Source organism: Coregonus clupeaformis, unplaced genomic scaffold (assembly GCF_020615455.1).
Source record: "Coregonus clupeaformis isolate EN_2021a unplaced genomic scaffold, ASM2061545v1 scaf2984, whole genome shotgun sequence".
NCBI classification, from domain to species: domain Eukaryota; kingdom Metazoa; phylum Chordata; class Actinopteri; order Salmoniformes; family Salmonidae; genus Coregonus; species Coregonus clupeaformis.
In genome coordinates this window covers 1-58,499 of record NW_025536438.1, presented here as the reverse complement: position 1 = coordinate 58,499, position 58,499 = coordinate 1, and the positions used below count along the sequence as shown (strand labels likewise).

The following is a 58,499-nucleotide window of genomic DNA, read 5'->3' as shown; positions in this document are numbered from 1 at the left end:
TCAAAATAGGGTTACTTAATGTTAGATCCTCACTTCAAAGGCAGTCATAGTCAATGAACTAATCACTGATCATAATCTTGATGTGATTGGCCTGACTGAAACATGGCTTAAGCCTGATGAATTTGCTGTGTTAAATGAGGCCTCACCTCCTGGTTACACTAGTGACCATATTCTCCGTGCATCCCGCAAAGGCGGAGGTGTTGCTAACATTTACGATAGCAAATTTCAATTTACAAAAAAAAAATGGCGTTTTTCGTCTTTTGAGCTTCTAGTCATGAAATCTATGCAGCCTACTCAATCACTTTTTATAGCTACTGTTTACAGGCCTCCTGGGCCATATACAGCGTTCCTCTCTGAGTTTCCTGAATTCCTATCAGACCTTGTAGTCATAGCAGATCATATTCTAATTTTTGGTGATTTTAATATTCACATGGAGAAGTCCACAGACCCACTCCAAAAAGTCTTTCGGAGCCATCATCGACTCAGTGGGTTTTGTCCAACATGTCTCTGGACCTACTCACTGCCACAGTCATACTCTGGACCTAGTTTTGTCCCATGGAATAAATGTTGTAGATCTTAATGTTTTTCCACAAAATCCTGGACTATCGGACCACCATTTTATTACGTTTGCAATCGCAACAAATAATCTGCTCAGACCCCAACCAAGGAGCATCAAAAGTCGTGGCTATAAATTCTCAGACAACACAAAAATTCCTTGATGCCCTTCCAGACTCCTTCTGCCTACCCAAGGACGTCAGAGGACAAAAATCAGTTAACCACTTAACTGAGGAACTCAATTTAACCTTGCGCAATACCCTAGATGCAGTTGCACCCCTAAAAACGAAAAACATTTGTCATAAGAAACTAGCTCCCCTGGTATACAGAAAATACCCGAGCTTTGAAGCAAGCTTCCAGGAAATTGGAACGGAAATGGCGCCACACCAAACTGGAAGTCTTCCGACTAGCTTGGAAAGACAGTACCGTGCAGTACCGAAGAGCCCTCACTGCTGCTCGATCATCCTACTTTTCCAACTTAATCGAGGAAAATAAGAACAATCCAAAATTTCTTTTTGATACTGTTGCAAAGCTAACTAAAAAGCAGCATTCCCCAAGAGAGGATGGCTTTCACTTCAGCAGTAATAAATTCATGAACTTCTTTGAGGAAAAGATCATGACCATTAGAAAGCAAATTACGGACTCCTCTTTGAATCTGCGTATTCCTCCAGGGCTTAGCTGTCCTGGATCTGCAGCAGATTTCTGCGAGGGCCTGGGATCGGGAGAGACACTTAAGTGTTTTAGTACTATATCTCTTGACACAATGATGAAAATAATCATGGCCTCTAAACCTTCAAGCTGCATACTGGATCCTATTCCTACTAAACTGCTGAAGGAGCTGCTTCCTGTGCTTGGCCCTCCTATGTTGAACATAATAAACAGCTCTCTATCCACCGGATGTGTACCAAACTCACTAAAAGTGGCAGTGATAAAGCCTCTCTTGAAAAAGCCAAACCATGACCCGGAAAATATAAAAACTATCGGCCTATACTCGAATCTTCCATTCCTCTCAAAAATTTTTGAAAAAGCTGTTGCGCAGCAACTCACTGCCTTTCTGAAGACAAACAATGTATACGAAATGCTTCAGTCTGGTTTTAGACCCCATCATAGCACTGAGACTGCACTTGTGAAGGTGGTAAATGACCTTTTAATGGCGTCAGACCGAGGCTCTGCATCTGTCCTCGTGCTACTAGACCTTAGTGCTGCCTTTGACACTATCGATCACCACATTCTTTTGGAGAGACTGGAAACCCAAATTGGTCTACACGGACAAGTTCTGGCCTGGTTTAGATCTTACCTGTCGGAAAGATATCAGTTTGTCTCTGTGAATGGTCTGTCCTCCGACAAATCAACTGTACATTTCGGTGTTCCTCAAGGTTCCGTTTTTAGGACCACTATTGTTTTCACTATATATTTTACCTCTTGGGGATGTTATTCGAAAACATAATGTTAACTTTCACTGCTATGCGGATGACACACAGCTGTACATTTCAATGAAACATGGTGAAGCCCCAAAAATTGCCCTCGCTAGAAGCCTGTGTTTCAGACATAAGGAAGTGGATGGCTGAAAACTTTCTACTTTAAACTCGGACAAAACAGAGATGCTTGTTCTAGGTCCCAAGAAACAAAGAGATCTTCTGTTAAATCTGACAATTCATCTTGATGGTTGTAAAGTCGTCTCAAATAAAACTGTGAAGGACCTCAGCTTACTCTTGACCCTGATCTCTCTTTTGACGAACATATCAAGACTGTTTCAAGGACAGCTTTTTTCCATCTACGTAACATTGCAAAAATCAGAAATTTTCTGTCCAAAATGATGCAGATAAATTAATCCATGCATTTGTTACTTCTAGGTTAGACTACTGCAATGCTCTACTTTCCGGCTACCCGGATAAAGCACTAAATAAACTTCAGTTAGTGCTAAATACGGCTGCTAGAATCCTGACTAGAACCAAGAAATTTGATCATATTACTCCAGTGCTAGCTTCCCTACACTGGCTTCCTGTTAAGGCAAGGGCTGATTTCAAGGTTTTACTGTTAACCTATAAAGCTGTTACATGGGCTTGCTCCTACCTATCTTTCCGAGTTGGTCCTGCCGTACATACCAATACGTACGCTACGGTCACAAGACGCAGGCCTCCTAATTGTCCCTAGAATTTCTAAGCAAACAGCGGGAGGCAGGGCTTTCTCCTATAGATCTCCATTTTTATGGAACAGTTTGCCTACCCATGTGAGAGACGCAGACTCGGTCTCAACCTTTAAGTCTTTACTGAAGACTTATCTCTTCAGTAGGTCATATGATTGAGTGTAGTCTGGCCCAGGAGTGTGAAGGTGAACGGAAAGGCTCTGGAGCAACGAACAGCCCTTGCTGTCTCTGCCAGGCCGGTTCCCTCTCTCCACTGGGGTTCTCTGCCTCTAACCCTGTTACAGGGGCTGAGTCACTGGCTTGCTGGTGCTCTTTCATGCCGTCCCTAGGAGGGGTAGCGTCACTTGAGTGGGTTGAGTTACTGACGTGATCTTCCTGTCTGGGTTGGCGCCCCCCTTGGTTTGTGCTGTGGTGGAGACCTCTGTGGGCTATACTCGGCCTTGTCTCAGGATTGTAAGTTGGTGGTTGAGGATATCCCTCTGGTGGTGCGGGGGCTGTGCTTTGGCAGAGTGGGTGGGGTTATATCCTTCCTGTTTGGCCCTGTCCGGGGTTTCTTCGGATGGGGCCACAGTGTCTCCGGACCGCTCCTGTCTCAGCCTCCAGTATTTATGCTGCAGTAGTTTATGTGTCGGGGGGCTGGGGTTAGTTGGTTATACCTGGAGTACTTCTCCTGTCTTATCCAGTGTCCTGTGTGAATTTAAGTATGCTCTCTCTAATTCTCTCGTTCTCTCTTTCTCTCTGAGAACCTGAGCCCTAGGACCATACGTCAGGACTACCGGGCATGCTGACACCTTGCTGTCCCCAGTCCGCCTGGCCTTGCTGCTATTCCAGTTTCAACTGTTCTGCCTGCGGTTACGAAACCCCTACCTGTCCCAGACCTGCTGTTTTCAACTCTTAATGATCGGCTATGAAAAGCCAACTGAGAGACCTGAGCCCTAGGACCATACGTCGGGACTACCGGCCGTGGTGACTCCTTGCTGTCCCCAGTCCGCCTGGCCTTGCTGCTATTCCAGTTTCAACTGTTCTGCCTGCGGTTATGGAACCCCTACCTGTCCCAGACCTGCTGTTTTCAACTCTTAATGATCGGCTATGAAAAGCCAACTGAGATTTATTCCTGATTATTATTTGACCATGCTTGTCACTTATGAACATTTTTGAACATCTTGGCATGGTTCTGTTATAATCTCCACCCGGCACAGCCAGAAGAGGACTGGCCACCCCTCATAGCCTGGTTCCTCTCTAGGTTTCTTCCTAGGTTTTGGCCTTTCTAGGGAGTTTTTCCTAGCCACCGTGCTTCTACACCTGCATTACTAGCTGTTTGGGGTTTTAGGCTGGGTTTCTGTAAAGCACTTCGAGATATTAGCTGATGTAAGAAGGGCTATATAAAATAAAATTGATTGAATTGATTGATGGTGTCAGATGGGCAGGGTTTGCACTTTGCACTTTTGAAACTATCCCATTGGTGTCAGACAAGTTCAATCAAGTGCATATTTGAAACAAAGCAAATACTAGTACTATTTAAATACTACTATTTTATTTCATTATTTTAATATTGTATATAATAGTATACTTTTAGTATTTACTGTTAGTACTACTGTAGTCTCACGTTGCTATCCCCCCAAATCTCGTTCATTACTCAGCTATTGGTTTCCAAACAAATATGAGGAAGCCTGGACCTGAAGGTTCCTGCCATACCAACCAGCTCTCTGTTTTTTCTCCCCAGGCTCTGACCCTCCAGGGTCGTCTGAAGTTCCTGCATGGCCAGAACTACCGGCTGGATGATGGCTGCAACATGCCCCCCCAGCTGGCCCTGTTTGCCATCGCTACCCCCCTCCAGCCCCCATCCATCCTGGAAATCAGGACCAAGAACATGATCTTCAGGACCAAACACAAGCTGGACTTCACCCCCATGGCCTGCGACGCCAAGTATGCCCACACGATTCAGTCTTACTTCACATTATGATGGAATGTTGTTAAAGTTCCACTGAGTATAGCTGGTTGAAATAGCGTCATTACAAACCCTTTTAAAAACGGAACTCGTTGTAATCTGGTTGTAATGACATCATTTCGTCCAGTTTTGCCTGCTGGGGTGTTGCTAGGGTGTTTGTTGCTATGAAGAGCAATTTCGTGTCATATCTTTTTAAATTTTTATTTTTTTTAACCTTTATTTAACCAGGTAAGCCAGTTGAGAACAAGTTCTAATTTACAACTGCGACCTGGCCAAGATAAAGCAAAGCAGTGCGATAAAAACAACAACACAGAGTTACATATGGGGTAAACAAAACATAAAGTCAGAAATACAACAGAAAATATATATACAGTGTATGTGAATGTAGTACATTATGGAGGTAAGGCAATAAATAGGCCATAGTGCAAAATAGTTACAATTTCGTATTAACACTGGAATGATAGATGTGCAAAAGATTATGTGCAAGTAGAGATACTGGGGTGCAAATTAGCAAAATAAATAACAATATGGGGATGAGGTAGTTTGATGGGCTAATTTCAGAATGGCTGTGTGCAGGTGCAGGTGCAGTGATCGGTAAGCTGCTCTGACAACTGACACTTAAAGTTAGTGAGGGAGATAAGAGTCTCCAGCTTCAGAGATTTTTGCAGTTCGTTCCAGTCATTGGCAGCAGAGAACTGGAAGGAATGGCGGCCAAAGGAGGTGTTGGCTTTGGGGATGACCAGTGAGATATACCTGCTGGAGCGCAGACTACGGGTGGGTGTTGCTATGGTGACCAATGAGCTAAGATAAGACGGGGATTTGCCTAGCAGTGATTTATAGATGACCTGGAGCCAGTGGGTTTGGCAACGATTATGTAGTGAGGGCCAGCCAACAAGAGCGTACAGGTCACAATGGTGGGTAGTATATGGGGCTTTGGTGACAAAACAGATGGCACTGTGATAGACTACATCCAATTTGCTGAGTAGAGTGTTGGAGGCTATTTTGTAAATGACATCGCCGAAGTCAAGGATTGGTAGGATAGTCCGTTTTACGAGGGCATGTTTGTCAGCATGAGTGAAGGAGGCTTTGTTGCGAAATAGGAAGGCGATTCTAGATCTAACTTTTGATTGGAGATGCTTAATGTGAGTCTGGAAGGAGAGTTTACAGTCTAACCAGACACCTAGGTATTTGTAGTTATCCACATACTCTAGGTCAGACCCGCCGAGAGTAGTGATTCTAGTCGGGTGGGCGGGTGCAAGCAGCGTTTGGTTGAAGAGCATGCATTTAGTTTTACTAGTGTTTAAGAGCAGTTGGAGGCTACAGAAGGAGTGTTGTATGGCGTTGAAGCTCGTTTGGAGGTTTGTTAACACAGTGTCCAATGAAGGGCCAGATGTATACAAAAATGGTGTCGTCCGCATAGAGGTGGATCCGAGCGTCACCAGCAGCAAGAGCGACATCATTGATATACACAGAGAATAGAGTCGGCCCGAGAATTGAACCCTGTGGCACCCCCATAGAGACTGCCAGAGGTCCAGACAACAGGCCCTCCGATTTGACACATTGAACTCTATCTAAGAAGTAGTTGGTGAACCAGGCGAGGCAGTCATTTGAGAAACCAAGGCTATTTAGTCTGCCAATAAGAATGCGGTGGTTGACAGAGTCAAAAGCCTTGGCCAGGTCAATGAAGACGGCTGCGCAGTACTGTCTTTTATCGATTGCGGTTATAATATCGTTTAGGACCTTGAGCGTGGCTGAGGTGCACCCATGATCAGCTCGGAAACTGGATTGCATAGCGGAGAAGGTACGGTGGGATACGAAATGGTCGGTGATCTGTTTGTTAACATGGCTTTCAAAAACTTTAGAAAGGCAGGGCAGGATGGATATAAGTCTGTAACAGTTTGGATCTAGAGTGTCACCCCCTTTATGACCACGGCAGCTTTCCAATCTCTGGGGATCTCAGACGTTACGAAAGATAGGTTGAACAGGCTAGTAAAAGGGGTTGCGACAATTTCGGCGGCTAATTTTAGAAAGAAAGGGTCCAGATTGTCTAGCCCAGCTGATTTGTAGGGGTCCAGATTTTTCAGCTCTTTCAGAACATCGGCTGTCTGAATTTGTGTAAAGGAGAAGCGGGGGTGGGGGCATGGGCAACTTGCAGCGGAGGGTGCAGAGCTGGTGGCCGGGGTAGTGGTAGCCAGGTGGAAAGCATGGCCAGCCGTAGCAAAATGCTTGTTGAAATTCTTGATTATTGTAGATTTATCGGTGGTGACAGTGTTTCCTAGCCTCAGTGCAGTGGGCAGTTGGGAGGAGGTGCTCTTATTCTCCATGGACTTTACAGTGTCCCAAAACGTTTTGGAGTTAGTGCTACAGGATGCACATTTCTGTTTGAAAAAGCTAGCCTTTGCTTTCCTAACTGATTGTGTATATTGGTTCCTGACTTCCCTGAAAAGTTGCATATCGCGGGGGCTGTTCGATGCTAATGCAGTACGCCACAGGATGTTTTTGTGCTGGTCAAGGGCAGTCAAGTCTGAGGAGAACCAGGGGCTATATCTGTTCTTAGTTCTGCATTTTTTGAATGGGGCATGCTTATTTAAGATTAAAAGGAAAGCACATTTAAAGAACAACCAAACATCCTCTACTGACGGAATGAAGTCAATATCCATCCAGGATACCCAGGCCAGGTCAATTAGAAAGGCCTGCTCGCTAAAGTGTTTTAGGGAGCGTTTGACAATGATGAGGGGTGGTCGTTTGACCGCGGACCCATTACGGACGCAGACAATAAGGCAGTGATTGCTGAGATCCTGGTTGAAGACAGCGGAGGTGTATTTAGAGGGTACATTTGTCAGGATGATATCTATGAGGGTGCCCATGTTTACAGATTTTGGGTTGGACCTGGTAGGTTCGTTGATAATTTGTTTGAGATTGAGGGCCTCTAGTTTAGATTGTAGGTTGGCCGGGGTGTTAAGCATATCCCAGTTTAGGTCACCAAGCAGTACGAACTCTGAGGATAGATGGGGGGCAATCAGTTCACATATGGTGTCCAGGGCACAGCTCGGGCTGAGGGGGGTCTGTAGCAAGCAGCAACAGTGAGAGACTTATTTCTGGAAAGGTGGATTTTTAGAAGTAGAAGCTCAAACTGTTTGGGCACAGACCTGGATAGTATGATAGAGCTCTGCAGGCTATCTCTACAGTAGATTGCAACTCCACCACCTTTGTCAGTTCTATCGAGACGGAAAATGTTGTAGTTGGGGATGGATATTTCTGAATTTTTGGTGGCCTTCCTAAGCCAGGATTCAGACACTGCTAGAACATCAGGGTTGGCGGAGTGTGCTAACGCAGTGAATAACTCAAACTTAGGGAGGAGGCTTCTGATGTTAACGTGCAAGAAACCAAGGCTTTTACGGTTACAGAAGTCAACAAACGATAACGCCTGGGGAGTAGGAGTGATACTGGGGGCTACAGGGCCTGGGTTAACCTCTACATCACCAGAGGAACAGAGGAGGAGTAGAATAAGGATACGGCTAAAGGCTTTAAGAACTGGTCTTCTAGTGCATTGGGTACAGAGAAAAAAAAGGGGCAGATTTCCGGGCATTGTAGAATAGATTCAGGGCATTATGTACAGACAAGGATATGGAAGGATATGAGTATAAGAAATAACCAAAACAGCAATAAGCAAGGCATATTGACATGGGAGAGAGGCTTAAAGCAATCACAGGTGTGATTCGAGAGAGCTAAGACAACAGCTGGTAATGGCGACAAAGTTTGGGCTGAGGCTAAACATAAACAGGATGCGGTACCGTATAAAGGAACAGTCCAGCAGGCATCAGCTGAATAGCTGAGTTATCATAAGGTCCGGTGAACAGCAATAGGAGAGTTCGGAGGTAGTTTTGGGGCTGCTACAGCACTGGCGAGCAAGAGGCCCGGCTTGCGTGTGCTAGCGGGCCGGGGCTAGCAGATGGATCTTCGTGGTCGACGTCGTAACGGGAAGCCTGTTGAAACCACATCAGACGATTTCGTCAGCAAACCAGTCGTGTTGGATCGGCGGGGCTCCGTGTCAACACTAGGAGGTCTCGTCCGGTTGACAGAGAGGTAGATAGCCGGGAGATGGGCCTGGCTCGAAGCTAGCTCAAGGCTAACTGGTGCTTGCTAAGGGTCAATGGTAATTAGCCAACGACAACAGCCATTTGGTTGCAGCTAGCTGGTTGCGATGATCCGGCGCTAGGGTCCAGTGATTCCGGCAGAAAATCCAATATGCTCTGGGTCGATAGAGCTATAATGGCTATAATATGTTTGAAGTAGTGGTAATTCAAACATATTTTCACGGCCGTTGATGTCCTATTGTATAATGGTCTTACAATGATTATTCTGTCTCTAATAAAAAACAAAAAACTACGTTTTAAGTGAGAATAGTCTGAAGCCGAAAAAGAAAGGAAATTCACATGGGCACGACAATGCCTATTCCACCAATGCTCTACCAAGGTTTTACAGCACACAGCTTTGACCTACTACAGTAGCTATGTTGGTATTGTACTTCAAACTATGTGTAGGCAGGTTGAATAGAATTCAAACCTTCTCAAACAGCCTAATTCATACTCTTAGAGGAGGTGCTTCCACAATAATGTGTTTTGTACCACATGCAAGGTAAAGTATTTGATTCTTCACACACCACAGTAAGACGTTATCTCAAAGCAAGCTTTGCTTTTATACTTACAAGACTTTCAGATTTGATTGAGCTGTTTTGTCTTGTAGTAATGTGATGCATGCCTGTATTTCCTTAAAACTTTATTTTAGCAAAACATGTCATTGAAAAAACATGATCATAATAACATCCTTTTTTGGTCAGTAGGTACCCAACTTAACAACAGGTTGGACATAGTAGCTCAGATAGATAGAGCCTGTCTGCATGCCTGATTTCTGTAACTGTTAGCTTACCTGTGTAATACTGACATAAGCTCAGAACCAATTGTGTTTCAAACATTATCCTGTTTTATCAATTGCTGTGCTGATCAATGGACAGTTCATTACCTCGGTCAAAATAATGTGTTGCTTAAAGTTATGTTTGTATATGTATTTATTTTTGCAATTATGATGGTGACGCAACAATAATACAAATTTACAATAGGCCTAGGTCTAAAAATACATACAACCAAATGACACATAGTTTGAAGTACAATATCAACATAGCTACTGTAGTAGGTCAAAGCTGTGTGCTGGAAAACCTTGGTAGAGCATGGGTGCTCGTGAATTTCCTTTCTTTTCGGCTTCAGACCAATGCCTATTCTCACTTAAAAATATATATTCTTTATTTTATTTCCATGCTTTTTACACCGGAAGGTGATTATGCAACATTATTATACAACATTATAATTAAGCAATAAGGCCCGAGGGGGTGTGGTATATGGCCAATATACCACGGCTAAGGGCTGTTCTTTTTCATGACGCAATGCGGAGTGCCTGGATACAGCCCTTAGCTGTGGTATATTGGCCATATACCACAAACCCCCGAGGTGCCTTATTGCTATTATAAACTGGTTACCAACGTAATTAGAAGAGTAAAAGTAAATGTTTTGTCATACCCGTGGTATACGGTCTGTTGTACCACGGCATTCAGCCAATCAGCATTCAGGGCTCAAACCACCCAGTTTATAATACAGCCTAACACTTGCTCTCCTTGTGAACCCTCACAATGTCGTACGTTTTATCAATTGTATTTATTGATAAGATCCCAGCTTATACTCCTACTGATTGTTGCTCAAAGCAAATTGGCAAGAGCAAGGAAACAAAGACTGAAGCAAATATTTACTATGCGATTAAACAGTATAGCTGGCTAGATTACTACAGGAGCGCAACATATGGATGAGCTGTTCTCAATGAAAGGGTTCTGAAAAATTCTCTCTCGCTAAGGCGAGGTGAGACTGTGAATATATCATAGTCATCCACCTCGGTGGAAATGACTTGGGACACACAAAGGAGACAGCCCTGGTGTGTCAGATGCAAGCTGATTTGGAGGTCGTCATCTGAATGTTCCGCAGAACAATGGTGGTCTACTCTGACATCACACAGTGGAGGAGTTAGATGTTCCAGTGGGAGGAGGACATCAACAAGCTCATAGAGATGGCCCGGCGCTCTCTCAACCAGCTGGTGTTTGCATTTCTCTGTGACAGGCGCATGCCCACAATCGGCCACTTTGCCATAAATCACTGTGTCCCTGGGTATTACCGTAGGACAGGGTTTCCCAAACTTGGTCCTGGGGCACCCCTGGGTGCACGTTTAGTTTTTTGCCATAGCACTACACAGCTGATTCAAATAATCAAAGCTTGATGATGAGTTGGTTATTTGAGTCATCTGTGTAGTGCTAGGGCAAAAACCAAGGGAGGGATGGCGTGCATCTCACAAATGAGTGCAACAACCTCTTCCTTGAGAGTCTTAGAGCTGATCTCTCCTCCTTTCTAGCAAGATGCATGCAGTAGTACACACTCACTGCCACTTGCCTGCCTCTCCACAAACCCAAAGGCTCTTTTAAGAGCCACCTAATAAATGTAAATAAGTGTGTGTGTCAGGAGGGGGCTGTCAAAACTATAAACGAAAGAATGATCAAAATATCTCCTCCTTATGAATTTGCAATATGTATGATATGTTACGAATTCCAATTTGTTGTGGCTAACGTTAGCTAGGCGGCTAATGTTAGCTAGGCTAGGGGTTAGGGTTAAGGTTAGGAGTTATGTTAAAGGGTTAAGGTTAGGGGAAGGGTTAGCTAACATGCTAAGTAGTTGCAAAATAGGTATTTAGCTAAAATGCTAAAGTTGTCCATGATGACATTCAAACAACTTTTGGGTTGCTAGACATTCGCGTTATATGCCCATCCTTCCACCCCGACCAACCACCCTCGAGACTTTTCCTATTTCTGAAGTAAATCTCTATTTGTGATGGCATGTTATAGAAGGGTCCAGACACTTTTTTGTGATTTGGCTTGTTTTTGAGAACATGCCATTTACATCAAAAATAGAGATTTACTTCAGAAATAGGAGAAGTGTCCTTTAAGTAACCTTCTGTCTTATGTAACCATACCAAACATAACATAACATACTTATTTCAGATGTACATTTACTATGGTACGTCTAGTCAAAGAGACTGACTGGCACACAGCAAGTCACTAAGCAAGCAACAATTCTGATGTTGTTGTTTTAACCTGGTGCAGCGTGTGGAGGCCCCTGACTACGTTTAACTTGTGGATGGTGATTTCAGATTTTCTGTGAACACACGTAAAAGTAATTTGACACTGTGTTGATCAGTCAGCACACATTTGGATTATAAATGTCAAGACGGCAGGAGAGGGAGTTTATGCCGGAGCTGGAATATATTCGACAAGTGATTGAAACAGCGATGCTGTCAGTCTGGTAAGCATGCACATCTGAGGTTCTGTGTTCTTGGTTGTTCTTAGTCGAGGAAATGTAGCGTAGCTAACTGCAGTGTTTGTCCTGTCTGAAATCTGGCTACTTCGTCTTAACGTTACCGTAGCTTGGTCTGTACAATGCAAATGAATGTGATTGGCATGGCAGTTTCCCCAAGTTTGGTGGTTTTACATTTAACTTAACTAACTAGTTATGTTTTGTGCTAGAATGAATGATATATTATGATATATTGTTTTGCATGAACTGGTCATACACGTTAGCTAATGGTAAAGTCTTACGTTGGCTAAGGTTACTTAGCTAGCTGAAGAAAATATTACGCATATTTGTTTGTGCTCCAATTACACGCAAGTGTCTAGATCAGCAGTTTCCACATGATGACTTTAGCCATATGTGAAAAACCCTACTTGGCAAAATATAGCTAGCTAGCTAGCTTTCATCGCTTGTTGGTTAGCTACCTAGCCAACGTTAGCTCATCTGGCTGGTATAATGTTATGTTAGCTAGCTAGCTACCTATCTAATGAAAACAAAACCACATTCATTGGCTAGCGATCTGTATTTGCCTGTTGGTTAGCTAGCTAGCTTTCAGCTGACTGGTGTTAGCGAGCTACAGAGGCTAGCTGCTGGACTTTGTACAAGCAAGCTAACATTAGTTAGGTAACGTTAGCTACCTAGCTAATCAAAATATATTTTTGCAATTATTGATTAACCTCAGCTTGAATACCACCATATAGCTAGCTATATACATTAGCCTAGGTTTGTTCGCATACACTTCTTATGACTGGCAGCATGGTGCAAGCAGCTGTGTTGTTGCCAAGCAACCAACCCAGTGTTAGAACTCTGAGTTTCTGCTAAAAAAGATGTTAGCATTGTCAGCTACAAAAAGGTAGATGATTGTTGTTTCTTAACAGACAGAAATGTGCACGTGAGAACGATAAATTATACATTTAATAAAAACTGCTGCACCTACAAACTTAGTCAATCTGGCATATTTTAAGTCCAATGGTCACTTCATGGACTCTATAGTCTCGTTTTAATCAAATGTCTAGAATTTGAGCTAGGTAGGCGCAAGAAATACTCTTAAAACTCAATTGCTAACTGCCCTGTTAAAAAATGTGGTATGTGGTTCTCGGTAACGGACGAATGGCTCATGACAGAGGCGGAGAGTGTGTGTACCTCCAAGTTGATTTGCGAATTTTCATTGAGATTGGTGTCATTTTGGCTTACGTATGATAGGGAGATTTTAATTTAACACTGAGCTTCAACCAATGCCTATAATAGACGACTATCGTCTCGTCTATAATAATGGTGTTGTTGTGAATCTTATTGCATTGCAGGGGGAAGATCGTGCTGGGCTACACTGAGGCTGAGCTCCGGGTCCGAGGCTCTGGATACCAGTTTATCCATGCAGCTGATATGCTCTACTGTGCTGAGAACCACGTCCGCAGTAAGGCTTTTACAATGACATCTCTACCTTTAATAATAATCATGGAATATTCCAAATAACATTGGTTTAGAACAGTAACTTGACAATTAAACTTAATTATTTAGGTACATTTTATTTTTATTTATTTATTTAATTTCACCTTTATTTAACCAGGTAAGCCAGTTGAGAACAAGTTCTCATTTACAACTGCGACCTGGCCAAGATAAAGCAAAGCAGTGCGATAAAAACAACAATACAGAGTTACATATGGGGTAAACAAAACATAAAGTCAAAAATACAACAGAAAATATATATACAGTGTGTGCGAATGTAGTAAATTATGGAGGTAAGGCAATAAATAGGCCATAGTGCAAAATAGTTACAATTTCGTATTAACACTGGAATGATAGATGTGCAAAAGATGATGTGCAAATAGAGATACTGGGGTGCAAATGAGCAAAATAAATAACAATATGGGGATGAGGTAGTTGGATGGGCTAATTACAGATGGGCTGTGTACAGGTGCAGTGATCGGCAAGCTGCTCTGACAACTGATGCTTAAAGTTAGTGAAGGAGATAAGTCTCCAGCTTCAGAGATTTTTGCAGTTCGTTCCAGTCATTGGCAGCAGAGAACTAGAAGGAATGGCGGCCAAAGGAGGTGTTGGCTTTGGGGATGACCAGTGAGATATACCTGCTGGAGCGCAGACTACGGGTGGGTGTTGCTATGGTGACCAGTGAGCTAAGATAAGACAGGGATTTGCCTAGCAGTGATTTATAGATGACCTGGAGCCAGTGGGTTTGGCAACGATTATGTAGTGAGGGCCAGCCAACAAGAGCGTACAGGTCACAATGGTGGGTAGTATATGGGGCTTTGGTGACAAAACGGATGGCACTGTGATAGACTACATCCAATTTGCTGAGTAGAGTGTTGGAGGCTATTTTGTAAATGACATCGCCGAAGTCAAGGATCGGTAGGATAGTCCGTTTTACGAGGGCATGTTTGGCAGCATGAGTGAAGGAGGCTTTGTTGCGAAATAGGAAGCCGATTCTAGATCTAACTTTTGATTGGAGATGCTTAATGTGAGTCTGGAAGGAGAGTTTACAGTCTAACCAGACACCTAGGTATTTGTAGTTGTCCACATACTCTAGGTCAGACCCGCTGAGAGTAGTGATTCTAGACGGGTGGGCGGGTGCAAGCAGCGTTCGGTTGAAGAGCATGCATTTAGTTTTACTAGTGTTTAAGAGCAGTTGGAGGCTACGGAAGGAGTGTTGTATGGCGTTGAAGCTCGTTTGGAGGTTTGTTAACACAGTGTCCAATGAAGGGCCAGATGTATACAAAATGGTGTCGTCCGCATAGAGGTGGATCCGAACATCACCAGCAGCAAGAGCAACATCATTGATATACACAGAGAATAGAGTCAGCCCGAGAATTGAACCCTGTGGCACCCCCATAGAGACTGCCAGAGGTCCAGAGAACAGGCCCTCCGATTTGACACATTGAACTCTATCTGAGAAGTAGTTGGTGAACCAGGCGAGGCAGTCATTTGAGAAACCAAGGCTATTTAGTCTGCCAATACGAATGCGGTGGTTGACAGAGTCAAAAGCCTTGGCCAGGTCAATGAAGACTGCTGCGCAGTACTGTCTTTTATCGATCGCGGTTATAATATCGTTTAGGACCTTGAGCGTGGCTGAGGTGCACCCATGACCAGCTCGGAAACTGGATTGCATAGCGGAGAAGGTACGGTGGGATGCGAAATGGTCGGTGATCTGTTTGTTAACTTGGCTTTCAAAAACTTTCGAAAGGCAGGGCAGGATGGATATAAGTCTGTAACAGTTTGGATCTAGAGTGTCACCCCCTTTGAAGAGGGGGATGACTGCGGCAGCTTTCCAATCTCTGGGGATCTCAGACGTTACGAAAGATAGGTTGAACAGGCTAGTAGAAGGGGTTGCGACAATTTCGGCGGCTAATTTTAGAAAGAAAGGGTCCAGATTGTCTAGCCCAGTTGATTTGTAGGGGTCCAGATTTTTCATCTCTTTCAGAACATCAGCTGTCTGAATTTGTGTAAAGGAGAAGCGGGGGTGGGGGCATGGGCATCTTGCAGCGGAGGGTGCAGAGCTGGTGGCCGGGGTAGTGGTAGCCAGGTAGAAAGCATGGCCAGCCGTAGCAAAATGCTTGTTGAAATTCTTGATTATTGTAGATTTATCAGTGGTGACAGTGTTTCCTAGCCTCAGTGCAGTGGGCAGTTGGGAGGAGGTGCTCTTATTCTCCATGGACTTTACAGTGTCCCAAAACTTTTTGGAGTTAGTGCTACAGGATGCAAATTTCTGTTTGAAAAAGCTAGCCTTTGCTTTCCTAACTGATTGTGTATATTGGTTCCTGACTTCCCTGAAAAGTTGCATATCTCGGGGGCTGTTCGATGCTAATGCAGTACGCCACATGATGTTTTTGTGCTGGTCAAGGGCAGTCAAGTCTGAGGAGAACCAGGGGCTATATCTGTTCTTAGTTCTGAATTTTTTGAATGGGGCATGCTTATTTAAGATTGAGAGGAAAGCACTTTTAAAGAACAACCAGGCATCCTCTAATGACGGAATGAGGTCAATATCCATCCAGGATACCCTGGCTAGGTCAATTAGAAAGTCTACTCGCTAAAGTGTTTTAGGGAGCGTTTGACAATGATGAGGGGTGGTCGTTTGACCGCGGACCCATTACGGACGCAGGCAATAAGGCAGTGATCGCTGAGATCCTGGTTGAAGACAGCGGAGGTGTATTTAGAGGGTAAATTTGTCAGGATGATATCTATGAGCGTGCTCATGTTTACAGATTTTGGGTTGTACCTGGTAGGTTTGTTGATAATTTGTTGAGATTGAGGGCATCTAGTTTAGATTGTAGGTTGGCCGGGGTGTTAAGCATATCCCAGTTTAGGTCACCAAGCAGTACGAACTCTGAAGATAGATGGGGGGCAATCAGTTCACATATGGTGTCCAGGACACAGCTCGGGGCTGAGGGGGGTCTGTAGCAAGCGGCAACAGTGAGAGACTTATTTCTGGAAAGGTGGATTTTTTGAAGTAGAAGCTCAAACTGTTTGGGCACAGACCTGGATAGTATGATAGAGCTCTTCAGGCTATCTCTACAGTAGATTGCAACCCCACCCCCTTTGTCAGTTCTATCGAGACGGAAAATGTTGTAGTTGGGGATGGACATTTCTGAATTTGTGGTGGCCTTCCTAAGCCAGGATTCAGACACTGCTAGAACATCAGGGTTGGCGGAGTGTGCTAACGCAGTGAATAACTCAAACTTAGGGAGGAGGCTTCTGATGTTAACGTGCAAGAAACCAAGGCTTTTACGGTTACAGAAGTCAACAAATGATAACGCCTGGGGAGTAGGAGTGATACTGGGGGCTACAGGGCCTGGGTTAACCTCTACATCACCAGAGGAACAGAGGAGGAGTAGAATAAGGATACGGCTAAAGGCTTTAAAAACTGGTCTTCTAGTGCGGTGGGTACAGAGAAAAAAAGTTTTACGGGCGTTGTAGAATAGATTCAGGGCATTATGTACAGACAAGGATATGGAAGGATATGAGTACAGTGGAGGTAAATCTAAGCGTTGGGTAACGATGAAAGAGATAGCATCACTGGAGGCACCGATTGAGTCGGTCTCCCCGTGTATGGGGGGTGGGACAAAGGAGGTGTCTAAGGCAGGTTGAGCTGGGCTGGGGGCTCTACAGTGAAATAGTACAATAAGAAATAACCAAAACAGCAATAAGCAAGGCATATTGACATGGGAGAGAGGCATAAAGCAATCACAGGTGTTATTCTAGAGAGCTAAGACAACAGCTGGTAATGACGACACAGTTTGGGCTGAGGCTAAACATAAACAGGATGCGGTATCGTATAAAGGAACAGTCCAGCAGGCATCAGCTGTATAGTTGAGTTATCATAAGGTCCGGTGAACAGCAATAGGAGACTTCGGAGGTAGTTCGGGGACTGCTACAGCACTGGCGAGCAAGAGGCCCGGCTTGCGTGTGCTAGTGGGCCGGGTCTAGCAGATGGATCTTCGTGGTCGACGTCGTAACGGGAAGCCTGTTGAAACCACATCAGATGATTTCGTCAGCAAACCAGTCGTGTTGGATCGGCGGGGCTCCGTGTCAACACTAGGAGGTCCCGTCCGGTTGACAGAGAGGTAGATAGCCGGGAGATGGGCCTGGCTCGAGGCTAGCTCAAGGCTAACTGGTGCTTGCTAAGGGGCAATGGTAATTAGCCAACGACAACAGCCATTTGGTTGCAGCTAGCTGGTTGCGATGATCCGGCGCTAGGGTCCAGTGATTCCGGCAGAAAATCTGAAATGCTCTGGGTCGATAGCACGCTGTGCAGACTGGCCGACAAATTGTCCAGGCTAGAGCTAGAGCTGGCTGGTGGGTAGTGCAGGCCACTGACAACGGTGGCTAATAGCAAGTAGCCATTCGGTTGCAGCTAGACTAGTTTCAGCTTAAGGTTCTTGATAAAAGTTATAAAGAAATAATAAAATCCTTTCCACGTTGGGTGAGGCGGGTTGCAGGAAAGTATATTTAGTTAAAGAATGAAAAGTAAAATTGAGAAATATATACAAAATAGACAAAAAACAAAAGAAAACGGCCTATTTACACAAGGACACAAAAACACGACCGCACAGCTACGCCATCTTGGAATCTACAAAAGTATGTGGACACCTGCTCGTCAAACATCTCATTCTAAAATCATAAGCATTAATATGGAGTTGGTCCCCCCTTTTTTACTATAACAGCCTCCACTCTTCGTCGACGTTCCAATTCATCCCAAAGGTGTTCGATGGATTTGAGTTCAGGGCTCAACAAACCATTTCTGTATGGACCTCGCTTTGTGTATGGGGACATTGTCATGCTGAAACAGGAAAGGGCCTTCCCCAAATTGATGCCACAAAGTTGGAAGCACAGAATCGTCTAGAATGTCATTGTATGCTGTAGACTTAAGATTTCCCTCTACTGGAACTAAGGGGCCTAGCCCGAACCATGAAAAACAGCCCCAGACCATTATACCATTATTTCCCCTCCACCAAACTGTACAATTGGCTCAGAACAGGGCAGCACGGCTGGCCCTTGGATGTACAAATTAATAATATGTATGTCAATCTCTCCTGGCTCAAAGTGGAGGAGAGATTGACTTCATCACTACTTGTATTTGTGAGAGTTATTGACCTGTTGAAGCTGTCTATTTGAACTACTGGCACACAGCTCGGACACTCATGCATACCCCACAAGACATGCCACCAGAGTCCAGAACAAACTATGGGAGGGGCACAGTACTACATAGAGCCATGACTACATGGAACTCTATTCCACATCAAGTAACTCATGCAAGCAGTAAAATTAGATTTAAAAAACTGATAAAAATACACCTTATGGAACAGTGGGGACTGTGAAGCAACGCAAACAGACACAGACACATGCATACAAACACACGATAACATACGCACTATACACACACGTACACATGGATTTTGTGTTGTACATACATTTGAAGTCGTAAGTTTACATACACTTAGGTTGGAGTCATTAAAACCAGTTTTTCAACCACACCACACATTTCTTGTTAACAAACTATAGTTTTGACAAGTCGGTTAGGACATCTACTTGTGCATGACACAAGTACATTTTCCAACAATTGTTTACACAAGTACATTTTCCAACAATCCATGTGTACGTGTGTGTATAGAGCGTATGTTATCGTGTGTTTGTATGCATGTGTCTGTGTCTGTTTGCGTTGCTTCACAGTCCCCACTGTTCCATAAGGTGTATTTTTATCAGTTTTTTAAATCTAATTTTACTGCTTGCATGAGTTACTTGATGTGGAATAGAGTTCCATGTAGTCATGGCTCTATGTAGTACTGTGCCCCTCCCATAGTTTGTTCTGGACTCTGGTGGCATGTCTTGTGGGGTATTCACTGTATCACAATTCCAGTGTATCAGAAGTTTACATACACTAAGTTGACTGTGCCTTTAAACAGCTTGGAAAATTCCAGAAAATTATGTCATGGCTTTAGAAGCTTCTGATAGACTAATTGACATAATTTGAGTCAATTGGAGGTGTACCAGTGGATGTATTTCAAGGCCTACCTTCAAACTCAGTGCCTCTTTACTTGACATCATGGGAAAATCAAAATAAATCAGCCAAGACCACAGAAAACAAATTGTAGACCTCCACAAGTCTGGTTCATCCTTGGGAGCAATTTCCAAACGCCTGAAGGTACCACGTTCATCTGTACAAACAATAGTACACAAGTATAAACACCATGGGACCACGCATCCATCATACCGCTCAGGAAGGAGACACGTTCTATCTCCTAAAGATGAACGTACTTTGGTGCGAAAAGTGCAATTCAATCCAGAACAACAGCAAAGGACTTTGTGAAGATACTGGAGGAAACAGGTACAAAAGTATCTATATCCACCACAGTAAAAGGAGTCCTATATCGACATAACCTGAAAGGCCGCTCAGCAAGGAAGAAGCCACTGCTCCAAAACCGCCATAAAAAAGCCAGACTACGGTTTTCAACTGCACATGGGGACAAAGATCGTACTTTTTGGAGAAATGTCCTCTGGTCTGATGAAACATAAATATAATTGTTTGGCCATAATGAACATCGTTATGTTTGGAGGAAAAAGGGGGCTGCTTGCAAGCCGAAGAACACCATCCCAACCGTGACGCACGGGGGTGGCAGCATCATGCTGTGGGGGTGCTTTTCTGCAGGAGGGACTGGTGCACTTCACAAAATAGATGGCATCATGAGGAAGGAAATGTATGTGGATATATTGAAGCAACATATCAAGACATCAGTCAGGAAGTTAAAGCTTGGTCGCAAATGGGTCTTCCAAATGGACAATGACCCCAAGCATACTTCCAAAGTAGTAAGGACAACAAAGTCAAGGTATTGGAGTGGCCATCACAAAGCCCTGACCTCAATCCTATGGCCAGAACTGAAAAAGCATGTGCGAGCAAGGAGGCCAACAAACCTGACTCAGTTACACCAGCTCTGTCAGGAGGAATGGGCCAAAATTCACCCAACTTATTGTGGGAAGTTTGTGGAAGGCTACCCAAAACGTTTCACCCAAGTTAAACAATTTAAAGGCAATGCTACCAAATACTAATTGAGTGTATGTAAACTTCTGACCCACTGGGAATGTGATGAAAGAAATAAAAGCTGAAATAAATCATTCTCTCTACTATTATTCAGACATTTCACATTCTTAAAATAAAGTGGTGATCCTAACTGACCTAAGACAGGGAATTTTTACTAGGATTAAATGTCAGGAATTGTGAAAAACAGAGTTTAAATGTATTTGGCTAAGGTGTATGTAAACTTCCGACTTCAACTGTATGTGGTAGTAGAGTAGGGGCCTGAGGGCACACAATTAATATGTTGTGAAATGTATTATAAAGTTTTAAAAAATGTGTAACTGCCTTAATTTTGGCGGAACCCAGGAAGAGTAGCTGCTGCCTTGGCAGCTAATGGGGATCCATAATAAATACAAATACAAATACAGTTGTCACTATGCATTGGGGCGGTTAGCGTTCTCCTGGCATCCGCCAAACCCAGATTCATCTGTTGCACTGCCAGCTGGTGAAGCGTGATTCATCACTCCAGAGAACGCGTTTCCACTGCTCCAAAGTCCAACGGCAGCGAGCTTAACAACACTCCAGACTAACAGTTATTGTGCTGACGTTGCTTCCAGAGGCAGTTTGGAAAAGTTTGGAACTCGGTAGTGAGTTGTTTTGCTCCTAGGCGTTTCCACTTCACAATAACAGCACTTACAGTTGACCGGGGCAGCTCTAGCAGGGCCGAAATTTGATAAACTGACTTGTTGGAAAGGTGGCATCCTATGACGGTGCCACGTTGAAAGTCACTGAGCTCTTCAGTATGGGCCATTCTACTGCTAATGTTTGTCTATGGAGATTGCATGGCGGTGTTTGATTTTATACACCTGTCAGCAATGGGTGTGGCTGAAATAGCCAAATCCACTAATTTGAAGGGGTGTCCACATACTTAGTGTGTACTACATAGAGCTATATAATTATATTTCTGTGCAGTAAGCTAACTACATATGGGTTAGAAATATTATCTCAGTGGCAGACTGACACCACACACTCTCCTCTGTTGTTTGTTGAGTGAGAGAGAGAGAGTGAGAGAGAGAGAGAGAGAGTGAGAGAGAGAGAGAGAGAGAGAGAGAGAGAGAGAACACAATCGTTCAGCAGTAACAGTGTCCTACTTACAGTAGCATGTAAACACAATGACCCTGTTCTAACCATGGAACGTTCAGCATCACTACTCTCCATGCACTCCATACTGCTCTTTACAGCTCAGTGGTTGAAGGCAAATATAACTCCCCCATCTCTCTAAGTTTACAATATCACTTCCCCTTCCATCTCTCTGACTTTATAGTACATACCAAATCAAGCTTAAAGAGAAGCTTGAGAGCCATGCGAGAGCCATACTGGAGGGGACAATTTGCTTATTGAAAGTGTTAAAATACGCTAGTGAGCTCAAAGACAAGCATGATGTTATTCACATTATTGTTATTGGCCAATATCATCCCCGACTTTCTGACTCTGAGTTTAAACGCTAGAGTGGACAATTTGCCTAATGAAAGTGTTAAAATAAGCTAGTGAGCGCAAAGACAAGCATGATGTTATTAATATCAACAACAAAAATCCAGCATTCATTGTTGGACAGATAGTTATTTCAGGACAGTATATGCTGCCTTTTCAAACTATTGACTCTCAACCTTTCATTGCTTATAGAAAGTAGTCCAGGGTAGTAGGTTGGTGTCTCTAAAGAACGTGTAGGCAGAGCTTTGATTGGCAAACTGTCAGAGAGCTAGTGGAAGTCTCTGGTTGCATCCTAATAGTCTCTCCTTTCTCCCAAAGTGTACACTTGTTCACTTCCCTTCATGGATTTGAAAGGAAATGACTGGTATATGGAAACTCCCTCTAGCCCCTGCCAATACAAATCCAATGCTTTTACATTTGTAGAGAGTAGTGAACCAGTGCACACTTCAGTAGGGAGGAGGGATTATTGGGACAAACCCTATAGATGAGGTTGGTTGACAACGTCACAAAAATGATGCGCGCGCATCGATGTGGCCGGAAGCCATGCGTTTTTATGATTCTGATAGCTTGCAACAATGACTAAAAGCTGCCATGTGGGGAATCGTAGGTGGCTTGTTTCAGCTAGTTTTATCTTGTTGATACCATGTCTTGTTTTGAGGTGTTTTGACTGATTTCATGTCAATTCTAATACAGCAAACATTCGCTAGCTAGCTAATCAACAACTCTAACGATATATTTGACAGACAAGTGCTCATTGTGCAAATGAAACAAAATATAGTTTTTTTGTTGTTGTTGTACTTTTACCCCTTTTTCTCCCCAATGTCATGATATCCAATTGGTAGTTACAGTGTTGTCCCATCACTGCAACTCCCCTACGGACTCAGGAGAGGCGAAGGTCGAGAGTCCTCTGAAACACGACCCTGTCAAGCCGCACTGCTTCTTGACACACTGCTCGCTTAACACGGAAGCCAGCCGCACCAATGTGTCGGAGGAAACACCATCCAGCTGGCGACCGAAGTCAGCTTGCAGACCGCCGGCCCGCCACAAGAAGCCACTAGAGCGCGATGGGACAAGGAAATCCTGGCTGGCCAAACCCTCCCCTAACCCGGACGACACTGGGCCAATTGTGCGCCGCCTCATGGGTCTCCCGGTCATGGCCGGCTGTGACCGAACCCGGGTCTGTAGTGACACCTCAAGCACTGCGATGCAGTGCCTTAGACCGCTGCGACACTCGGGAGATAACAAAATATAGTTTACATGTTGTCAGCAATTTAAGCCAACCCTGTCTGTTTTGCCCAGCAGTTGCGCACGCGTCAGTTTTGTTGCTAAACAACCAACCCATCTATGTGTCTCTGTGTGGCACATGGTTGGTTAGAGTGGAGAATATGTTTACACATAATCCAGATTATGGAGGAGATTGTGCAAAACCCAGAGCAGAGCAGAGTACCGGAGAGCAGAGCAGAGCGGTGAGGGGATAGGAAGGTGAACTGGGGCCACGTATCCATATCAGGAATGGAATTAAGATCCAAAGTCCACCAGTGTCCACTGAAAGTGACCAAATAATAAGAGTTTCAGTAGCACTGCATGGGAACACATTGGGTGTAAATCTGCAGTGTCTGCAAATCGCTTTACTGCAAGCCTCTCTGTAAAACAATGGGTCTACAGTGCCTCACACCTGTGTCCATTCACCACAATGAACCTACTCCGGAAGGCTGCACAGCTGAGACGGGCTCTACGCCACAACACACTCAGCAAAGCTAACAATAGGCCAATTGGGAGAAGGATCAAGGAGTGTGTGTGTGTGTGTGTGTGTGTACATTTAGAGGTGATGGTGCCTGCGTGCATGGGGGCATGTACATTCGCATGTGTGCAAATAGCATATTTCTGCAGACTTGCTTTTGTAAGCCTACATGAGTGTGTAGGGGTTGGTTCCATGCATGGGTGCACATATGCACTGTGTTTCCTATGTGCATAATAGCCTATGTTCAGTTATGACCATACAGTCATTGGTTCTGACACATCCTCCTGACTCAGTGTCTTATGTGATTCCAGTGATCAAGACAGGAGAGAGTGGGCTGACGGTGTTCAGACTGCTCACTAAGGATAACCGCTGGAAGTGGGTCCAAGCCAACGCCAGGCTGGTCTACAAGAACGGCAAGCCTGACTACATTATCGCCACCCAGAGGCCCCTGGTGTAAGTGCAGCTTCAGCCTCTTCACCCCTCCAAACCCAATTACATTTTTTGAACACTTTCTGAGTTTTAAATCTAACACTAGAGTTGATTTGTCACTGGGGATTTTGCTTTGTCTGTTTGTATGAAGGATTTCAATGAGGTGAATGTAATATGTAATCCTATACAGTCAGAGCTGTTTAGTCCATAGTGTTAGGGACTTTAGTCCATATAGTCGTCCATAGTAGTCCCTAGTGTTCTGATAAACTCCTCCTCTTGTTCCCAGTGAGTAGGAAGGAGGACAATAGATTAGATTTCATCACATTAATATTACACTGTACACCAGGGGTTCCCAAACTTTTTTGGGCCGTGACCCCATTTTGTTATCTGAAAATTATCCATATGAGAAAAAAAAGATGTAATTAACAGCCAATGTTAACTTTTGTAATTGGAGCTATGGCAGTCCATTGCAAATTAGTCTGACATAATTTCTCTTATCTCACCACCACTAATGAGATGGGTTTGCTTGATGCATGTCGCATCGGAGCTTCTCAAAGTCAAGGGGCGTGGTCAGCAGTGAGCACTGCATCTCTCCTGTCACATCCAACCTGGATCGATATTTGTTTTTAATGCAGACGAGAGCACTGAATCAGTGTACCATGAGTTTTAATGCTCGGAGGGAGATGGCATTGTATTCCCTTAGTGTCAGGAACCAAAACTCCTCCATAGTGACCAGTGAATGCGTGATAGATGGAGCCCCATCTGTGCAAAAGCCCACCATTCGATCCCATGGATTATTTTTTATGTCAATATATCCATGCAGCTCACTGAACATCCCCTGTGCCATTTCATGCTTGGGAATCGTGAGACAGAACAAGATGTCCTCGTGAATAGCATCCCCCGCATGTAGGGAACAAAAGTCAATGCATTGGTATCTCGGTCCTCACAGCTGTCCATTTGGAGAGCATAAGGTGTGGAGTTTTTGAGTCGTTCAGTCAGAGTTTCCTCTTGATTGCTAGTTATAGCGTAAATTCTTAGTTTCACAGTGTTATCTGACAAAGGTATTGATGTGAGTTTCTGTGCCTCTGCCTCCCCACACATTGTTTTCACCATATCAATTGCGGCCGGTAATATCAAAGTCTATGCAATAGTGTGTGGTTTCATAGCGTAGTGCTTAGCCATTCACCGTGGGAATGATTCAAGTGCAACGGTCAAGAGCGGCCTTATCAAAGGGCGCTCTCTGGTTGAATTTTAACTTTTACATTTGAATAATTTTCATTTTGATTTTTAAGGTTAAGCACATTACAATGATTTTGAGAGACAAAGACGATATTTTTTGGTGTGTGTGTTTTTTAAAACCAGGATTTTGGAAATTCTCCTGCGACCCCATTTTTAACCGCTGCTGTACACTGTTAAAATGAAGTGCTTTGTAACACTAAAACCAGTAGCAACTGAGCTGCCACCAACTTTAACGAGACGAAACCTTAACTTTGCTGGAGTTTTATCCTACTAAGAGTCTGTTCCGATTGATTCTCACCATCCTCTCGTTCCCAGGGAAGAGGAGGGAGGAGAGCACCTGAGGAAGCTGCCCATGCACCTCCCTTCACCTTCGCCACGGGCGAGGCCCTTCTCACCAGAGTAGCTACCCCATCCATGGCCTCACCGACTCACTCCAGGCTAAAGGCAAGACCAAGTCCAAGAAGGGCAAGCTGGACAAGAACTCGTCGAAGGATAACGGTGGACTGGACCCCAGCTCCCTGCTCGGGGCGCTGATGAGGCAGGATGAGTCCGTGTACGTGTGCCAACCAGCCGTCGAGCCCAAGATGTCCTTCCACAGTAGTCTGTTTAGTGAGCGAGACGAGGGGGAAGGGCAGAGCAGTGGAGGTTATAGCGGTGGCCCTCTGGCTGGGGGTGGGGGAGAGAGCTGGAGCACCGTGCCCAACAGGGTCACCACCACCTCCACCGGCCCCAATGGGGAGCCTCCGTCCAGCTTCGACCCGCTGCTCGCCACCCTGGACTCACTAGCTCTGGAGGGGGACGACACATGCTCTAACAGGTGATTGTATATTTGTAAATATTGTATATAATATTATATATATTATAAGTATTTTCCAATTGAATTGAGTGTAAAGTGCCGTTAGACTGCCCAATGTACAGTCAGTCTTGCCCAAGCTTTCCATTCTTTTGCCCTTCTAATAATAATTAGTTTTTAATTCCCAGTGTTTTTTTATGTATGCATTGTTGTACTCCCATGGCTGAGGCAACTCTATATCTTTTTGAATTTGTCAAATAAAATAAATGTCTTCATTTCAGCGAGCTGTTCTCTGCTCTGGAGAACCTGGGTCTGAACGCGGAGGATCTGGAGCTGCTACTGCTAGATGAGAGGATGATCAGAGTGGAGATGGATCTAGACTACATCCCCTCGCTCAACGACCTGCTCACCAACAACGAGATCCTCTCCTACATCCACGACTCGCTGGAGAACAGGACAGAGGAGGGCCAGGGTGGGGACAGCCACGTGTCCATACCACAACCCTCACCCTCAACCACAACCCATCCCCCTGGCCCTATCCCTAATTCTGCCCTTATCACTAACCCTCATACCCAAGCCACCCCCACTATGCATATCTCTACCCTCCACCCCCAGGCTACTAACCCTTCTGCCCCCCAACCTACATTACCCGCTCAGCTACCCCCTCACAGACTACCAAAGCAGCCACCCATAGTGCAGCTCTCCCAGCAGATGCAGCAGCACCTCAACTTAGTAAAGCCCGTTCTGGTAAAATACCCCTGGCCCCCAACACAAACGGATGTCCCCACGCCAAGCCAGCCAGACACACTGCAGCACACAAACTCCCTAACCGTGGTCCATAATGGTCACTGGCTTCCCCAGCAGCAGCTTACGCATGCAGGGCTAGATGACCACTGCCACAGCCTTCACCCCCTGGTCAACGGTAAGACATCCCAGCTGGGGCCTCACGTGGCCGGGCAGCTCAAACACCACCAGCACCAGAACAACATCCATCATCAGAGCCAGCAGCAGTGGCAGCAGCAGAACCAGCACCTACAGGTCCAGCTTCAGTCTCAGTCTCAGTGCCATTTCAAACAGCAGAAGGCTAGTAGCTGCGGCAGTGCTACTCTCAACGGGGTGCGCCCTGATCCCCATTGGCAGAGTTACGGCTACAACGACCAGATGGGACTGACAACTAATGGAGCTAACGGAGCCTGCACCGTCTCCTACCCCAACGGGCACGGGGACACCCTCTCACACACTACAGGAGGGGAGGTCACTCACATGGATTACGGTATGGGTGATTCGACTACCGTGGGCCTGGTCATGAACAGGGGTACAGTAGGGGGCATAGATCACTACCAGGGACAAGGAGGGGTGACTGCTACCCCCTCAGACCATCTGGAGCATCACAAACAACATCATCCACAGGTCCCATCCACCTACTTCCCCCACCAGTGCCCCACCACACAGAACTCCTTAGATTACATCCTGGGACTATCACAGCCTCATCACACCATGCCTACTCTGGACGCCTATGGCATTTTGAACAGCCCCGCTTCCCAAGATGCCACTTGCTGCAAGGTAAGAGTCAAAGAATAAAGTAAGATGCTCATAGATAGATAATAAACCTAATGTAATTTTCTTGTATAATATTTGGTGAATTTCTGTGACTATGTTATTTGTCTTGTGTTGTGTTGTTTGTGGGACTGTCTTGTTAATGGTAATTGACAACCCAGTATTAGAAGCGCTATTTCTATGTCATGAAAGCGCTGATTCTCTGTAAAGGCACTGATATAGCATGGGAAGCCCAGCCTCTGGCTTGTTTGGGCTGCTGCTTTATAGTTCAATGCAAGATATGTTGATGTGAACAGACATGCAATGTAAACAGATGAGTGGAGAGCAAGGGTCACGGCAGTGGAGAATCTATTAATGGAGAGGAAAGTAGGTCTCACATGGCGTAGTAGTCTCCACAGCCAAGCTTTGATCTGTCAACTGTTGAAATGATTCTGTCAACTTAAGCATCGATTGCAGTAGGAATACCTTCTCCTACCAGAGTTGTTTCCCTGCAGGCAGCACAACATGTGCTACTGATAGCCTTGACCTAAATGCCTGGTCTGATCCTACTGCAATGTGATTGTGAATAAAGCAGCTCTGGTCTGCAGGCCCACCTTACAATCTGTTCAAAGCTGATAATGTAAGCATGACTTCAGATCAGGACACTGACTAGAAGTGAACTAGTGTAGGCGTGAGAGAGAACAGTAGGCTATTCCACTTCCATGGCTGCTGCTTCAGGGTTTTACATACGGTACAGTACAATACAGTTACAGTATATGTTGTGTTCAGTAATGTCGGGTTCTAGCTCAGTTGAGTATTGAATGATGTTGCTTTAAGAGTGTATCACACGCGGTGTGCGTGCACGGATGTGGGAGTGTCACACAAGTTTGTACTAGTTGATAACATGTTTAATTGCACAACAAGCCTCCGTACATTTGGCGACAAAGATGAGATTCGGACCCACGCGTGCCTCCGTGCATTTGTAACTGTATCCAGTACAGTAGTCGTGCCAGGGAGGGTAACAAGGGGCCCAGTCAGTCAAAACAAGGCCTCAGGGCAAGAAAAACTGGACTATAGAACTCTGCTCATTAGTACAGTACCCAGTCCATTCTGCATGCTGGACACCATCTTTCTCTCCTTGTTGTTTGTTGTGCTGAATTGATGTTTCAAGATCCATGAAGGGTAACGAACGATAGAGTTGGTTGGTCTCTTTGTTGAGAGAGAGAGAGAGACAGAGAGAGACAGAGAGAGAGAGAGAGAGACAGAGATAGAGAGAGAAAGCGAAAGCGAGAAAATGCTGATGGTGAGGAACGGTAATGAATAGAATAAGGTTCAGTCCCACAAATAACCGGACCGGCGGCCATTCATGCCTCCATCCCACTCCGCCTTTCCTGTGTTTTCCTTCAGGGTCAGCGACCACGCCTCAGAGGAACATAGAGCCAAGCTGGCCAGTCAAGCATGAGCTGTCCTGACCTACAATTTGCCCATCATCATTACCTAATACATACAGGCGCAGAAGAACGTGTGGAAGGGTTGTGTGTGTGTGTGTGCCTACATGCGTGGTGTGTCACATCCCACCACAGGTGGTGCTGTTTCCCCGGGGGGGGGGGTGAGAGAATTAGAGATTAGTTGAGTTTGGCCTACCTTAACCTGGCTGGTTTTGTCCTGCTGCAGGTGCTCAGTGTCCTGCTGACCTGCCCCTATGGGGGGCCTATATAAGGTGGCCCTATTAGGATTTCTACATGGATGATGCCTAGCTTATCCAGTTAGGGCCCACTAAGCAGGATTACAATTAGGCCGATGGTAGGAGCTGTCACAACAGACACTCTGTCCCCACACACACAGGGGATTCCCTCATACAGGGAAGCCACAAAGTACATACTCACACCTATGGAGCATAAAGAGTGGATCTCAGTGCGTGTACAGGTGCCAGTACTCAGTTGGTGTGGCGGATAAGCTACTTTTTCAATGAGCTATTGTAGTTAGCATGTGTATTAGCAACTACTACAAGCTACAATTAGCTACTCTATCTTGTGTCTTACAGGCCCTGTCTGTGGGTGAGGTTTAGTTAGTAGCCTGGTCCTATAGTAATCCTACCCTGGTGCAGTACGTGGCTTAGCTCCTTCTCCATGTGATGTAATGTGCTCTCTGCCCTGATGACTGCGGGCCCCCAGTCCACCCCACCCAGCCTCTGCTGTCCACTGCCAAGAGTGTGTGTGTGTGTGGGCACTCTGCTCCACTCTGCTCTCTGGCTGACCTGACCTGCAGTAGCCCTTTCCTGCAGTCAAATGACCTAGTGGCCTCATGTGTGGAATGTTATTCATATTTTTCATAATGAATAATGAATAAACAATATGTATTTACACAGAAAATCTGTTGTTTTTATGTCAAATGGTTTTGCTATATTTCAGTCTTCTGTGATGTATATAAAGTGTAATATTGGGATGCAAACTCAAAATGTAATACATCCAACTCTATATCTGACATGGTACAGGTGTCTTCTTTTGTTTAAGCCCATATCTATGTGTGTGAGGTGTATACTTTTGTTTCAAAGCAGATTTGTTTAAGACTGCCAATAATCACTCTGTGTGACTCTGATTTAGCCCAGTGCTGTAAAAGGTTAAGTGATTAGTGTTAATGACCTCACCACGCCATAGAACAGAGCCCAGTGTAGTGGTTATAGTTTGTTTGTTTTTGGGGGGGGAGAAGGGCGGGGTTGTGTTCTATCATATGCATACAGCTCTAATTATATTTGATTGTTGTTCTGTGTTTAGATGGAGAACGGCTGCATCCGACAACAACACCAAGGTGGCCTACACAGGGAGCTGTCTACTGCCCAATGTGAACGGCCAGACAGCCAGCGACAGTCTCCACCCCCACCCTGAAGCCCTACAGACCCTGCCCACCCTCCTGAACCTACAGACTACTGGGTTCTACCTCTGAGAGGGGGAGCAGGGGTGGGTGAGGAGGGGGTGTCAGGGCAAAGAGAAACCACGGGACCATTTTGTCAGGACAAGAGAGGGGGGGGGGGGCATAAAAAAATAAACAGAGCGAAGAGGAGGAGAAGCAGAAGAAGAATTCAAGTGAACTGTGGTTGTTACGACTTTGTTTTCTATGTAACATTCTCTCCATTTCATTTGTGTATGACGGACTCAGTACTCAGTGAAAGAGCTCAGGATAGTGTCTCTCTGCACTCTCTGACAGTAGTTCCCCACTGGCACACAGCTCAGTGGAAACTAAATGCATCTTCTCATGTTGTTGCACATTTTTTATGAAGGCTATGGTTGGTTGAGAGAGCGCCAATTTCTTCACTACTGTGAATTTCATTGTTTTTCTTTATGGGTGTACAAAATACTGTTTCGGTCAAAGACTTGTTTTACGTCTGTCATAGCTACAGTACTGCATTTCAATACAGTATAACTTGTTAAAGGAGAGAAAGTGAATGTGGGTATTGAAAGGATGGAGAAGGATTGATATGGAGATTAATATTAATATTCATTATGAAGAACAATGAGACATTGATTGATTGATTGATTGAAGGACCAGGACATCTGGACTTATTGTGAGGTAGATTACAAATGTTCTATGTTTTGTTGTGTCATCTGCAGATGAAGAGGAATTGATTTAGGCCTATCATTTTGGTTTTGGTGATCTACGTGTTGATAAAATAGTATTTAGGTTGTCCTCTTACATGTTATTGATATTGAATATGTGAAACAGATCCCATATTATGGTCAAATGGTATCTAAATATGAAGAGGGAGAGCAGATCGGAGGAAGGGATGACTGTTTTGGTGTTTGTTTGTTTTCATGCTGCATTTTAACTTGCAAGAAGTTTACATTTACATTTACGTCATTTAGCAGACGCTCTTATCCAGAGCGACTTACAGTTAATGAGTGCATACATTTTTCGTACAATGATGTTGTGCATTTATTTAAATGGCACTCAAATCAACCTAAGCATTTTCTTGACCGGCTACAGTGTGGAATCACTCATTCAATTAAGTTCCAGAATACAGCAGTAGATAGCATGAATTCACTAAATTCAGGAAGTAAACAAACAAATTCCAGATCCATCATTCCTCATTGAAAAGCATTGAGAAAAATGTACATTTAAGTTTAGATTATTTCCTGAATTGAAATGGAATTGAGCTAAACAAACTGTATTCGCTGCTCGATGCTAAGAGGCAGAGGAATGGGAGCAGCGGTGCCTGACGTGACGAGAAAGGTTGTTTCAATGGGCCTTCTCTCTTACAGGGCCCCAAGTGATTCCATCATGGTCATCTATCACAGTGGTTCTCAAACCTCGACTCGGGACCCCCAGAAGAATCACAATTCTGTTGTAGCCCTGAACTAGCTCACCTGAGTCACTTAGTTAAGAGCTTGATGATTAGTTGACAAGTTGAATCAGCTGTGCTAGCTCTAGAATAGATCAAATGCATGGAACAGCTGCGGGTCCCCAGGAGAGGTTTGAGAACCACTGATCTATCGCACTGAAAACATATTCAATGATGATTGACTTGGTCATACTCAGACTCATGAGCATTGATACGAAAACCAAATGAGAGGACAAGTCGTTTAAAGAGATTCTGTATTGGAAAGTTCCAATGTTGAATGTGTTGTGTATATTGTAAAAGAGTTGTAAAAAGATCTTATTACAGTATTTCGTTATAAAAGGTTCTGAAAAATACATTTTATTAATATTGGTAGTGTTAGAATTTGGTTACGTCCTAAATGGAACCCTATTCCCTATATAGTGCAATACTTTTAATCAGAGCCCTATTAGCCCTGGTCCAAAGTAGTGCACTATATAGGGAATAGAGTGCCATTTGGGATGCATCTTATTACATAAATGTCACAAACAAACACATTTACAGACTTGCCTCTCTCTTTATATTTGTTTGTTTGTCTTTTTTTGTATACAGACATTTCTTATATGAAATAGATTTATTGAAATCAACCATGAGATATATGTAAAAATAAAAAAGCAAGGTGACAATCAATCACAAAAAAAAACTGCTTTAAAAAAAACTGTTGTGTAAATAGTTCAAGGTAATTTTGATGACATTTGTTGCAAGCACTACTTTAAAAGCACTGCTCCTTACAAGCAAATTTTCTCTAGCACAAAAGGTGGGCTTGTAGAAAATAGTTTTGGACTCTATTATATGACTTCAGTACCTACAGTTCTGTGTTTTATTTCAAAGTCATGTTTGGATAACTTTTTGTGACTTTTACTCAAAAGAATATGGTGCCATAGTGGTGACTCACATCAAAACATTTTATGTTGTATGTTTAAAAATACAGTTGTGTCATTGTCCTTTTTCTTTATCACGTTGAATTTATTTTGCTATTCTAACACACTCAAAGTTATTGTCGATGTAAAAAATTAATAAAAGCAGTTCAAATGTTAAAATATACTATTTGATCTTGGAAATAAAGGATTTGTGCAATCATAGTTCATCTTAATCATAGTATGTTATTATTTTGTGTCTCTTTGAAAAGTGTTAATTTAACATTTTATTTCTGATTGGTTCTGTAATGTACACTATGAACATAAAGGTGTTTATTTTTTAACACTGTGGGTGTTACACAGCACATTTTCAATTGTGATTTTATGTTCTAATACGAAGGTCCATAATTTCTTAACCCACAAGTCTCACAGCTCACTTGTGTGCCTATACAGTAGGATCATTAAAGGCAATGGCTGCTGTGCAGTCTGGACAGTAGGAGGCTCTTTTAGGTGTTAGACAGACAGTTCTAAGACAGACAGATAGACCTTTAGGGAACAGACAGACATTGAGGGGACAGGCAGACATTTAGGGGACAGACTTGTACGGGACAAACCAAGGCACCAGGGTTCCAGTCTGGAAGCATGCTTTCAAATTCCCAGAGGACAGCTTTGGTATTGCAGTTCAACTGAAGTACGGCCCAGAAAGACGGCCCCATAGAGAAGTCAAATTCGAAAATTCATAATAAGACACTTTAGTCATCACCTTTGTGCACAGTCAATCCATTGAATTATTCAAATAATAGTTGCTGAGGCCGATCTTTTTTTTCTATCACTCAGCCGAAGATATTAACATTTTATATTCATGCTCTGATGTCATGAGCCCAGCTGGCAGAGTTCCCGGAGCATGTTCGCACGATACTGCTGTCTGACCAGTGCTAGTTCTCAGGCATTTTAGTCCCGGTAAAAAAGATGTCAACAACCACGAAACGGCATATGCGAACGTGAGTAGATTACGTTGAAAACAACAGGCGTCCATCTTGGGACGCTGTCTCCCAGTTCTTCTATACCTAAGTGGGACAGACAGACGTTTGAGGAGACAGACAGACTTGTCCTGGGGACTGGAGTGACGCACGCTATGCACCACCCAACCAGGAAGTGAGACAGTCTCTCTGAGAGTGCTTTTATCTCCATCCTCATTGATCGTTTCTCTCCATCCATCCCCCCCCTTCATCCCCTGGACAATCTCTCCCTTTTTGCACAATGGCAATGTGTGAACACTCACCCAGGAGCAAGCAAACAAACATATATTGATATCACAGTCACCCTCGCTGGAGACTAGAATAACTACACCTACCGACAGAGGGGACACACACTGACAAGCATCCATCTTCTTTCTGCCTGTCTGACTGACTTCCCGTCCAGGAAACTAGCACGCCATTCTCTCCATCACTTCCTATCTCCTTTCTGTCTCTCTCTTATATGTCTTCTAAATGTGGATCATGGGTCGTGTTCAGTACGAACGAAATGGGAGAACATATTTTGAGTGAGGTAGACCTGAATTTCTGTTGCAAACCCTCTTGGTACGCTTTGCCCTACTGAAGACAATGGACCATAATAGGTGTTGGTTGGTGGAGACTGGAGAGAGACCCTCTGTGGCGTAGCTAGACAGTCCAGAGTCCAGATAGAAACAGCCCCCTGCCTCGTCAATCTAATGCCTGCCAAGTTACAAACAATCTCTGTCTAATGAAGTGTGACAGCCTGACAAATGTTATTGAATAGAAACGCAAAGGGCTATTTTTGAATGTTCACAAAAAATCTTAGTCAACCCATCTTGGGAGCATTAATTCAGGAATATGTGTGTGTGTGTGGGGGCGGGGGTAAATCTTTCACTGGGGGACTTTTACATACAGTATTATCTTGGAAGGAGTTCATGTTTTACAAAGCTTAGAAATGGATGTAATAATAACATGGTTTATTCCAGTCCCCGACAGCACATATCCTGTACATGTTTATCTACTTTAGAATGATGGGGAGAGTGTTCAGAAACCAAAGAGAAACGCAATGCCCAATGACAGATGTGCAGGGTCACCCAAGCCAACCAATCCCTCCGGTCTGCCTCTGCCTCCCTCACTAGCTGTTTTCATCTTTAATGACCCACATGAAATCATTTATGAGAGCTTTTCTTCTCCTTTGGTTTCCTCAGTTAGCCATGCATGTTGTAACATTATCAACAGGAGGAAGCAGCGTTAGCCCCTAAGTCTTCTCCAGTGTTTTCCAGTATGTCACACTCCATTCCACGGGGGAATGTTTTTATGGTGCGGATGGAGCTCATATACAGTGGGGGAAAAAAGTATTTAGTCAGCCACCAATTGTGCAAGTTCTCCCACTTAAAAAGATGAGAGAGGCCTATAATTTTCATCATAGGTACACATCAACTATGACAGACAAAATGAGTAAAAAAATCCAGAAAATCACATTGTAGGATTTTTATGAATTTATTTGCAAATTATGGTGGAAAATAAGTATTTGGTCAATAACAAAAGTTTCTCAATACTTTGTTATATACCCTTTGTTGGCAATGACACAGGTCAAACGTTTTCTGTAAGTCTTCACAAGGTTTTCACACACTGTTGCTGGTATTTTGGCCCATTCCTCCATGCAGATCTCCTCTAGAGCAGTGATGTTTTGGGGCTGTCTCTGGGCAACACGGACTTTCAACTCCCTCCAAAGATTTTCTATGGGGTTGAGATCTGGAGACTGGCTAGGCCACTCCAGGACCTTGAAATGCTTCTTACGAAGCCACTCCTTCGTTGCCCGGCGGTGTGTTTGGGATCATTGTCATGCTGAAAGACCCAGCCACGCTTCATCTTCAATGCCCTTGCTGATGGAAGGAGGTTTTCACTCAAAATCTCACGATACATGGCCCCATTCATTCTTTCCTTTACACGGATCAGTCGTCCTGGTCCCTTTGCAGAAAAACAGCCCCAAAACATGATGTTTCCACCCCCATGCTTCACAGTAGGTATGGTGTTCTTTGGATGCAACTCAGCATTCTTTGTCCTCCAAACACGACGAGTTGAGTTTTTACCAAAAAGTTCTATTTTGGTTTCATCTGACCATATGACATTCTCCCAATCCTCTTCTAGATCATCCAAGTGCACTCTAGCAAACTTCAGACGGGCCTGGACATGTACTGGCTTAAGCAGGGGGACACGTCTGGCACTGCAGGATTTGAGTCCCTGGCGCGTAGTGTGTTACTGATGGTAGGCTTTGTTACTTTGGTCCCAGCTCTCTGCAGGTCATTCACTAGGTCCCCCCGTGTGGTTCTGGGATTTTTGCTCACCGTTCTTGTGATAATTTTGACCCCACGGGGTGAGATCTTGCGTGAGCCCCAGATCGAGGGAGATTATCAGTGGTCTTGTATGTCTTCCATTTCCTAATAATTGCTCCCACAGCTGATTTCTTCAAACCAAGCTGCTTACCTATTGCAGATTCAGTCTTCCCAGCCTGGTGCAGGTCTACAATTTTGTTTCTGGTGTCCTTTGACAGCTCTTTGGTCTTGGCCATAGTGGAGTTTGGAGGTGACTGTTTGAGGTTGTGGACAGGTGTCTTTTATACTGATAACAAGTTCAAACAGGTGCCATTAATACAGGTAACGAGTGGAGGACAGAGGAGCCTCTTAAAGAAGAAGTTACAGGTCTGTGAGAGCCAGAAATCTTGCTTGTTTGTAGGTGACCAAATACTTATTTTCCACCATAATTTGCAAATAAATTCATAAAAATCATACAATGTGATTTTCTGGAGAAAAAAATTCTCAATTTGTCTGTCATAGTTGACGCTGTACCTATGATGAAAATTACAGGCCTCTCTCATCTTTTTAAGTGGGAGAACTTGCACAATTGGTGGCTGACTAAATACTTTTTTCCCCCCACTGTATATAGAAGGCAGTTGCTGGGGTATAGGAGGAGAACGGATTGTGTGTGTTCATGTGCTGGTCATTGAGATGATCCCTCTCTACACGATACCTAGCCCCAATGTGAACAGTGAACACAGAGGTGTTCCAAATAGCACCCTATTCCCTACAAAGTGCACTACTTTTGACCAGAGCCCTATGGTCCCTGGTCAAATGTAGTACTCTACATAGGAAGCCATTTGGGACGCAACCGTAGTGCACAACATCATATGCATTATAGATTCACCATCAACCTTGGAACTGAACCACTGAGCACTTTCCCCTTAGGTCGCGACAACTTACTCCTCAATTAAGAAGCTTTCCGGTTATATGTCACCACAGCAGTCTACACATGGGCTAATCTAGTGTATAGAAAGGATATGAAATATTCAATGGTTGCTCCATGCCATTCAGAGCATGCCATTTCCTTAATTGCAAATATAGGTTCTGTACCTATGCTTTGCGAGCAGCAATCTTGAGAGAGAGAGAGAGAGTGGTGACCTGGTTTTTGAGTGCCCAGGTGACAGTAATACTTACATTTTACATAACATTTTAGTCATTTAGCAGATGCTCTTATCCAGAGCGACTTACAGGAGCAATTAGGGTTAAGTGCCTTGCTCAAGAGCACATCAACAGATGGTCCAACGCTCTTAACCACGAGGCTACCTGCCGCCCTACTTGAATACAATACAATACAATACGCCAATACTTGACTACAGACAATCATGGAGAACTGCAGGTTAGGACTGAGAGGGCCTTAGATATACTGCAGTTATTTTTTCCGAAAGAAAGAGTTGAGTTTTATCTTGGTTTTAAGTAATAATAATATGCCATTTAGCAGACGCTTTTATCCAAAGCGACTTACAGTCATGCCTGCATACATTTTTGTGTATGGGTGGTCCCGGGGATCAAACCCACTACCTTGGCATTACAAGCGCCGTGCTCTACCAGCTGAGCTACAGAGGACCACAAGTACAGTGGTTTGTCTGTGCATTCAACTTTATCATTGAGTCTTGCATTGTGTCCTTGAGTATCCTCCCTCCTCTGTCCACTCCAGGGACTCTGAGTGCTTTATAGATCACTTTCTGTGTTGTTTCTTCTCTTTTCTATTTTTTTTTGTCTTGTGGGCACTTGACCCAGGAAGAGTGTTGCTGCTGGAGACACAGATCTCTCCATCGACCCCTCCCCTACCTCCATCCCTCCGTCCCTCCATACATCCCTCCCTGCTAGTCCCCGTCGTTCATCCCCCCATCCCCCAATACACACACCCCCCGTTCCCCCCCACCACCCCACCCCCGTTCTCCCCACCACCCCATGGGCTGTCAATGCACATTACCTCCAGCTTGTTGCACACACTACCCTTTCTCTCTCCTCTTCATAGCAACATTGATTTTTGTTGGGGTTATATATATATATTTTAAGACTATTTTTACTCTTTTTAACTCTACTGAAAAATCGTAGCGTTGGAACAATGATATTCCAAGAACTTAAAGAAGTTTGAACCCTTTTGGCGTCTGACTGTAGCAGGGAAGTGTGGTGGAGGCAGAGTTGAAGGGGATTTCTTCCTCTCTCTCTGTGTGCTTTTCAACTGTAGTGTACAGCACCAATATCCTGAAGCCACAGCAGTAGTTACTGTATATATGCTGACCCAGTACTTAGAAACAACATCACATCAACAGCAGTCACAAGCCAGCGTTCCATGTTATGTTTCCTCTAATGGAATGTGCTTGCACTAACACAAAGAACATAAAAACAGAAGACTCGTGCACCAAGACGCTTGACCTCTCTTAGCTTCAGAAGGCTGTACATAAGGTTGTATGCTCTTAACATAATATCAAATCCCTTTAGCTCAACAAGCCAAAGCATAAAACAGACATGGGTTCGCCACACCTCCACATGTAGAAGAGGGATCTGTCATGAAGGTTTAAAGAACAGGCATGGCCAGTGTGGGAAGAGAGGGAAGAGAGGGAGGGAAGAAGGAAAGCTCTTATGGACTTCCCTCCCAGGCATGATGCACCCTCGGAGTATACAGACTAACCTAGATCCTGTGATCCCCCCTGAGAGGTGTGGAGCACAGTGGAGCTAGCCTGCCATCTAGACTGCTGCTAATGCAGTAGACAGACACCCTTAAAATGAATATTTGTCATCCATGCGTTTTCCATTTTGCAATTGCGATTGAAAATGAATGAAAAAAAACAGACCAATTTAGTTATGGAGAAATTACTTTAAAGTGAACTTTTGTCTCCAGTGGAAAAGGTCCAGTAATATTTTCATCAAATAGTCTTGAAAATTCAGAAACACAGTCTTGGTAACTGAAGAGCTCTAGACAGGGGAGGAACTAGGACGGTCCAGAGCCATATATTTATTTGTTCTAAATATATGCCTCTAGGATGGTCCATTTGCTGGCTGTGTGGGAGAGAAGGTCAGGAATTATCCGGTGGCCAACTGAAAGCTTGCACTTAGTGTCTAGTGGGACCCACGGGGGTTGGGGTGGGGGGTGGTTGCCAAGGGAGTATGAATTGGTCATCAGTCAGCTAGCGTCCACCAAGCCAGTTCTCCTGACCTTGTACTAGCTCCTCTGTGCTGTAGACTTCAGCAGAACTCAATACTCTGCTATACTGTAGGGACGGCATTTCAATGTCGTATGTAGAGAGACCAAGTAATGGTTTCACAGAATGTGCTAAACATAAATGGAAATATACATTAAGACAGATCACACAGTTGTAGATTTTCAATAGCAGCTTCAATGATGTGTAGAACAGACCTAAAATGAACTCATGCATATTGTGCCAAATGTTACTTGGGCTATGTAATGTCCATGATGCAGTACAGCCAATGAACTAATGGCTCACAGTCTGCATATACAGTGAGCTCCAAAGGTATTGGGACAGTGACACAATATCATACCCCCAAGACATGCTAACCTCTCACCATTCAAATAACAGGGGAGGTTAGTATTTTTGGGGGTTATAATATTTGTGCGACTGTAACTTTCTTACTCATTATTCACGATTCATTCCAGGATTATCCGTAATCATGATAGCATCCACATTAACGTAGACGTGTTTAGAAACATATTCTATTCATATTTACAATAAAGGTGACTCTAAAATTACAAGTGAATTTGTCCCAATACTTTTGGTCCCCTAAAATGGGGGGACTATGTACAAAAAAGTGGTGTAATTTCTAAATGGTTCACCCGATATGGATGAAGATACAGCCAAATTAAAGCTGACAGTCTGCACTTTAACCTCATTGTATCATTTCAAATCCAACGTGAGGGAGTACAGAGCCAAAACAACACAAAACGTATCACAGTCCCAATACTTTTGGAGCTCGCTGTAGTAGCAAATGACACAGTCATAAATAATTATTTGACCCCTTTCTTTATGTTAGAAATGATGGTTTAAAAGAAATGCCTTTCGTGAACTATCACTCACGCTTGACTCTTTTCTCTTACTAGCTCTGACTTTGCTGATAACTACTTTATTGAGGAAAAACGTGCTTACTACGACTGTGATATGTGGTTGTCCCACTTAGCTATCTTAAGATGAATGAACTAACTGGATAAGTGTGTCTACTAAATGACTCAAATGTAAATGTCACTCTTCATCCTCTGCATCCTCCTCATCCGATGGGAACAGCCTAATGCGATGTGAGGCCTCAGGATACAGAGTGACATCACTCAACAACTTCACTTCCTGTGGCATCTTAATAAAGTCATGCAATACATTATTATCATTAGGAAGCAGGAAGTCATCCAACCAGCCCAGGGGCTCTGCAGTATTTGGATGTGTCATCAGCTAATACAATGTTATTCCTCCCAGCAGGGGGTGTCCCAGGCCTGCCACCATCCACTCAATGAGTTAGCACATCCAGGGGCACCTCCAGCAAAATGGAGGCTGTGCCAATAATAACCCTGGCCCACTCTCCAGCCAGCCAGCAGCCAGCCTAGTGCTTTAAATAGACACAGATCAAATTGGCCGTTTTTTTCTCTGCAAAAGTCAGTGAGGCCTTTCTCTGTTAAACCTGGAAGCCCAATGTACTGTAGGTAAGTAACCAACAGGATATAGAGAGATGACTTCTTGGTAGAGAAGGTATAGACTGTAGAGATATTCTGCTGCTGGGGGTAACTCTTAGCACCTCACCTCTGTGGCCCAGGTGTAGTGACAGTCTGTCAGATGTTTTCTCTGTCACAGCTCTGTTCCCTGCAGTTCAGCGAGAGACCAGCGGCAGTACTCTGAGGGCTGTTGGTTGAGGGAGAAGGATGGTTTCCAGTGGACAAATCAGGGACCCCACAGATCAACCTGACCCAGCATCATGGAACCTTGCTAGAGTAGATGCTGTATTGGATGTCCCTGGCTTGACACACAATGGTTGTATCCCAAATGACACCCTAATCCCTTTATAGTTCTTTTGACCAGGGCCCCGGGGGTCATTTGGGATGCAAACCATGGGACCTGACCTCATACTCTCACATATATCAATAAGAAATAACATTGATTCAAGTTACATATGGGAGCCAACAGGCAAACTAGCCTATGCCCAATTGCCCACATACATACTGTACACATTGTGAACAGTCCACTGTTTGTCCATTGGACAATAGGAGACATTCCTTCTGCCTTTGTATAATGCGTCAGTGAGCATATTTTGCAGTATGGTTTAACTTATAACCTTCTCTGGCAGTTTGTTATGGGTGACTCAAAGCAGCGGGCAACCATTAGCTTGTCTTTTGTGTCAATATGCCACAACAGGTTTTGATCAGTTGCTCAGTTGGTGAGCCCCAGTGGATGTGGTGGGAGGCAGCCGGGTACAGGAGGAAACATGAAATATTCATTATGTGGAACTAACCAGGGTTGGGGGTCAATTCAAATAGAAAGCAGTCAATTCAAGAACTAAAATTTCAATTAAAAAAAAGGGAAAAAGGAACATCTATTTTCAATTACTTCTCATTAGCTGAAAATGAGAAGGTATTTATGTCAATGGTTTTTCCATTTTTAGAGTTAAAATTTAAATTTGAATTGACTGATCATTCGAATTGACCCCTACGCTGATGTGGAACTAATTGGAACCTGGAAATCAGTGCAACAGTTGCAATTCCCCTACTGGTGCAAGATAGGTTTTCCCCTCATTGTTTCAGCCCCAGATGAACAGCACACCGTGGATGAGACAAGACACATGCTTGGGGTCCTCTGAGATCTTCTCTGTGCAGAGATTTTGACATAAGCAATCAACTCTGTGTACTTCCACTCATGGTGAAATCGTTTGTAAATGTAGCTTATTGTAATCTTTTTTCTTTGTACAGATAGGGTATCCTGACCCAACGAAGCCATCAGCATCTTCATGGACTATAATCAAATGTCAAAACACCCCAACCACCCAAGCCATAGACTATTTTCTCTGCTGCCGCATGGCAAGAGGTACCGGTGCATCAAGTCTGACACCAACAGGCTCTTGAACAGCTTCTATCCCCAAGCAATACGACTGATAAATAGCTAACAAATTAACTACAAGGACCGATTTACCTTGTATCTTTATTTACCTTTTATTTCAGTATTTGCGCTGTCTCTATGCACACTCACAGGGCCCTACACACTCACACACTGTCACTCCAACACACACACAAACACTCACTCCATAATTTCCTCACTCACCACACATAAAATGCACATACATTTATACTGACACAACCGCACAACCACTCACATGCAAGCTGCTGCTGCTGCTGCTCTGTTTATCTTTTATCCTGTTGTCTCGTCGCCTTATCCCTGCACATGCAAATATGGATTTGGAACAGACTTTTTAAATATTTCCTGTATATAGTATGCTTACTTACTTACTGGTGTATTTCATATTTCTTATTCTTATTTCTCGTGTGTTTTTTTCTAGTAATACATTGTTATTGATTAATGCATTGTTGGTTTTTGAGCTTTGCTAGAAAGGCATTTCACTGTATTTGTGCATGTGACATTAAAACTTGAACCTTGTAAATATTATTTGCTGTCAAAGAGCAAGATTTGCAAGATTTGCTGCCCTGAAAGATGAGATGATGAGATGGAGAGTTTGTCTATCCCAACCCTGCTCTGTTGTTTTGCCTCATAATGGAACTGACCCAGACATGTAACGCTTGCTGATTGGTAGACCGCCAAAACAAAACGTAAACAAAGAAAGAAAGGAGGAAGAGAATACCGCCCACTCATAATATTTTGACAGGGCTTCTCCATGTTAACAATTCACTGAGCTGAGACTCACTCTAGTTTTGTCCTGGGGGCTGAGGAGAAGCACTGTGGCCTCTGATGTAAGGCCCCCCAACCCTGTGTGTGCGTGTGTCTGTGCGTGTGCATTTGCGTGTGCATGTGTGAGTACCATCTGCTACATGCCAAGCGGAGAGCTTAGAGATTTGTCTTCAATGTCATATTCACACAGTGGAAGATAAACTGCACAATCTGGAGTTGGGTTTTGATAACTGGTCGTGAGATTTGCTAGCAACAACATTGAGTCACCATCAGTCGATTCTTGTAAACATTTTAATTCTGAAAACGCTTACCATATTGTAATGACCCAGCTGGGTCATAAAGTAAAAGAGAGACGGGCACCAGGTGTACAGGCAGAACACAGGTTTATTCCTAAATGGGCTATTGTTCAGGCCACAACCCACGCGCTAAACCTCGAACATACACAAATAGAACATGTCAAATCAAGGGTCCCGAACAGAAGAGAGAGATGAGACCGTAACCCCTATTTAATCATTCCCAAAATCCAGCGGGATTACCCATCATACCCCCCAACCTTTCCATCTGTCCTGGCATATTTAACCCCTGCTAGTACCCATGAGAACCATAACACATCCATGAACACAGAACACAATACAGGGTCGTTACATAGCCCCCTCCTTTCTAAACCCTAGCCCCTAGGGTTACAAAACAAAATCCTTAAAACGACCCGGAGGTCGCATCAGTCTCTTGTGCCTCCCCTTGACTCTCACTGGTGGACCCCCAGAACACTCATCTGCCCCAATGTCATTTCCAGCACCCCCGAAGAGGCAGCCCCCGGCCCCAGGCTCAGCTTGCATTAGAGTCTCCTCGCTAGACTGTCCCCGTGTGCTCACATCAGAGTCCTCACTTCCATTCCCTACCGTTTTCCTCCCTCTGTAGGGCGCCAATCGGTCCCGGTGGACCACCACCTTCCTGCCCCGTGGGGAACCTCCACCCGGTACGTCACCTCCCCCACTCTCTCTATCACCAGGCACGGCCCCACCCAGGCACTGTCCAGCTTTGGGCACCGCCCCTCTGCGCGTGGGGTTGTGAAGCCACACGCGTTCTCCCGCTCCAAAGTGCCTCCCCCTAGCGCGTGAGTCATAGTGGCGCTTTTGGCGCATTCCCTGCGTTCTCGAGTTGCTCTCTTGCGAAGGTGTGAGCCGCTTCTAACCGGTTCTGCAGTCGACGAACATAGTTCGGGCCAGGCAAAACCCCGTCGTCGTTATCAGGAGGGTGGCCAAACGTCAGTTCGGGCTGGGGTGCGCAACTCACGACCTAACATTAGTAGCGCTGGGGAGCACGCAGTCGATTCCTGAACAGCCGACCTACATGCCATGAGAATAAACGGTAAGTGGGTGTCCCAATCTCTCTGGTGTTTTGAGGTAACGATAGCCAGCTGTTGTGCTAATGTTCTGTTAAATCTTTCCACCAGCCCATCACTCTGGGGATGAAGGGAGTAGTGCGCGTCTTCTCCGCGCGCTAACCGTCTACACAACTCTGAGAACACCCGTGACTCAAAGTTTCTCCCCTGGTCGCTGTGTATAGACTGTGGCACCCCGAACCGACTGATTATTCCCCCTACCAATGCATCAGCTACTGTTTCTGCCTCCTGGTCTGGGAGAGCGTAAGCCTCTGGCCACTTGGTGAAGTAGTCCATAGCAGTTAGAATCCACCTGTTACCGCTGTCTGTGATTGGAAACGGTCCAACTATGTCTACCCCCAGTCTCTCCATGGGCTCCCCTACTGGGAATTGTTGTAGGAGGGCGTGTGACTGACCTGGAGGTCCTTTCTTAGCAGCACACTCATCGCACTGCCTGCAAAAGTCCTCCACATCCCTCCTGTGCCTGGCCCAATAGAAGCCTTTACGTACGCGCTTTAACGTTTTGGAGACCCCAAAATGCCCTGCGCCTACTCCCCGTGAAGCTGCTGTAACACGCTCCTTGCAGCCTTTGGGAACCACTACCTGCCACGTCATTTCTCCAGTAGCTGGCTTTTTCCACCCCCTCTGGAGCACTCCCTCAGCCACTCTAAGGACTGAGAATTTAGCCCAGAGTCCTTTGGTGACTGGTGATAGAGGGGCTACTTCCCCCATGGCGGTCGTTCCTCTCTCTTCCACCCACCCCAGCACAGGACGCAGCTCTGCGTCCTCCTCCTGGCGACGCCTCCACTCCCGACGTCCACAGCCTCAAGCTCCCGGCACTCTGTCACCCTCAGCTGACTCACCGTGGCGGTGACTCCCTCCTCCATGCACAGTTCCCTCTCTCGCTCCACCCGTTTGGCGCAGTACCCACAGCCGTCCTCAGCACACGGGCGGCGGGACAAGGCGTCTGCATTGCTGTGGCGAAGGCCGGCCCTGTGCTCCACCTGGAAGTCGTAGGGTTGCAGCTCCTCCAACCAGCGGGCGATCTGACCCTCTGGCTCCTTGAAGGAGAGAAGCCACTGCAGGGCGGAGTGATCCGTCCGCACCACAAACGGCAGGCCCCCCAGGTAGTACTTGAAATGGCGTACTGCTGCCACGACAGCCAAAAGCTCCCTCCTTGTCTGTAACGATCCCGGCAGTCTGAGTCGGGTCCTGTCTGGTGACTAGTTTTTCCTGTTCGTGATCTCCAGTTTCCCGAGGGTTCGGGAACGCTCCGGGGAGCTCTCTTGTTTTCCGCACCTGCATCCCATCAGCAATCTGCACACCTGGTCCTGATCATCACCCTTCTTAGGCTCTGGCCAAACATCCAGTTCCTGCCGGATCGTTAGCCATGAACAGTATGTTTGTCAGCGTATCAGCCTTGAGTTCTAGCGTTAGTTTTTGTTGTTTTGCACCTTGTTGAATTGCTGTGTACTCACCTCCGCTTTTGTTCTGTCTGCAGTCTCTCACCCGGAACCTTCACCCAACCTCTGCCTGATGGTCGGGCGGCTGCCGAGCCATGTCTGGACCTACCCCTGCACCCTCAACAACCCATCCACGCCACCCGCTCTGTCCCTGGATTATTCAGCCTCACTCGGGAGTCAATTAATAAACACTCACCTTTTCCTCTAAGTACCTTGTCCTGGTCTGCTTCTGGGTTCTGGCGTAGTATACCGTGACAGAACGATCCGGCCAGTAATGAACCCAGCGGACCTGGACTCTGTTCGCCATGCCATTACCCATCAGGAGAAGATGTTGGGCCATCATAGCACGGTACTACAGGAGATCGCGTTGTCAGTTCGAACCTTTCTACCGGTCTGACGGAGGTCCAGAACCAACGCAAGTTTCCGTGGAGGATCCACTACCGGTTTCCCCATCTCGCCTGCCGCTTCGGGAGCTGTGTCCTTCCGTGAGCCCGAGGTGCCGACGCCGGATAGATATGAGGGGGAGCTGGGAAGATGCCGTTCCTTCCTTATGCAGTGTGGATTAGTGTTCGAGCTACAGCCCTACTCTTATGCCACAGACAAGGCTAGGATAGCCTTTGTGATTGCGTTGCTGCGTGGTCGAGCGCTGGAGTGGGCTTCAGCCGTTTGGGGAACGACAAGACCCCTGCATGGCTTCATACCAGGGGTTCACGGCCGAGATGAGGAAGCTCTTCGACCATTCCGTCCGAGGGAGGGACGCAGCTAGGCGCCTGTTTTCGCTTCACCAAGGAACTCGCAGCGTGGCCGACTTCGTGATCGAGTTCAAGACGTTGGCTGTGGAGAGTGGGTGGAACGAGGAGTCTCTGCAAGCGGCCTTTACCAGGGTCTGTCGGAGCAGCTCAAGGATGAGTTGATCTCCTATCCGGAGCCTAGTGACCTGGACAGCTTGGTAGCCTTGTCTATTCGGTGGATAATCGAGTCCGAGAGCGAAGGAGGGAGAAGCAATGGGGTCCGTCCAATCGATCAGCTTCTCAGTTCCCAGTCGGGTCGGGTGGTGGACCAGAACACGTCGATCATTCTCCTCCACAATGGATTAGTGGAGAGGTCCTCTCTCCCGATTCTGAACCCATGCAAGTGGGGGCGGCACGGGTTAACCAAGGAGGAGCGTCAACATAGACGTCAGACCAACTGCTGCCTCTACTGTGGTAGCTCGGGACATTACATCTCCACCTGTTCCCCGGGCGGTCGTCAAACTGCCCGGCTCGCTAAAGTTGGGAGGACTTTAGCGAGCCAGTTTCAACCTCTCAGTACCTCTGTCAGACCCCGTTTCCCGGCTACCCTTGTGAACAGGAATCAGAGCTTAGCGCTTAACGCTTTTATCGATTCAGGTGCCGATGGAAGCTTTCTTGATGCCGAGTTGGTGGAACAGCTGGGGCTTTCCAAGGAGCAATTGCCGGGAAGCCATTGAAGCGACCACTCTGAACGGCAGTAGTCTGGCACGTATCACGATGAGGACTGAACCGGTTAAGATGCGGTTGTCGGGGAATCATTCTGAGATGATTTCATTCTTCATTCTGCCGTCTTCCCATGTTCCTCTGGTCCTTGGATACCCCTGGCTGAAGGAACACAATCCCACGTTCGATTGGGTGACGGGCAAGGTAACGAAGTTGGAGCCTTGATTGTCATGCTAACTGTCTCAAGACTGCCTGCCCCCATTCGGTTCCCAGTCAGGTGATTGAGGCTAAACCCCAGATTTGTCCCTGGTTCCCGAGACATATCACGATTTGGGGGAAGTTTTCAGTAAGCAGAAGGCTCTGTCACTTCCTCCCACCGACCATATGATTGTGCCATCAACCTGGTCCCTGGAGCTGTCTACCCCAAGGGAAGGTTATACAGTATCTCCCGACCTGAACGTGAGGCGTTGGAGACCTACATCAAGGAGTCCCTAGCTGCTGGTCTCGTTCGCCCCTCGTCATCACCCCTGGGGGCAGGATTCTTCTTTGTGGGTAAGAAGGATGGCTCTCTTCGACCGTGTATTGATTATCGGGGGTTGAATGACATCACGATCAAGAACAAGTATCCCCTGCCCTTGATGAGTTCTGCCTTCGACTCCTTACAGGGTGCTACGGTGTTCACCAAGCTAGACCTACGCAATGCGTATCACCTGGTCCGGATCAGAGAGGGGACGAGTGGTTGACGGGTTTCAATACACCGATGGGTCACTTCGAGTATCAGGTGATGCCGTTTGGACTGACCAATGCTCCAGCGGTATTCCAGAGTATGGTGAAACGACGTCCTGAGAGATATGATCGGTCTCTTTGTGTTTGTTTACCTGGATGACATTCTGATCTTCTCGAAGGAACCTTCCGACCACGTCCAGCATGTCCGGCAGGTTCTGCAGCGATTGTTGGAGAATCGCCTGTTCGTGAAGGCCGAGAAGTGCGAGTTTCACGCCCACACGACATCCTTTCTCGGGTACATCATCTCCAGGGGAGAGATTAGGATGGACCAGGAGAAGGTTAGGGCGGTTCTGGAATGGGTCCAGCCCGGTACGAGATTGCAGCTCCAGAGATTTTTTGGGGTTTGCGAATTTCTACCGCAGATTCATCCGGGATTACAGCCGTGGGCCGCTCCGTTAACTGCCTTGACTTCCAGTATCAGGACCTTCAAGTGGAATCCGGAGGCGGATCGAGCGTTTCTGGATTTGAAGAGGCGATTCACCAACGCACCGATTCTCTCCAACCGACACGGCCCGTCAGTTGGTTGAAGTGGACGCGTCTGATGTGGGAGTTGGCGCCATCCCCTGTCGCAGCGATGCTCCACGGACAGTAAACTCCATCCCTGCGCCTACTACTCTCGTCGCCTTTCGCCTGCGGAGAGGAATTACGATGTGGGTAACCGGGAGCTTCTCGCGGTGAAACTTGCCTTGGAGGAGTGGCGCCACTGGTTGGAGGGGCGGAGCAACCTGCTTATTGTCTGGACTGACCACAAGAATCTTGCTTACGTGCAATCGGCTAAACGCCTCAACTCCCCGTCCAGGCCAGGTGGGCGTTGTTTTTCGGACGATTCAAGTTTGCCCTGACGTTCCGACCTGGATCTAAGAACGGCAAGGCGGACGCCTTGTCCCGGATGTTCTCCAAGACGGAGGAGAGTGGGTCCAAGACCGAGACAATCCTCCCCCGGAACTGCGTCGTGGGAGCAGTTATGTGGAAGATTGAGGAGGAGGTGCTGGCGGCCCTTCGACTCAGCCCGGTCCCGGTAACGGTCCACCCGGGTCGGGTTGTTTGTGCCTGAGTCGGGTTCGTCCTGCTGTCCTCAAATGGTCCCACGCCAGCAAGATGGCTTGTCACCCTGGCGTGGCTCGGACAATGGCGTTTCTTCGCAGACGCTTTTTGGTGGCCTGCCATGGCCGAGATACTCGGGGTTTTGTTGCTGCCTGTCCAGTGTGTGCGCAGAATAAGAGTACCAATCGCCCAGCTCTGGACTACTTCACCCCCTTCCTATTCCCCGCGACCATGGTCGCATCTGGCCCTGGACTTCGTCACTGGGTTGCCCGCTTCTGAGGGGGAACACGGTCGTTCTGACGATCGTGGACAGATTCAGCAAGTTCGCCCCACTTTGTGCCTATTGCCAAGCTTCCTCTGCCTCGGAGACGTCCGAGATCCTGGTTAGGGAGGTTTCAGGGTCCACGGGTTGCCCAGTGATATCGTTTCCGACCGTGGCCCCTCAGTTTACCTCTGCTGTCTGGAAGTCCTTCTGTTTGGCCATTGGAGCTACAGTCAGTCTCACATCTGGTTTTCACCCCCAATCCAATGGTCAGGCGGAGAGAGCCAACCAGAAGATGGAATCCACGCTACGCTGTCTGGTTTCTTCCAACCCCACCTCCTGGGTCTCTCAGTTGCCTTGGGTTGAGTATGCCCACAATACTCTCCTACATCTGCCACTGGGATGTCTCCCTTCCAGTGCCTGTATGGCTACCAACCTCCCTTGTTCCCTTCTCAGGAGAAGGGAGCTCTCAGTGCCTTCTGTTCAGGCCCATATTCGCGTTGCCACCGGACCTGGCATCGGGCCAGAAAGGCACTCCTTAGAGTTTCGACCGGTATCAGCTCCAGGCGAATCGTCGCCGGATCCCCCGCTCCCACCTACACCATCGGAGATAGGGTCTGGTTGGCCACACGGGATCTTCCTTTACGGACTGAGTCTAGGAAGTTGTTACCGAAGTTCATTGGTCCGTTTGTGGTGGAGAAGGTGATCAATCCAGTGGCAGTTCGACTCAAACTACCGAGGACGCTCAGAGTCCATCCCACCTTTCATGTCTCCTGCCTCAAGCCTGTCTTCCTCAGTCCTCTGTTGCCTCCTCCGCCTCCTCCTCCTCCTCCTCGGATGATCGGAGGTGGTCCTGCCTACACGGTGCGTCGCATCATGGATTCCAGACGGCGGGGCCGGGGTTTCCAGTATCTCGTGGACTGGGAGGGGTATGGTCCTGAAGAGAGGAGTTGGATTCCGCGGCGACAGGTCCTAGATGCTGACCTCATCAGTGATTTCACCGCCTCCATCCTGGCGCTCCGGGAGGTCCGCCCGGTGGCGTTCGTCGGAGGGGTACTGTAACGATCCCGGCAGTCTGAGTCGGGTCCTGTCTGGTGACTAGTTTTTCCTGTTCGTGATCTCCAGTTTCCCGAGGGTTCGGGAACGCTCCGGGGAGCTCTCTTGTTTTCCGCACCTGCATCCCATCAGCAATCTGCACACCTGGTCCTGATCATCACCCTTCTTAGGCTCTGGCCAAACATCCAGTTCCTGCCGGATCGTTAGCCATGAACAGTATGTTTGTCAGCGTATCAGCCTTGAGTTCTAGCGTTAGTTTTGTTGTTTTGCACCTTGTTGAATTGCTGTGTACTCACCTCCGTTTTGTTCTGTCTGCAGTCTCTCACCCGGAACCTTCACCCAACCTCTGCCTGATGGTCGGCGGCTGCCGAGCCATGTCTGGACCTACCCCTGCACCCTCAACAACCCATCCACGCCACCCGCTCTGTCCCTGGATTATTCAGCCTCACTCGGGAGTCAATTAATAAACACTCACCTTTTCCTCTAAGTACCTTGTCCTGGTCTGCTTCTGGGTTCTGGCGTAGTATACCGTGACATTGTCACGCAGTAGCGTTTTTCAGCCTTATCAAAAGTTCTGCTGTACTAGGCTACTACGTGCTCCCCGTCAGAACCACGCTGAGCCAGCACGGCCCCCAAGCCCTCATTGCTTGCATCGGTGTCCAGAATAAACGGACGGTTTGGGTCTGGTGAGGACAGGACAGGGGGCCTCCACCAGGGCACGTTTGAGGGCCTCAAACGCCCGCTGGTGCTCTTCGGTCCACTGAAAGACAGTGTCCTTCTTGAGAAGGTGGTTCAAAGGAGCTGCTATCCCCCGCAAACCCTTTCACAAACCTACGATAGTAGGATGCCAGACCCAGGAAGCTCTTAACCTCTTTTTTTTCCTTTGGAATTGGCCACCCCCTCACAGCCTCCACTTTGTCTGGCAACGTGCTGATACCCTCACCACCCAGCTGATGACCCAGGAACGCCAACTCCCTTTGCATGAAATGGCACTTTTCCGGGTGTAATTTTAGCCCTGCCCCGAGATCCTCTCCAGCACTCGCCTAAGTGCCCCCAGTGCCCCCTCAAACGACGTGCCGTGTACCAATATGTCGTCTAGGTACACGACACACTCGTCTCTCGGAACCCCCGCCAGCACTCTGTCCATGAGCCTCTCAAAGGTGGCAGGAGCATTACAAAGCCCGAAGCACAGCACCTTGAACTGCCAATGGCCCCTATCCGTGGAGAAGGCAGCTTCACGTGCCCCAGGCGAGAGGGGCACCTGCCAGTAGCCACTGCGCAGATCAAGGGAAGAGAACCACGAGGACCCTCTGACGTGGTCTAGCGACTCATCGATCCTCGGTATGGGGTAAGAGTCTTTAATGGTGACAGAATTTAGGCCCCTGTAGTCCGCACAAAACCTAAGTTTACCCCCTTTCTTAGGCACCATGACGACCGGCGCGGACCACGGGCTATCTGATGGCTCAATGAAATCAGCCCGCAACATGTCAGCAATAGCTGTGGCTGCTGCTTCCCTCTTGGCAAGGGGAATGCGACGGGGCCGAATTTTAATGGGTTGGTTGTCCCCAGTGTCGATGTCGTGCTGAACCAGGTGCGTTGCCCTACCTCATCTTCCCCCAAGCCGAAGCTATCTTTAAAGTCAAACAGCAGCTGCTTTAATTGTCTCTGTTGTCCCTCGTCCAGACCTTGACAGTTTTTCAGCCACACAGCCTCAACGGCGTCGATAACTCCTCCTTCCCCGTCGGGCTGATGGGGTGAAGGAGCCAGTGTGTTTTGGGCTACTGGGATGCCTGTGCTTGCACCATTATGGGGAGTGAAGGTCGTTGCCGCCGGAGACAGCTGCTGGGATGGAACAACGACCAAGGGAGCAGCCGGACGACCAGTGGAGTTTCGGCAAGCTTGGAGGAAGACGGAGGGACAGCCCCTGCCCCCCTGTTGGCCCTCCCGTAGGCGACATTCCCACTGTGGGCCCCCCGACAGCCTCAAAGTGCCCGAAGCTAAGTCCAACTGAGCCCCACAGTTTTTCAAAAAGTCCATTCCCAGTATACAGGGGTCCTGTACCGCTGCTACCCACACCGACACCCCACAGTTCTCCCCCCACAGTCACAGACACCCGACACTTCCCTAACATGGGGGCTAGCTCCCCCGGTGACAGTCCGTAGCTGGACAAAGGTCGGCTCCACCCGCACCCCAACAGGTAGTATGTCTGGTCTCACCAGGGTTACTGTAGAGCCCGTGGTCGACCAGGGCCAAACATTCCACCCCCTCTACCTTGACGATGACATTGCAGAAGTCCCCAATGGTGGTACGTCCCACCACAACTACCGGACTAGGAAACACGGTGGCCGCTACACCCTGGGGAAGCAGGTCCCCACCCTCTTGCCTGCACTGCTGGGTACATCTTCTGCTTACTGTGGGTTCGGGGCGGAGGAATGGGCCCGCGCTGCCCCCTGCGCGAGAACCCGCTGTCGCGTTTCCCTGTTGACTGGAGAATCTGCCACACTCCCGCTGAATGTGGCCAGTCTGGCCACAACCCCAGCAGACAATGGAAGTTGAGCTGACACTGCGATGTTGTCTGGAGCCCTTCTCAATGACAAGCGAAGCGGTCTTGACTAACCCTCCCAACTCGTCGACCCACTCTGGTTTGGTGACCCCAGCACCCGGCCGCCGCTGCTCTCACCTCTGGTTGACTGGCAACCTCCACTCTACTCCCCTCACCCCAGATCAGCTCCCTCTTCCTGGCTATCTCCACTGCAGCCCGCAGAGATGCTGGGTCCGACATCTGCACATGCTTACCCAGTTCGGTGGGGAGAGCGCTCTAATGAAACTGTCCCGTGCCAGCTCGTCTTGCACCCCAATCGACATATTTGCATAAGCCCGCCTGGTCAGGCTCAGAATATCACTTGCCAACGCCTTTAATGATTCCCCCGAAGTCTCTTTTTGTTATTCAGTTCAATCCGCAGCATGTTGGGCTGTGCATCGCTGCCGAAACGGCCCCCCAATGCCTCCACTAGCGCACCGTAGTCGCCCCTCTCGTCCGGGGCTAGCGTTAGCAGGCATTCACGCCTCCTCTTGCAGGCTCAGGGCAAGCTGTAACCCTCTGTCTCGTCAGACCACCTCCCGGCTCTAGCCAACAACTCGAATTAGTGAAAAAACTTCCCATTTACCTTGTCCATTGAACTTTGGAAGTTTAGCCGCTACCGTGGCTAATGGTAATAGGGCGCTGCCATCTCTGTTTACATAAGGAGGTCCAGCCATTTCCGCACGCGGTGACGTCGATATCTCGTCGCCGTGACGTCTGTTCTGGTCGAGCGGTTTTGAAGAAAACCCCGCCCGTTCTGCCATCTTGCTGACTGACAATTTAACTCCCGCCATGTGGCTCTCCAGCTCTTCTACAGCCGTCATCGCCCGACCCTCCCGACCGGGTACACCCGAGCCCACAACGGCCACTTTGTCCGACTCTTCCTTAACTTTCCGCCTCGCCCCGATCATCCTGACCGTAGATGCGAGTCACGCTAAAGCTAACCACGGCCTATACTGAAACAGCTAACTCGCCTAATCTCGATCTATCCCGTCGTTCGAAAGCACTTCTGACACCAATGTAATGACCCAGCTGGGTCATAAAGTAAAAGAGAGACGGGCACCAGGTGTACAGGCAGAACACAGGTTTATTCCTAAATGGGCTATTGTTCAGGCCACAACCCACGCCGCTAAACCTCGAACATACACAAATAGAACATGTCAAATCAAGGGTCCAGAACAGAAGAGAGAGATGAGACCGTAACCCCCTATTTAATCATTCCCAAAATCCCGCGGGATTACCCATCATACCCCAACCTTTCCATCTGTCCTGGCATATTTAACCCCTGCTAGTACCCATGAGAACGATAACACATCCATGAACACAGAACACAATACAGGGTCGTTACAATATGTTTGTCCTGTACAACTGCGGTCCGTCCATGGGGTGCTGAAATTCTAACTTTTAATAAAAACTTTTATCAAATACAACCATCGACCTTTCTTCATTTGTGTTGCTCGAACTGCGTAATCTGAGATTCAATTGGCACATTCACATTCGCACTGAGTTTAGTCGGTGGTTGTATTCTGTTAACATATAGACTAATATGTTATAAATTGTGTTCTTACACTGGTACAGTTATGCCCTATGAGAATGTACAACTGCGCATGTGCGAAAATAAAGAAAGGGCATTTTCCCGCGATTCTGGTTGAAACACCAACGATGAACATGTGTGTTTATTCCTCCGTTAAGTAAGCCGGTATTCCTGTCCTGAAGATGACCGCACCAACAGGTTATGGGCCCAGGAGGGAACATGGAAGCCGATGGAATAGATTATGTTTCGACGGAGATAAAAAAAACTACGAGTTATGGGAGACGAAGTTTTTGGGACACTTGCGTTTGCTAGGGCTAAAGGCCACCATATTGAGCGTGGATGAAGATGAAGAAGACGGAGAGAAAAATGAAGAAGCCTACGCCGAATTGATACAGGTTTTGGATGATAAAAGTCTTTCCCTGATAATGAGAGAAGCAGCAGATGATGGGAGAAAAGCGTTGAAGATATTGAGGGAACATTATGCAGGTAAAGGGAAGCCACGTGTGATTAGCCTCTACACTGAGCTAACTTCTCTTCAGAAAGCCAGTGACGAAAGTGTTACGGATTATATCATTCGTGCTGAGACGGCTATTACAGCACTGAGGAATGCTGAAGAGACTTTAAGTGACGGGCTGTTGATTGCAATGATTCTGAAAGGTTTGCCCGAATCATTTAAGCCGTTTGCCATCCACATAACGCAGAGTGACGAAGCCGACAACTTATGGCAAGTTCAAAACCAAGTTGAGGAGCTATGAAAGCACCGAGAAGTTTAGCGCCATTTCCACTGACGACAACGTGATGAAGGCAAGTAACATTAAAGTTAGCTGGCCAAGAGGAAGAGAGATAAAGGGACCGAGATAACCTGCTTCAACTGTGGCCAGAAAGGGCACAAGGCCCGGGAATGTACCGTTACTGGAGAGCACAGAGAACGGAGACAGTGGTGTAGTTTTGCAAGAGCTCCACTCATACTGACGCAAATTGCAGACGAAAAAGAAGAGACAATGTGAAACAAGCAACAGATGCTGAAGGCCACACATTTGCATTCAAAATAAGTGACTGTCAGGTTCGTGGACTGAAACATAAAGGGCTGATGGTTGATACGGGAGCAACGTCACATATAGTCACGGACATCGGGAAGTTTAAGGAGTTTGACGAGACTTTCAAACCGGAAAAACATTCGTGGAGCTGGCTGACGGAACAAGAACGAATGGTGTCGCTGGAGAGGAGAGGTGCAGCGAAGGTTTACCTGAGAGACAACACGGGTCGTCGGGTGAAAAACGCTGACGAAGGCGCTGTACGTGCCGTCGTTTCCACAGGACATTTTCTCTGTTAAAGCAGCGACAGCCAACGGAGCTTCAGTCAACTTTCGACAGGGTGTAACAAGCTCATCCACAAGAATGGTACCACTTTTGACATCGAGGAGTACGATAGACTTTACTATCTTAACACTGTAAGTGATGAAAATGATGATGGATGTCATGGGTGCTATGATATTCACACATGGCACAAAATTCTTGGCCACTGTAATTTTGAGGGATGTGTCAAAGTTAGAACATGTGACAGAGGGAATGAAAATCACAGGTAAGATTGACAAATCTACCCTCAACTGTGAAATCTGCACACAGGGGAAAATTTGTTCAGAGCAGAAACAGAGCCTGATGAAAAGGCAAAAGCAGCTCTTGAGCTTGTGCACACTGATTTGGCTGGCCCTATTGAGCCAGAGGCGAAAGATGGGTTCAGATATACTCTAGCATTTACGGATGATTATTCAGGGGCAGTTTTTGTGTATTTCCTAAAAGCAAAAAGTGATACTGTAAAAGCTACTGAGAAGTTTATTGCTGATGTGGCCCCTTATGGAAAAATAAAGTGTGTCAGGTCAGATAATGGCACAGAGTACACAGCCAAAGAGTTCCAGTCACTGCTCAGTAAGAATGCCATAAGACATGAAACTTCAGCCCCTTACTCACCCCATCAAAATGGGACCGCTGAGAGAAATTGGAGAACACTGTTTGAAATGGCAAGATGCATGCTACTTGAGAGCAACCTACCAAAGAAATTGTGGACATATGCTGTAATGACTGCTGCAGTAATTCGCAATAGGTGTTACAATAAGCGTGTAGGACAGACTCCACACTACATGTTTACTGGGAGAAAGCCTGATCTTTCAAAGATGAAAGAATTTGGATCTGTTTGCTATGCATACAGACAGAACAAGAAAAAGTTGGACTCAAGATGTGAAAAGGGTATTTTTGTCGGGTATGATAAAAATAGTCCAGCATACCTAGTCTACTACCCAGACACTGGAAAAGTTCTTAAAAAGAGATTAGTCAAGTTCGATTACAAAAGGTGTAGTCGAACGCCAAACTCAGACAGATTTGGAAATGAGTGATGATCTTCGTGGGGAGAGATTTCAATCCCCCATGCCAAAAGCCAAGATAGCAGATCAAAAATTCGAAGAGACACAAGATGTGCAAATCGAGACTTCAGATAGTCAGAGTCCACGCTATCCAGACAGAGAGAGGAAGAAGCCACAGTACTTAAAAGACTATGAGTGTAAAGTGAAGTGTGATGACCAGATACCACCTAGTGTTGACTACTGCTACAGAGTAATGTGCAATGCACCACAAACCTTCAAAGAAGCAATGATTTCACCAAAATCAGAGATTTGGGCTACTGCTATGAAGGAGGAGATGGATTCCCTTAGGGAAAATGATACATTCACATTGACCACACTGCCAGAGGGTAAAAATGCAGTGGGGGCAGGTGGGTCTATGCGGTCAAAAACAATTCAGATGAGACTGAGACATACAAGGCAAGATATGTTGCAAAGGGATATAGTCAAGTGGCAGGAATAGACTATAAGGAGACTTTTTCTCCAACTGCAAATATGACATCAGTACGTTGTTTGATGCAGCTAGCAGCTCAGTATGACTTAGAGTTACATCAGATGGATGTCAAAACAGCATATCTACATGCTCCTATTGACTGTGAAGTGTACATGGAGCAACCAGAGGTTTTGAAGTCAGGTCAGATACAGGTGAGCAACTAGTCTGCAAACTGAACAAGTCACTGTACGGCCTGAAACAGTCAGGGAAGGAACTGGAACAAAATGTTGCATGATCACCTTAGTGAAAATGGTTTTACACAGAACCCAGCTGATCACTGTGTTTACAACAAACAAACTGCAACAGAAAGGATCATTTTGATAATTTGGGTCGATGATCTAATTATCGCTGCTAGTGATAGGTGACTCACTCACAAGTGTAAAAGAAATGTTAAGTAACGAAGTTCAAAAATGAAAAATTCTTGGGTTATATGTTTGGAATGTAAACTGACATTTGTGAGATGTATAACTGTAAGCTAAATGTGTTGATAGTTAGGTTGAATACGACTTGTACAGTATAAGAGCAAGTGGGGGTGTTAACATATAGACTAATATGTTATAAATTGTGTTCTTACACTGGTACAGTTATGCCCTAGAGAGATGTACAACTGCGCATGTGCGAAAATAAAGAAAGGGCATTTTCCCGCGTTCTGGTTGAAACACCAACGATGAACATGTGTTTATTCCTCCGTTAAGTAAGCCGGTATTCCTGTCCTGAAGATGACCGCTACCAACATATTCACTAAACGTTTTTCAGCACCCCCGTGGAAGGACTGCAGTTGTACAGGACAAACAT

General features: G+C 46.1%; 1 pseudogene; it reads left to right on the top strand.

Annotated features, from left to right (window-relative positions):
- Window positions 1–4,424: 4,424 nt before the first annotated feature.
- On the top strand, window positions 4,425–32,578 carry LOC123489296 (annotated as a pseudogene).
- Window positions 32,579–58,499: the final 25,921 nt, after the last annotated feature.